At 52.0% G+C, this 70,625-nt stretch overlaps 1 protein-coding gene across 5 annotated transcripts; it reads right to left on the reverse strand.

The window, feature by feature from the left end:
- Nucleotides 1-5,912: 5,912 nt before the first annotated feature.
- On the reverse strand, nt 5,913-59,428 carry IGSF9B (immunoglobulin superfamily member 9B). Of its 5 annotated transcripts, XM_032426129.1 has the most exons (21): nt 59,091-59,428; nt 47,809-48,006; nt 45,917-46,063; nt 41,078-41,229; nt 40,688-40,805; nt 39,241-39,382; nt 38,776-38,921; nt 36,082-36,224; nt 35,624-35,764; nt 35,424-35,540; nt 34,993-35,143; nt 33,764-33,887; nt 31,228-31,403; nt 29,737-29,963; nt 28,616-28,700; nt 26,312-26,473; nt 25,893-25,938; nt 23,805-25,454; nt 23,031-23,120; nt 22,217-22,262; nt 15,944-16,019 (listed from the first exon to the last, which is right to left on the reverse strand). In XM_032426129.1, the coding sequence occupies exons 1-20, from the start codon at nt 59,152-59,154 to the stop codon at nt 22,217-22,219; spliced, it is 4,125 nt and encodes a 1,374-aa protein (XP_032282020.1). In that variant the 5' UTR covers nt 59,155-59,428; the 3' UTR covers nt 15,944-16,019. The 5 variants fall into 5 exon arrangements, with proteins under 5 accessions (XP_032282019.1, XP_032282018.1, XP_032282021.1 ...); XM_032426128.1 differs by lacking the exons at nt 22,217-22,262; nt 23,031-23,120 and adding an exon at nt 5,913-12,970 and having other exon boundaries at nt 15,898-16,019; nt 33,776-33,887; XM_032426127.1 differs by lacking the exons at nt 22,217-22,262; nt 23,031-23,120 and adding an exon at nt 5,913-12,970 and having other exon boundaries at nt 15,898-16,019.
- Between the last annotated feature and the right edge of the window lie 11,197 nt (nt 59,429-70,625).

The raw sequence follows: 70,625 nt of genomic DNA on the forward strand, positions 1-70,625 counted from the left end.
TAAAATTTTAGGGTTAATTAGAGAGACCTAAAGCCAGAGGTGAGATTAGAAGATATCAGAAAATACTTCTAGGTACAAATAAAATTAGAAAATAAACTTTTTTAGCAAATGTTTATTTATATCAAAATACAAAACATTTCTGAAGCAGAGTAATGTTACATGAGGAGCAATTAAATACTCAACTTCTTTTAATCAGTTTAACTTGCAACACTCCCAGGATACCTTCACTGGCTACACATCTTGTCGTTTGATGTGCCCTTTGTCCTCTTTTTCTTTGTTTGTGTATGTACGTGTTTGCTTGTTTTGATTTTTAACTCACTATATGAACATGCAGTGTTACTGGCGATGAGTTGGTTAGTATCCAGCAAGCCTGAAAGTCCCAGTGAGTGGAGCCTGGCATGGCAGCCTGAGGCAACACAGGCTGCAGATCCTCTCTAATTGAGTTTGGGGTGTCACTCGGTTTTTTAACTGGCAAGAGTCTAAGGCCAAAGGAGTCCTTGGTAGCCAGGGCAGGCATTATTGCTTAGGGCCACAGAGCAGGCGTGGCTTAGGGGTCATCTCAAGCCGGGTCTTCTTTGTGGTTTGGGAAGAAGGGGTAGGACAGCCAATCGGAGCCCACCTGGAGAGGTGGCAGCTAGAACAGGCCTGGGGCCCGGGAATGGAGGTCAAGGGACCCTGCAGGAGGAGCCCCCTTCCCTAAGAAAGCAAGCAAGAGCTGGAGAGAAGAAAGGTTCCTCCCAATCTTGGCAGTCTGTGATTTGGTGGTTGGAGATGCCTGCCTCTTAGATGGGCTCTTTATAGATGCTTAGCATTTGGAGATTTTGAGGGAAAAGCACCTGGTTAAGAGTATAGCTGTTTCCCTACACCTCCATTCCCTGACAGAGAGGAAAGGGAAGGACAGGAAATAGGGGAGAGGACACACTCCCCCTTTCATTACAACCAGCCCACTCCCAGACCCAACCTGGGTCTCCCTTCCAGACCCCCAGTTAGTGCATTCACTTTGGCATTGTGCACCTGTAAGCACACACACACACACACGTACACATGCACACACACACACATACACAAATGCCTGGTTTCCTTTCAAAGTCTACTCAGGAAGCAGAACGGTGTCCCATCTTCACCATCATCCTCTGCTCCAAGGGGTCCCCTTGGCCCACAGGTTCCCAAGACCCAGCCCCAGGCTTGGCACACACTGACATTCCCAGGCTTTTGAGAAGAGGGTGAGAGAGAGCAAGAAGCTCACCAGAGACAGGCTATACAGAGTGTAAGTATGTTCATATAAGGCTTTGGTACAGCACCGATTTAATGTTCTTATAGTTTGATTTCTAAATTGTCTCTTAGAAGAAAAAAAAAAAGCTTACTGAAAAAATAGTGTTTTTATTTACTTTTGAGTTACATACCTGAAGTTCAAAAAGTAAGCCTCTAGTTGCCATTCAAATCCACACTTAAAGGTGTTCTGTGTGCAGCTGTACAATTTGTTGGTGTGTCTTTAATAATTAACCAAAGTCAGCCAACCAATACCATGAAGTCAGCTGCCCATGATAACTGACTTTAACCAGTCCATACATGAAGAAAAGAGAGGGAGAGAACACAAAAGCCATCCCCATGTCTCCCACCCCCAACCCCTAGGGGGAAAAAAATCAAATAGAAGACAAAATACAGCAAGATTTAAGGAACCAGTGGGACGAAGGAGGTTCAGTCCAGCTGGCCTCTTCAAGAACAGCACCATAAAGCACCCTAGCGCAGTTATGTGGTAATACTTGACATTCAAGAATGGAAACGAGGTTTGAATGGTCTTCACGAGAAGGCCTGGCATGGGTGGAGAGCAGCTCCCAAAGAATGCTGAAGAAGGAAAAGAAAGAGGTTGAAATGAGAGCAAGAACTCCCATGACGAAACTGATCATCACATCCAGATTCATCAGAAAAGAATTCATAAAAGAGGCTACCAGGCATCTGGAGGTATGGAGTTTTTAAGAGGTCTTGGGGAGGGGGCATCAGGAGCCCCTCCCCACCTGCACTGCCTAGCCACCCCCACCCTCTGTGTGTCCACAGGCCACTGGGTGAATGGGGAAAAGAAATTTATACAAAATTGCCTCCAGGTGTGTGATGGAAGAAGTCTACTCAGGATGACAGAATCTGTCCTGGTAGAAGAGAAAAAGCTGAAGGTGAAGGGAACCGAGCATCCCTGGCATGAAGCAGGACGCAGTCCCTGCAAGTCAATGGCTGTGGAGAAGGAGCAACATGGAGAAACACATGTCATCCGTGCCCTCGCTCTCTGGCCCCACAGATGGTAGTGTGGAAATGAAATCTGAATGAGATGTCAAGATCTTTTGAGATTGATGTATACGACTTGGTAAATGGAGCTTTAAACTGCTATTCTTCCCTAAACCAACCATTCCATCTAAAGTTCCAGCAGTCGAGATCATTCCATAAAGCATTCCCTCCCAGTCCCTGGGCACACTGCACTGTGGCTTACTAAACAACAGAAGATAGCCCCATAGTCCAGTATTATGGCCAATCCCTATGGACAGGAAGAGTGCTGTGCAGATTCTCCTGTTCTCCCACCTCCCACTTCTTATACTGCCCAAAGTGGCGCAGCATGGACATCTACAGCAAAGAGGAGTGGAAGGGCTGAGCAAAAAGCCAAAGAGCAATAGACAAACCCCTCTTCCCCAAGCTCCTAGTTGATGATAAAGGGGGAAAGGATATGACCCACCCAGATCCTTGGGTGAGCAATTCCCAGTGACTCAGTCTACTCCAAACTCTGTTCCATCTAGCAGAGGTAGCAAAAGTAAAACAACTCCACACATCCTGCCACCAGCTACCAAAAGGGAAAAGCCAAAATTCAATATCCCTTCTACCACGTGGGGACCAAGGAGCATGGCACAAGCATATGGAACAACTCATGTTCCCAACAGGGGCTATGGGCCTCGTAGGCCTAATCGGAGCACCCATCCCACCAACCTGTCCTGTTAACTGAGAGGTTCAAAGACAGGGAATTTTGCTTACTCCATATATAATCAGATCTCAAACCATTTTGCTCCATTTGCCTTTGCAAAAGGATGGCTCTTCAGAGAAACTGGAGATCTACATTGGGCTATCTATCCTTCCCCCCTCTTCAATGTCTATCTTTTCACCATCTTTCTGAGGGCTTATGGCCAGGATTATGGAAAGGGTAGAAGTAAGCATTACATCCCTTCCACATTTGAAAATTTCAAGGTGGGGGCTACGTCCCTTGTCTTCACTTTTCCTTCCATAAATGAAGAGTCCAACTGGAGGTTAAAGAATGAAATGGGAATGTGGTCAACAACTTTTGACCTTGTATACTTTGATGCTGCTGAGGATTCTTAAGGATCAAGCCTTGAGTATAATGTGGGAAGAAGTAGAGTTTTAGAGCAACTGTAGATCTACTGAGGGTACTAACCCTCTGAGGGGCCTGGGATGCTAAAGTGATTTATTTTGCTGGTTGCATTGAGTACCAGAAATGGGACAGGGTCCATGGAGAGAGAAAGGATGACCACTTTAAGAGCAAAAAAAACCAACCAAACAAAAAACCAAAACAATACAAAAACCAATAATGGAAAGCCCTCTTGGTGTGGAGGCTTGAGTAGGTTGGAATGGGTTAGGATGCGAGCTGGGAAGGGACATAGAATGTGCTGCTTTGTCTCTTGCCCAACCTCCCTGAAAAATCTTACTAGGAAACATCTGGCTATATCCTCCTTTGGCCTCCTGGAAGACTGCAGAAAAAGTTAGTCAAGGATGGACACACGGCCAATTGGACTCATAATTAGAGCCCTTCTAGTACTGCATGGACAAAGCCCATTTTCCTTCAGTGTCCTTGGAAAATGAGAAGTGGTTTGAGCAAGTAATCCCAGGGCCTCTAGGACAGTGCCTGAGTGAATGCCAGAGCCCTATAAGGTCTACGTTGTGAGGGCAGTAGGGTCAGGAGTCAGATTCAAGCTCCACCCCAACCTACTCTTCCCATAAAACCCCCAAAATGTAAAGAGAGCCCTTTCAGTGGCTGGGGCATCTGAGTCCCTTTAATGATCAAACTCCCTAAGACAAAAGCTCTTGGATAACATGACACTTTGGTTGGAGAGGAGGGGTTAGTATTGCCTTTCGTAGTTGATGAGCAGGATGAGAGCAGACAGATTGCAGCCACAAGTCTCTCCTGGCTGCCTGTACCATCTGGCCCTTTACCAGCTTCAAATACATCATTCGGAGCTCTTGGCAAGTCAGAAGAAAAAGCTAGCACCCAAGAGACGACTGTTGAGGCTGCAAGGTGCACAGCCTTGCAGTATATGTGAGGTCTTGAATTCTCAAAGAGGTATTCTTCAGGCCACACAGAGTTTCCTGCTCTAATGCAAGTAAGCTCCCACTCTCTAGAATCTCCAGTCTGGGCCAAATTCTTTCAATATACTGTTGGGGTCTGTAGGTCCCAGGCCAGGTGCCAGGAGGTTCCACCCAGCCCCATCCTCCCCATCATGCCCAAAGTTCTTCTCTCATCCCTCATCTTCCACTCAGTGTCCCAGGACTGGACCATCCCATTTCCAACGACACTTTATTTTCCAATTAAAATAATAGCTGTAAAAAGCATATATGATATATTTATATTAGATATCACATTCACACTGGTTCCAAGAATCTGCAGCAAGAATGACCAGGGTATTCTGCATATCTGAGCCCATGCAGGCAGCCTGGCCAAGCTCTCTCAAGATGCACCCGTCTCACTGCCACACCCTCCAGGAGTGCTCGAGTCAAGATGCTACAACCAGGACAAGTACTGCTGTAAGCCCATAGGTAATCCTAACCTTCTCCTTTCTAATGCTGCTGAGCCAGATTCCTTCAGAGGAACTGGGTACCAACCCCCAGCAATAAGAGGATAGATTCACAGTCTTCAACTCTCCGTCCTCACTGTAGTAAGCACCTGTGCCAACGTGTTCAAGCCTCAGGGTCCTTACTAGTGACAAGAGATACTGGATCTGTGTTTCTTGTGGCTATCAAATCCAACAGCTTCCCACAACCTTCAGCTCACTTGTCCTTTCTGCAAGTGGATTATTGTTTTGCTATTTTTTAAATTTTCTTATACACACATTTCTATCAGAAAGACCCAAGCAACTCTGAACAGAGAGTGTCTCAGAGGAAGAAAGGCATGGAGGAAGGACGGGGGAAGTGGGGGCATCAAGGCATGAGCTAGTATTCCAGACCACCTGGGGAAGGCAGTCCTGCTCAAAACATCTCTAAGCACAGGTACAAAAATAAAGCAAACTATGACTTCATATAGATATATAGATATATAGATAAGCTAGCTAGATAGACTTTATATAGGTTTTCTGTATATTTATATATGTGCGCCAAGGGCGTGAGCCCCACTCCTCCTGCCCAGCTTGAGTCTCCTGTCCTCCCACTTCCCACTCCCCAGATGCCCCATTTGCCTGAAGCCTCCCACTCTTGACTATTGCATCTGATCCTTGCACCCACCCACCCCTTACATAAGTTCCCCTCTCTCCTTAAAATAGAACAAATTATATGTATTTATATAATTTTATATACAATCTCCATAAAAAATACACTAAAGATGGTGTACTAATTTCACCCTCCTACCTAAACAGAAGTTGCCTATCAAAGAGTCAACCAAAAAGAGGGTCGTCTAGGGCCTGATGCTACTCAGGCAAATTAGTGTGTCCTTATAAACCTCTACACACACACACACACACACACACACACACACACACCCCACACACATATACCCCAAACCACAAACACACCCCACACCAACACACGACACACATGACAGACACAAACACCCACATATCACAAACACACATACCACACACTCACATACACATACCATAAACACGCCAAACAAAAACACCATATCACACCACAACACACACCACACGCCCCCAAAACACCATATACACACCATACCCACTCATACCCACACGCCACACACTCTCACACCCCATATACTCACATACACAGACAAACCAGACACCCTCATACCCACACAGCATGCACACTCTCACTTCCTGAGCCCAGGAAAGGAACACAGACTAGACAGCTGGCTGGGGCTGGAGACCAGGGAGATGACCTGACAACTTCAGAGGGACATGTGAGACAGCCCCATTTCTCTGACCCAGCTAGGACACTGTCTACTCATGACAGACCTCTCATTGTTCGCATAGGCAATATAGATATTCATTGACAGAAATGATTGACAATTGCCTTCCAAGGATTGCAAGATGACCATGAGGAGGTTTATTCCCCTCCATCAGAAATGAGGCTTCATAGATGCCCTAAGCCAAAAGGAAGCAAAAAGCCTCTAAGTCCTCATCCCCCATGAGGGGGGTCAGCATTTGCCCCTTCCACCTACTATGTGAAAATCCCACACATCACCCAAAAGCATGCTCGCAGTATTTCTAAGGCTGAAAATGTAAATCCCCCCTCCCAGCCCAACCCATCTCCCCTCCCAGATTCCCTTCCCCACCCAACCATCTCCCCATCGTAAACCATGCACAAGTTCAAGATCCCTGGAGCCATAAAGAAGTAGGGTAAGGAAGGAAAGGCCTAACTGGTGTGTATATGGGGTGGAGGTGGAGAGCTTGCCCTAGTTCCTAAAATAAATCCAGGAAACCCAGTGCCAGGGAGAGGTGGGGATGGTGGAGCACATGTCTTTAAGACCAAAAAGAACAACAGGCCCAGACAGCCATTCACGTCCCCCTCTCATGAGATGGGAAAGGCAAACAGCCAAGGTACCCGCGACAGGAACTGAGAATCTGTACACTCTACCTCCCCAATCTAGCTCTCCCAGCCAGGGGTCCAGAGCTGGCAATTACTTCTTCAGCCCTCTTCAGAAACCCCAACTAATACTATAGACTATCACAGAAGAGAATACCTAAGTGATTTTAATTGCTGGTTGCTCTCCTACCAAAGTATTTATTAATCAAGATACTTCAACTCTTCCTTCTATAAGGTGTGGCGAGCCATTAATGATATTTGCACTAATGCTTAATTTTTCCTACCCAGAAATCTTTGGGGAAGGAGGGCCTTTGAATCAGACCCAATCTACTGGAAATTATTTGATCAGCTTAAAATGAGGTTATGAAAACACGTCTACCCTCTCAGCAACCCAAAACACAGAGCATGTGGTGAGGATATTATATTTGTTCACGAAAGACTTATTTGAAAGTATAGACGGGGGCCCAGAAATAAAGCACTGAACCAGTGTGGTTTCACAACCAGTTGGAAGGAGGGGTAGTAATGGATACCCCTCCTCAACCAAACATTAAGGTGCTAGGAGGGCTGAAGTCCCATCTGGGCTTGATTTTTATGGACTTCTTCTAAAGAAGAGATTTTTAATTCTACCTCTCAATCTGAAAGGAGGCAGGGTTGGAGACATCAAAGAGGACAGCGGAATGGCTGGTCTGACTTTAGAGTGAAACTCTTTTGTCCTTCTATGTCAATCAGACTGGTGGCCTTACCCCGTCAAAGGAGGAGAAAGTGAGACCCAAACCTCTAGGCATAAAGCCACTGTGTGGCTTCATGGTCTGAAGGCAGTCTCTGTGCCTCAAGAAGAAAAGGTGACAAATGTAAAAGCAAACCCCAGTCCTTCCTCTCCATCACCAGCAACAATGTCTTACGAGCAGTTTAAGATCATGGGAGAGAGGGAAAGGGCCATCTGCCACTTCTGCTTATGAAAACAAACACACAAAGCTCATGAGAATGAGTCTTCCTTCTCTACTGACACAGAGCTGGCAATACGATGGGGATCTCAAGACAAGCCTCCTAGCTTTGGGCCTGAGGAACCCCTGAAAACAACAGATGAAGCTGAAGGACATCACAGAGAATATGACCATGTTGGGTTTGGGCACTTCGTGTTGTAGGCTAATTCTAGAAGAAGCAAAGAAGTCCAGCTAAGAAGCAAAACCTCTTCCAAGATCCAGTCTGGGCCTATGTGCCAAGACCCCACCCCTCAGTCTTTTTTCAATGACTGTATCACCCTCCCACACCTGTCCCCCAAATGATCTTCACTGCCACTACTCCCCAGCCTGCCCCACCCCAGGCAACTGCTCCTCTTTCTTTTCTTGGGATGACCCCCCAACATATACACTGCACCCTTAGGGGTAATTAAGTTATCACATGCCCCAATGAGAAAGGTAAGGCTTGATGTCCCCTGGCTTTGGCCTTACTGTCATATCTCAGGATCCCCACCTTCTTTCTACTTCGTGATTGACCTAGCCCTCTATTCCCCTTCCAGCCTTACAGACACCAGGCAAAAGAAACTGACCTCCTTTCTGTGCTCCAACTTTCTAACTCCCTTTCCTGAAACACCCCATCCGATCAATTCCCTTATTCAGTTTAGATCTGGACCCTCTCCCCAAAACAACAAGCACAGCCTCATGGGGCTCCAAGCCTCCAGCCTGCCGGAGCCTGCCTCCTTTTATTTTGAAGAAGATACAAAGGCGGAGCTGGCCCAGAAGTGTTGGTGAAAATGTGCACTCTTCCCCAGGGGGAGCAATGGGGATGCACTCAGGGGAGCCGCCCCTTGCTCCCACCCATCTCTCCCCTTTGACTCCTTCCTACTGCTCCCCAGAAATCCCTGTGATGGCGCCCAAAGCTCCTTTACATGCAAGCAAAGCAAGCCCAAGATTTACCGTTAGCTTCTCTTTTCTTATGTTTCTACGTAGTAATAAAATGTACTTTATGTACAATTCTCCCCCCAGCCCACCCCAACCCCCTAGAAGGCTTTCCTAACAAAACTGGAAGAAACAGCTGCAGCCATGCGCACCTCAGCCCTGGGTTCTAATCCCGGGCTGTGGCAAAGTCGCCCTGACGCTTTGTGAAGTCTGTTTCTCCCTTGAAGCTACTGTTTTGTCAACTCAGCAAAAAACAAAAGAAGATAAAACAAAAACCAAACTAGTCAGGAAATTCCACATCTGAACCCTATCCAGCTTCCTCTGCATAAAAAAGACACAGGAAAACAACTGGAATCAGTACAACCCTAAATATTTTAGATCCCAAATCAAAACAAAGACAGAGAGCATTGAAAAATATTAATAATTACTCACCCCAATCCACCCCTGCTTGAGATGCCCCCAAGAGCATGATCATTGGACACAGGCTCTTCAAAGTGGGGCACAGACCCAGAGCATGATCATCGGACACAGGCTCTTCAAAGTGGGGCACAGACCCCACCAGCCCTGTGGGATGAAGCATCCTTCCTATATAGAAAGAAGAATCTCCAAAGGTCTCTCCTACTCCGCCCCCCATCTCGCAAGGAAAGAAGCTAGGGAGGCAGGCAGGGAGATACAGTGGTGGGGCTCACCAGCACGTGCTGAACTTGGCCACAAACAACAATCCACACACATGGCCCCATGCAAGCCATGAAACCCACTCGGTGTGGTCAGCCAGCAATCAAGAAACAGGATTCGCCTTCTCCTTATTGCTCATTTATTCCCCAAACAATTGCAGTCTCAGACCCTCCTACATACTTTCAGCTTCAGGCTCCTTCGAGAATCATGTTACCCTTGTCCCAGTCTGCAAATCGCCTAACCCTGAAACAGTCACAGTTTCTGGTCAGGGTGCAGAATGAAGGGGCAGGCAAAAGTCTGAGACACAGGAATAGGTTTTTATCTGAGCTGCTTCTACTGCAAAGGTACCAGACCATAAAAGAGGAAGTCTGGAAGACATTTGATCGCCCACAGAGTGGAGCGCAAAAGTCGTAGGAAGCTCAAGAGTGCACATTGCAATGTTCAAGGGCAGAGTACAAAGGACATTTGGTCCCTAGAAACGGCTACACCCCCATTACGCACATGTGCACAACCACACCCTCACACACGTGCACGCACCCAGCACGGAAGCGTGTTCCCACAACATCTTTACCCTCCATCGCATGGACAGAGGGGACTGTATTCTGCCAGTTTCCACCACAGCCCTTCAAGGAAGGACTGAAATAGCTGCCGGGGGTGCAGAAAGGCTGCCGGCCTTCAAGGACACTGTCGCAAGAAGGAGGCCATCTTGGGAGGAGAAGTGAGTGTGAGGCCGTTGAGAGATACTTCGGCTGTGTGTCCTTTCTCTAGCCTTGGGGACGCCCCAGCACAGCTGCCACTCAGTGGCCAGCAGAAAGCACAGCTCCCACCATTTGGTCTGATGTGCTGAGGTAAGGGGCACTGCCAGAGGAAGAGAAGACAGGAGTCAGCACCTTTGTTAGCCCTGGAGAGAGCTTGCTGGTGGGCCCCTCGGGAAAGCACAGCCATAGTCTGAGGCACCTCAGCCCAGAGGTTGGCTCTCGGCCTTGTAGGACGTCCTAAGGAGGCACAGCCTTCCACCTCATCTTCTCCTCTTCTTTGCTAAGCTCAGCATCTGGAACTCCCAGCACAGGGCTCAGAAAGATTGGCCCAATTCACCCTGAAGTCCTACAGCCCTGGCACCCCACATTCACATTTCAGCCAGGATCTGCCCTGCTCAGCAAACCACACACCCAGAGAGGCTGCAGACTGAGCCGGGGTGAGACCCCACACGCCCCAGGACAGGTACTCAGCGAGTCACTCGTCAGACATGGCGGCAGAGGTGGTGCTGCCTCGGAAACCGGATGGAGTCGCCCAACCTCTGCTTTTCCATTTCGCTGGAGCTGCCGCCTGGTGGTAAAGTGGGGGGTCTTGGATGCCCAGAGAAGGGCGTTAGCCCAAAGGTCCAGGCTCCACCCCAAGAGCGCAGGCCCAGCCCAGAAGAATGAAGCAGTCAGCAAGATGAGGGCCAGAAACTGCCCCTTCCCCCCTCGGTCACAATGACTCATCGCCCTCAGAAATGAACTCTGGTTGTGCGACATGTGGCAGAACCCCAACAGCAGAATCAGTCCCCCCTCGTTAGGTGAGAGAAAGGAAGCACCAGGGCTTGTGTGGCAGAGAAGAATCCACTCCCTAAGATGGAAGGTCCCAGCAAGAAGCAGCTCCCCAGCTCTCAGAGCCTCCCCCTGCTGAGGTCATCAGGGCTAAGCCACTAGCAACTGCAGTGAGACCAGCAGAAGCCTCTAGTGCTTTGACTTGGACAACTTCCAAGCATGCAACTGGGGGGAGGTAGATGTCCCCAAACCCGCCAAGACAACAGCACCGAGAAGGAAATACTTCAAGGAACCTGATAGCCACCTTTCTTCCCAGGCAGCCAGAGGGTAGGCTCCTGCAGAAGAAGAGGGGAAAGAGCAGGGGCACCCCCATCCGTCTTCAGGACCTTCTGCCCTGCTCTTGGGCAGCATCATTATCTCACCGGAAGAGAGAGATGCATCTTTAGTCACTTAAAGACAACCTCACAGAAGCTTCTGGGTGCTAAGAGTTCAAATTAGGACAAGATTTTGGCAGAAAAAGGATCAGAGCCCAGGCCCCCACCTACCACCCCTTCTATCTTCACCGCCCCCCTCACCTCAGCCAGTTTCACATAAGTAAAACTGGGGAGGACAGAGGGGATACAGAGTGCCCCCAGAGCCTGGAAACCGGGGGCACCCTCGCTTCCTCTGATCCCATCCTGTTAGAGCTTGGGTCCACGGGATGGAGGAGGGCCCAGGGCAAAGAAGAGTCTGCAGGCAACACGTGGAGAGATGGAAAGGAGCCAGCCGCAGGCGGGCTCCCCACAAGTGGCAATTAATCAATCTGGGGAATTAGCTCCCACAAAAGGAAAGGAGGAATCCAATCAGTGCCTTTGGAACAGTCCTCTGGAGGGTGCCGAGCCAGAGGCAGGATATAAATAGAGCCGCGGCAGCTTGGTGCTCAGCACAGATGGCTGCAGAACGGGAGGCCCTTTGGCCGCAGGGCTCCTGGCCCTGGCTGGACTAAGAGGGACTACTGACGGATGAGCTCGAGTTTGTGCATCAGGACCTGCCTCTTGGCCCCACTGCTAAGCAGCTTCGACTGCCGTAGCATGAGCCAAACTGTGGAAGAAAGAAAGATACCAGTCTGGCCCTTTGCTGGCCACCCTCTCTTCACCCAGGAACCAAGAAATAAAGGCTTGTGTTTAGTTCTGTGGTAACTCATTACTGAACCCCCCAAAGCAGGCAGCCGGCAATCATGGCAAGCCCCATTTCTGCTCTGGACGGGAGAGGGTAGAGAGACGAAGTGAGTTCAGCTGAGAAGGCATGAATCCTGTTTCAGGAGGAATAACACCCAGGACAGACATCAGGACGCCCAGCCGGCTCTCTGCCGGTCTTCCTTACAAACCCCTCAAGTCTGCTGCCCTCGTCCTCCTTCCTTCACTGACCACAAAAATAAACAGCACTTTGCTTCAATGTACATATATATATACATAGAGAAACCCACAAACTACATACATATGCATTTGTATCTATATCTATATATATGTAGATTTGGAAGATGGGATGGGCAGTCCAGCCCTCTTCCAGGACTTGAAAAACTGAAACAGAAGCAGAGAGCAGTAAAAGCCATTGCTTTCCCCTTCTTCACTTCCAAAGGTATTTGAAGAGGTCAGAAAAATCAAGCCAGTGAAGAGGGGAGAGGTGGGGAGGAGGCAGATCCCTGTCCCCAGTTCACTTCCTGATCTCTACCTACAGGTCTGCCCCTGACCCGCTGTCCCCAAAGCGAGACACGCTGGCCAGGATTCGGAGGGCTGCACTCTCGCTGGAGAGAGAATGAGCAGAACAAAGGTCGGAGCAGCCCCCAAAACTGCCCCTCTGCTGGCACACCCTCATCCTCCCTCCCCGCCCCTCAGCCCAGAGCTGCTGCTCTGGGACCACTTAGAGTTGCGCCGCGTCACAGCAAGGTGGCGTGGCCGGGGTCGTCGTGATCCACGCTGTTGAGAATCGCCGTCTGGTCTTCCGGAAGCTGGCGGTGGCACAGGTCTGAGAGGCGGGCAAAGGGGTCAGGCCGAGAATGTCTCTTCTTCTTTCGGAGGCAGACGGCTTCATCAGGCCACAGAACCTGGGAGTCTGGAAGCTGCTGAGCCTGGGAGGCAGAACCGTCTAGGGAGAAGGGAACAGGTGCACCAAACAAATGGGAAGAAAATAAAGTGGGTGAAAGCGAAGGTGGTAACCTCACACGCTCACCTTTTTCATCTGCTGAGACATATATCCTGGCTCTCTAGCATGAAAATGAGGCAACTGCAGCAGAGAACCCCCATCTTCACCACACCAGTGACCCATCAGTCCCTTTGGCCCAGCCGGGGCTGGGAGCCCTGTGGCCAAAGGGCCTCCCGTTCTGGAGGCAGCTGTGCTGAACACCAATGACCCGTGTCTGCTCCCCTGCTCGTACCGAGAGCCGAGAAAGCAGGATGGGTCTAGTCCATCGGCATTTCTTTTTTATCTTTTATTTAATATTAAATATTTTTATTTAAATCTGTTACCTAGTGTTTCTAGAATTTTAATTTTTATTAGAGCAATATCAGTATTTCTTTTTTAATGCCTCCCGGGCACCAAGCATCATTCTAGGTGTTGGGGATCAGGGCTTCTAAGAACGGGTTGGAACTCAGTACGTTTTCTTCACCCCCGTTCTCCCCCAGCAGTGACGGACTTTACCCAAGATTTCCATCCTTGCCATAGAGCCAGGCGTGGCCCTTCCTACACTGCCAGGGCCACTCCTCTGTCTCACGGCTCTTCGGCAGTAAAGTGCGGGGTTTCTAGAAACTATGCTTTAGTGTGGGGTGAGGAGGAAGAGACAAACATTAAGGACTTAAAAAATACAGAAATGAAATTTCCAGATACTGAAGGCCCTACAAAGAAAGATGAAAACAGGGCCATGTGAGAGCAAAGGACTAAAGCACAGTTCTATTTTCACGTGTGAGTCTTGAACGACAAAGAGACTTCTGAAGCTTTGGGGGAGAAGTGTTCCCAACAGAAGGAGGGGCAAAAATGAAACCCATGGCTTAAGAGCCAACGTAAAATGTTTCAGAGAAAGAAGGAAGGCTACCATAGCTGAAGCAGAGCAAGCAGAGGACAGCGAGGCAGGAAAGACGGAGAAGGGTATCATAAGGAGTTTGAAATCTGCTCTGGTTGCAGTGGGAAGCTTCCGGAAGGTTTTCATCAGATGTGTGTATGTGCGTGTGTGCACACATTGCCATGACTGAAAGACCATGCTGTTACATTTTATAAAGATCACTCGAGTTGCTGAGTGTAGAATATACTGTAGAAGGAGCAAGGATGGAGCAAGACAACCAGCTAGGAGGTGACTGCAATAATCAGGGTGGGAATCACAGTAACTCAGAATTTAGTTTTAGCATTTGAGGTGGGAAAGAGTGGTCAGATCTGGGGAGCCTGGGTGGCTCAGTCGTTAAGCATCTGCCTTCGGCTCAGGTCATGATCCCAGGGTCCTGGGATCGAGCCCCTCATCGGGCTCCCTGCTCGGCAGGAGGCCTGCTTCTCCCTCTCCCACTCCCCCTGCTTGTGTTCCCTCTCTCACTGTGTGTCTCTCTGTCAAATAAATAAATAAATAAAATCTTTTAAAAAAATAAAATTAAAAAAGAGTGGTCAGATTTAGGATCTGCTGTAAAAGTTGGGCCCAAAGACCTTACCAAATGGATTGGAAGGGACGTGTGAGAGCAAGAGAAGAAGCAAGGCTGAAGTAGCCCGAGCAGCGAGGTAGTTAGAAGTGCTATTTAAGAAGCTGGGGAGGAAGTGAGGAGACGCAGATTTGGAGAGGATAATCAATAACTCTATTTTGGATATTTCAAAGGCTTACAAAACATCTAAGTGCGTGTTCAGCAGGCAACTGGAAATATGAGACTCGAGCTCATGGAAGAGACCAGGGCTAAAAACAGACATTGGAGAGCCATCAACTATTACAAGGAACAGGATGGTGTGATAGAATAAGAGGGAGTACAGGCATCTGAGGTGGCTCTTTTTGTTAAAACAAAACAAAACATAGATATGTAGGTAGGTCGGTATATTGGTTCTTCAACTGCAATGGGCTTCAGTGGGTTGAACATTCCGCTTTAGGCTCCAATTTCTCAACCAAACCCTAAAAAAATCATCTTCCTCTTTTCTGCCTCAGTACTCCCATCTATAAACAAATAGGATAATAGCACCACCCAAAGGCTAAGTGAGAAACAGTGCTCACTGTCTTCTGAAGATTCCAGGGACCTCTGTAGAACACTTTTCCATAACCCAGTCTCTAAAGAAAGTTACTCTCCAGTGGTTATTAAAGATCTGCAAGGAAACTGTTCAGCTGTCTTTTTTTGATAGCCTGTGACAAGATTCCTAAAAACCATTGGTAAAAAAAAAAAAAAAAAAGAAAAGAGTACATGATAAATACTAAAGAATTTTCTAAGTGTGAAAAAGAGCTGAATCATTTTTGCACTATCTTAGCAGCTACTGATCACTGCTGGATATAAACATCAGATATATTTCAATAGAAACATCCTTTCTATGATAAGGAGATTTCATTCTATCTCACTGAGAAAAGTTTGGTCATCCTGCAGAGGCTAGGTCCATGCCATGATGTCCCCTAAGCACTGAGTAGGACCCCATAATTCCCACATCCAACTAGAAGGTCTGAAATAATAGAGAAGAAGTATATAAGGAAATAGGGATAGTTCCAAAAGGCATATGGCAGAATGGAAAAAAATAAGATACTACTTATGTTATTTAAAAATGCATTAAAACAATACAATGTATTTTCGAGAGGCGTATGCCCAGAAAGGCTCTGAAAGCATGCATACTACCAGAAGGATGGCTCCCAGGAGAGAGGAATCAATTGGGAGGACAATCAGAGATTTTATCTTTCTAATTTTTATATAAAAATTATATTTATGTATTACTTGGTAATTAATATTAAAAAGAGACAATAACATAAGCCAGTGGATTTAATTCTAGAGAAAACCCAAGGATGGGATCCTGAGCCAAACAATCCCATAATAACGGCGGAGAGAGGGGAAAAGAGAGGATCCGCCATTTACCGGATCGTTTCTTTGACTTCGAAGAGCCCTTGGATGACTTTTTGGGCTTCTTTATCCGTTGGTATTTCAGAGCCTCCAGCCTCTCAGGTACAGCAGCATTCTCGGGTGCAGGTGGATGTGTTCTGGAAGGGACAATTAGAGAGGCACAGGTCAGCTCCCAGAAGAGGGAGCTTCTGAAGAGGGGCTGGAAGAAAACCATACAGCCGACCCACAGGAGGACAGAGTCCCAGGTGTCCACAGTGGTTCCTTGACACCTGCCTCTTGATTGCTCCTGGAAAGGAGAAAGGCCGGTAGAAAGCTCCAGCAGTGGGAGGCCTGCCTCAGATGGAAACCAATCTGTAGAGCAACCAGAAGACCTAAGAAAGGGAGAGAGAGACTTTAATAGTGAGCCTCATCACATGCCACTCAAACCGGGAGGAGGAAGGTCAGAGAAGAAAAGAAGAAAGCAGCTTCACTGCCCAAAGTTGTTAGAAATCATCACGACCTTTAAGTGAAAAGTAAAAGGGTGGGTCAAAGCAGGAGGTGAGGAACCCCATCCCAGTGAACTGTCCTCCTCCAGAAAAGAGAAGGCCAGGGCCAAATGAGAAACCCAATATCCAGTGAGGGGGAGGGTACATAAAACCCAGCTTCACTGGGCTTCTTTCCCTCCGTCCACCAGAGTGAGGCAGAACCCCAGCAGCTAACAGCAACAAATACTTGTCATCTACCCACATTTCAGCAGGGGGGGTCTCCCTGGACCTCTGCAGACTAGGCTCAGATGTCATCAGTCATGCACGAGAATAAAAGAAGGTGGAATAGATTACGATGGTTAGTGTCCAAATCTGGCAGCCTTGCAAAGCCCTTGCCTTCGGTAGCAAGTGCCCAAGTGAATCTCTACATCTTGATATTCAGTAGAGAAACTGGGGTTGGGAGAGACGCCATGTATGTCGGTCTCTCCTTCTCCCCCAGCTTCGGGGCAGATGCTGTCATGTGCCTGATGGATCAACCATGAGGTTAGAACAGAGCCCACAATTCCCCTGGAGCCTGAGCAGCCCCTGTGACAAAGGGGACCAGAGGGAGCCGAGAGGATGAACTGGCTGTGACAACCGGTGCATGTTGGAGAGAATTTTTCAAGAGTCATAAAAGAAAATCTAGAAGACATGTTATCAATGTCATTTCTTCCCAAAGTAAGCCAAACTTGGAGCCCGAGGAATAAAGGCAGAGAGAGAGGAGTTGCTCTTTCCTTCCCACCAGGACTGGCATTCGCATACCATCAGGGGAGTAGGGACATTCTAGGGCCATAGTGCACTGAGGTGAATCACACTCTTCCTCAGTCCCCACATCTCCCTCTTCCAACTCCATCACACTGGTTTTGGGTAACTCCTGATTAAAAGGAGGACAGCCAACCCTGTGAGGGGAAAAGAAGTGCCCAGTAGTGAGCAAGCAATCTGAAGCAGCACAACAATGACAGAGGGATGGGGGTCTGCAGCCCCATCTCCCCAGTACTGGTCATACTTGTGGGGATGAAGGAAGAAAAAACTTACAGACTAATTGTTGATAAGCCTCTGGTCTCTGGGGTTTCCTGCATTAACTGGCAATGAAGCAACCTCCATCTTCTTTAATGAATGCCATCATTCCATAGCCTCTTAGTAAATAAAGTATCAAGAAGCTCCTCCAAAGTTCAGGTCAGAGACAGCTTCTAGATTTTCCATAACCCCCTGACAGCATGGAGCTCAAGGGCCCCACCTACACACACACACAGGCAACACATGGTCTCAGACAGAAGTCCAACGCACCGTGAGAAGTCAGGTCTTCCACCCCCAAAGATGCAACCTGCAAATTTCCCGTCCCCTCCTCCTTCAGACTCTACCCACAGAGATCCTACACAGCAGCGGCGGTGGCTGCAAAGGAATCTGGAAGGTGGGCAAAGGGTGGAGATGGCTAGGGTATGAGGGAGCATGACTCTGCCATGCTGACGGGATGTCCTCACCCCCTTCTCATCCTTGACTAGGGCTTCTTCAGCTACCTAAAAGGAAAATCAAAGGTATGAATCAACCGTTCAGTTTACCTGTCTCCTGGTCCTGGCCAGCCTCTTCAAAAAGACCACACAAGGTGAGCGACGCATGGTCCGAGGAGGCATATGACAAGCAAGTGGCCCCAGGGAGCAGTGTTTAAACCACAAAACCCAGGGTGATCCAGGAGGGCATGAGAGAAACTGGCTCAGGGCACCCCAAAACATTCCTAGGGTTTCTCGAAGCAAGGTGAAACTTCCAAGAATATTATTACTAAAATTAACATATCATTACCTTTATCATTTCTGTCACACAGCATTGATTTACCTACCACTTACCATGCCAAGCACTGGTCTATGGTCTCTACAATAGTTTGCGTTCATCCTTACAACAACCCTAAGAAGTAAATACTAGACTGATCTGTTTCTCAGAGGGAAAAACTGAATGCGTAGGGTTAAGCAGCTTGTCTACTAATCCAGTTATTATGTGATAGAGCCAAGACTCTCAACATTAGGCTAAACTGCTCTTCCAACTTCCTCCTAAAGGAAACAGGCCCAGAAGCTATCTAGAAGAAAACAGTGCTCCCACACTTCACCTGAGCGGTAGTCACTTCACCCTGCTGCGGTAGTCCCTGACATTCTCTGCTTCAGTGGCACGGCCAGGGTAAGACAGGCCACGGATGGGGAAAAGCTGGCTGAAGTTATATCTTCAGGCAAAAATTCCCAAACAGTAATGAGCCACTGAGGAGGATAAGCCAATTTTCCCTTGTGAAAGAGCCAAGCTCCAGCCCTTCCAGGCCACCTGCTGTCCACCTGTTTTCTCTTTGAGCTCAGTGCTCAAACACAGAAACATGACAGAAGGCTCCTGGGGGCACCAAGACACTCTACCGATGCAGGAGGGAAAAATAAAAGCAAGTGTCTGGGAGGATGGGGGGAAGGGGGGAAGAGGAGGCAAAAATGGATCTTTGTTTTTAACAAATTATACAGAAAAGACATATGTGAAATGTGGCCCAACAGACTTTACCTGTAGCATGTAAAGCCCTTTGGAATCAAATTGTCTCTCTTTTCTAGGACGCGTGACCATGTCCCCAGTCAATATCAAGCCCACAGGGGACCTATCACATAATGAAGCTTTTGGTGCTGCTCTCTGTCAGACAGTGGAAAGCTTGGGTTAAGCAACCTCATCCTATCCCTGGAATAAAGCTGGTAAGTGAATCTGAGGTTGACCAGTAGGTTACTCTGTTAGAACAGCATCCAACCCTGGGCTCTCTAAGAAATGGAGGTCACCGTTCTCTTCCCAATCCAATTCAATTCTTCTAAAACATACAGGAATCCAGCAAACTCTGGGGCTCTCCTCCTCACAGAAAGTAAGAGTATGAGGCCTAAAAGCCTAGAGGTTTTTCTGGATCTTCCATGTCATATGGAGTTCCCCCTAAACCCCAGTTCTCTGTCCCAGTGATGTTTCTCTGTGGTTTAGAACTACCAAAAACTGCCTGGAATTTACTCTCTCTCTCTCTGTTTTCATAAAATCCATACAAAACCCTAATCACAACCATTTAAGCCCGGGGCCTTGGCTGCTTAGCTCTGTGCTTTCCCAGAATAGTGGAGAAAAGACACAGACAAAAAGGTCTAAAAAGTCGGCAAACCACAGGTCAGAAAAGTCAGAATCCACTGGACAGTTCCTGCCCTTACTGCCCTAAGGGCTGACCACTCCAACAGTTGGCGGCTGCCCCTGTGATTTAAGGAGTGTCTTCCTCCTTTTCCTAACCGCCTGACAGTAGACTCTGCTCATCTGACCTTAGACCGTGGAAGGGGGACGAGGAAATCCACTTGTGTACAGGGCACGGCCGGGAAAAAGGTCCCCGCCCCACCGTTCTCCACTTATAAAACAGAAAGCCAGGATTGCGGAGGTCAGCTCCCACCCAGCTATAACGACAGATGACAACTTTCTCCAGTGGGGTCAGGGGACAAACCCAGTGTTTGGCCTCAGGGCTCGGGAGAGACTTGTTTCCAAATGGGAGCTCCTTCCTACGGTCCACCAGTAAAAGGGGGGGGGGCCATCCACCCTCCCAGACCCACCTGATCAGAGAGGCCAAAGTCGGCACTAACAGGAGGGGGGCTCGAGGGGGAGGTGAGAAGAGAGCTGTTAACTGGTATGAGACAGGAAGCCGAGAAAACCACCAGCCTCCCAGCCGGCCCCAGAAAGGGCAGGTCCACGAAATACAACTCCCCGCTCCGAGATGGGAGTTGGGAAGAGGAGAAAAAGGAGAGAGAGAAAGGAGGAGAGGGGGGGGAAGACCACTGCAGGTACAGGGGGGAGAAGGAACAGGAGAGAGACTGATGGAAACAGGAACAGAGCAAGAACGAACGTAGACAAGACGTGTCACATCTTCTCCAAGCAAGACCGAGTGGAGACACATGCAAAGGCGCAGCATGAAGACAGCGTCTGAAGAGGAGCCTGACGCCTCCCAATGGCCCCAGCAGCTACCGCGCCCGGGGGGAGGCTCTCAGCAAGCAGGAGTGAGCGGTGGCTCTTGCTGCCCAGCACCATCAAGATCTAACTCCGAGGCTGCGGGGAGCACGTTATTCTCCTAGGCTGGGGATGCTTGCCAGGCCCCCAAGGAACCAATTCGCCCTCAGCGCTGCCCTTGGTTTCTGGGTTTGCCACAGCAGGGACAGTATGACAGCTCAGCTCTCAGATCTGGCACAGTGGGGATGTTGTGGAGAGAGGGGTCAACAACTGGGTGAGGGAAGTGGCGGTAACAATGGGGAATGGGGTCCAGGCACTTTCCAGGAGTGCAGTGACAGCTGGTCCTGCAGCTATCACCTCTCTGGGGGTGACAGAGGGGTCATAACTGGGGTTCAGGGAAGGAGAGCAGGGAAGGTGGAGGATGGTCCGGTCATTGTCACTCTGGGGCATCCATCCAGCAGGCCACAGGAGGCCCCTCATGAAGGTAGGCTCATAACTCCTTCCTGACACCCTCCCTGCTCTCTCCAGTGTTAATGGCCACAGTGTGGCACCCAACCAGCCTCAGAGACAATCCCAGGGCCTCTTGACTGTTAACAAGTTTATAGCTGCAGATCATAAAGAAATGGCAAAGCAGTCCAGTACTCCTTATGGGAGGCCACTCTTCGGACTGAAGACTTAAAGTCCTGAGTTAGGATCATCAGCCCCCCTTGACATTTCTAGGTGGGCGAGGGATGCAGCTGTTTCTCACCTAGAGAAACCAGGAAGCTTTCCTGCTCCCACACTGCTTGTTCTCAGATGCGCAGGCAATAGGTCCATGGCAAAAAGAAGCATCTTAGTTGCCATGAGAGACAGTGAGTCTCAGGTGACCCTAAGCCTCTATAAGAGACTTGCTACCCCTCTGACATAGCCAAGTTCCCAAGACCTCTACCTGGAAGAATGCCAGAAGAGGACCAACCTCGGCGGAGAGCAGAGGAAGGAGACAGTGCTTCACCGCTCAACTTCCTCCCACCCGGGGGAAGTCTGTCCTCTCCCCCTGGGGAACCCCTCCCAAGACCCTAGAGCTGTGAACCAAGGAGATCAGGAATGGCTACTACAGGGATCTTGAAAGCAATTTGAACCTGAGGGTGAGGTCCACATCTCAGTCCTGTTACAACCAAGAACGGGCTACCGAAGGCAAGGGACATGGGAAGTGGGGACATTCCCCTGCCCTTGCCCTCACAGGACTACAGGTGACCTGGTCCCAGCTGGTGAGGGGAGGAACTGGGCCACACCCAACCCTGTGCTCCTTGAGAATATTAGAAAGATCCCAAGAAGACTGTGAGGGACCAGCAACCCCAGAGGAAGATCTGAGTCTCTGGGGGGCTAGGATGGAAGTGGAGGGGGCACTATGCCTGAGGCTGCTGGGAAAATACGGCAAAGGGCGGGGGGAGGGGGGATTCTGGATCTGAGTGTGGCCCTGATGTTTCCAGAGGTGCAGAGATGCAAAGCGGATCGTAGGCATTCTAGGCCCCTTGGGGTGCATGCAGGGTCCCAGGGGGCTTCTGTGGGAGGCCCTGGGTGTGTTGGCAGCAGGGGTCTGAGTGAGGAAAACTGCAGGGAGGCTCTGGGAGAGGCTTGGCATGTGGGGTGGGGGTCGGAAGCTTCAGCTAGGCAGTGCCCGAGCATGGCCTGGTGAGGCTGTTGGAGCAGCATGATGTGGGGAACCCAGAAGCCGTGGCATATGGAGCAGCGAAGGCTGCTGCCCACGGAGGGGGTGAGGGGACATGGTTTGGATTCCCCTGTAAAGGAAGCGATGGCCCTGCCGAAGCCCCGTCCGCCTGTCCACCCCCCGCCCCGCCCCGGCCGCGGAGCTCCCTTACCTATTGAGCTGAGGAGAGGCTTGTCTCGACAACACTGCCCAGATAGCTGAGATCAATCAGAAACAAAGCAGTTATCAACACGGGCCGTGGGCAAACCACCCACGCACACCCAGAGGGGAGGAGGGGAGGAGCACAGGGGCCAGAGAACCACAAGCGAGGCCAGAGAATGGGGTGAGGGGAAGGAGAGGAGAGAGACAGAGAACCAGACGGCACGATGGACGAGGCAGATGAGCGCTGCACAAAGCACAGACGACAGGGCTGCGGCGCACAGCATCTCCTGCGCAGACAGAGGCACGGGGTCCCGTGGGCACGCCACGCCCAGCGTCCTAGCTAGAGCTCTCCTCCACCTTCTCCGCCCGCCAGGACCAGGGGCCAGTGGGAGGAGAAGCTGTACTTCCAGGTACCAGAGAGGGTGGGAGTGCACGGGGCAGGGGAAGGGCGCTGGGCTCCCTCCTCTCCAACCACCTCCCATCCTGCCTACCACCGGGCCAGCCTCCTCTGGAACACTCTGCTCCCCTGCACAGGCGGCCACATCAAGAAGAGAGACCAAAGGACGGAACCAGAGAGAAAGAGAGAGAGGGAGGGAGGGCAGCAGGGACCGGGGGCGGGGAGGGGGGCACTCCAGAGACGTTGCAAGCCCTTCGGAGCAAGTCGGGCCAACCCAAAGAAGATGGAGAAGGAAGAAAGACAGACAGAAAGAAAGCCAGACTTGAGGAGGAAGGAAGGGAGAGGGGGAGGAGGAGGGAAGGGGGGGCAGGGGAAAAAAGACGAGAGAAAAAGAGGCACAGACGGGCGTCCAGGCCGACTCTGGTACCTGGAATACCAGCTGCTACAGTTTAGAGTGTGCTCTCTCAGGCAGGCTGACCGCAGGAGCTTGTCTGTCTGTCTGTCTGTCTGCAGCTTCCTGCGAGGCACACAGGTTGGGGTAGGGTATGTGGCTCCGGGCACACAGTTCACAGGCCTGAGATTTTGCTCCCAGCCTCCAGGATGTGCCCCCTGGAGAGCTTGTGGGAGGGGGCTCCTCCCCCCCCCCCCCCCCCGCTCACTAGGCTGCTAAGGGCAGGAGATTGGGAAGAGGAGCCCCAGGCCCGGTGGCCCAGGGAAATCAGGCTTCAGGGTCCTGCTTAGCAGGGAGGATGGGTCAGGGGAGGAAAGGAGGCTGGATACGAGGTCTCTGGGTAAACCCTGGAACCACCCCCAAAGCCAGGATCACAGGGATGTGGAGAGCTCTCCACTCTAAGAGTAACTGAGGTGACCACTCACTCGGACACACCACGTACCCGGCCCCCACCCCCGGCTTGCCCATGTGTGTCCACTCCCCATCACCCTGGGGTCTTCCTGAGAGCTCTGGGCTGGGTGGAGAGGCTCCCTCATGCTCTTGGCAGGGTACCTGGGCAGGTAAGCCCCACCCTCAACCCCATGACCACACCCTGCTGATGCCAAGACCAGAACTCTCCCGAAGGGATGCTGCAGCATGTCCAGACAAGCCCTGTCATTTGGGTTGATGGAAGGGGCGGAGGGTGGGTAAGGAATGGGGGGTGGAAGATGACCAGGTGGAGGTGGGCGGGAGAAACCAGCTCACACTCACCCTGAAGTAGGTAATGGCGGTGGGGGGGGCTCTGGTCTGAGCAGTTCCTCCCCCATCCTTCGAGGGGAAGGCGTCTGTCCAAACACATCCAGGTTGTCCGCAGGCCCTGCAGGGCCCGGCGGAGGGGAGGGGTAGCCTGTGGCCAGCGTGGTGAAGCCCATGGTGGGCCGGTAGCTGGGGCTCCCGCTGCGGCTGCTCTGGGAAGGGGAGCCCGTGGATGGCGTGGACTTGCGAGAGAAGCTGACAGCGGCCGGTGGCTGCAGGGTGATCTCCGACATCTCCGCCTGCTGCAGGAGGCCCGGGCGAGGCCGGGCCCGGGCGGCAAGCTCAGGGGAGCCGGTGCGGGAGCTGAGGGGGCTTTGGGTCAGAGGCGAGAGCCGGGAGGGCTGTAGCACCACTTGATGTAAACTGGGCTCGGCGCGCCTGGCCTGCCGGGGGCTGGGCCGGGGCCGGGGCTGGGGCTCATACCACCGGGTGTCCAGGCCAAATGTGCTGGGGCCACTGTGCCCCCCGGGCTCAGCCGGCTCGGGGTAAGGCAACACGGGTATGCCCATACCTTGGCTGGTATGTCTTAGCTGCCCTTGGCTCACCAGAGGTTGCATAGGTCTGTCCTGCCACTTAGCGGAGGTGGGCACTGGGACGGGGCCTCTGCCCGGCGACTTGCCTGCCCAACCCTTTGGCGCCTCCAGAGACAGGATGCCCGGGTAAGCCGCGGGCACCTGCAGGGAGGTGGGGGGCAGTCCTCGGGGGAGGCAGGCCTTGGGCTGCAGACTCTCGGCTACATCACAGGGGTGCAGCTGGTGGGGAAACATCATGGCCGGGGTTTCCAGTCCCCCAAAGGGGAATTCTGGCCGGCCCCAGGGCTCAGGGGAGCGCCCTCCTGTGGGTGTCTGAGTCAAGGGCAGCGTGCTGTTGGAAGCGTTCTCTCCGTTTTCCTCAGGAATGGTGGGGTGGCCGAAAGGCCCCTCAGTGTGCAGGGGTGGGGAGGACATGACCGAGCTCAAGGGGCTGCCCACTTCCGGCATGTAGAAGGGTGGCGGCTCCACTTCCCCAGGGCTGCTGCTGCTGAGGTACCCATAATACTGGCCATGGTGGAAGGGCCGGGGGGCGGGAGGTCTGGCCTGGCCTGTGGCCTGGAGCCGACCTTCCAGGCCGCCGGGGCCCTCCAGCCCGCGGGGCTGGAACCGAGGGCTATATGCTGGTGGTGGCAGGTAGGACTCCTGGCTAGATGACAGAGGGGTCAGCTGGGACTTCAGGGCAGCCACAGATGTGGGCACCAGCGGGTCCTCATTCTCCTCGTCCGACTGGCGGAACTCGGGGTACATGTCCGTCTCCTCGGCAAAGGGAAAGCCCTCGATGCGCCTGCTCTTCATCGAGGGCTCCATCTCAGAGGGATCCATCACGAAGCGGCCATCGGGGCCTCTGCTGATGAGCTCAATGGGCGTCGTGGCCTCGGCCTCGGCCTCGGCCTTGGCCACGCTGTACTTCTTGCTACTGATGGCCCTCTTGGTCTTCTTGTACAATGACAGCTCCTTCTCCCGGGTGGGACTCAGCATCCTCTTGGCCGCTGGCTGGCCTTGGTCATCGGAGGACTCCGAAGGGGCCCGGAGCGTGCGGATGCTCTCGGGGCTCACCTTGCCAGATGACAAGCTGTAGGGGTGAGTGAGGGAGCAGGAGTGTGAGGTGGGGGACATTTGCTCCTCCTCTTCTTTTTCTCCTCTTAACGAATAACCACAAACACCTAAGATAATACTCAAAAAAAGGGGTGCAGATGGGCTGTATATTTTGGCGTGAAATACTTTGGCCAACGCTCCACTGTCTAGATCTGTGCTGGCCGTTTTTTGAATGAACACCTACATTTCCACCTTTCATCCCGCCCTGCCCTTCCTGTCTGCCCTGCTCTGTCCAGCTATACCTCTAACTTCACTGTCTACAGTACTGCCCCCTCTGTGCAACTTAAAAATACCGTGCAGATCAGTGGACAGCCAACACTTTAGAGACACTGGTCTGGGGGCCGAGCGGGGCACACCACCTGCCTGTGTCCACCCTCCACCCTCTGTCCACAAGCACAACAGCGGAGGCACTTACGGAGACTCTAGGCTCTTTCTGCAGTGAGTGATGGAGAGTGGAGGATCTGGAAGGAAGAAGAAGGGGAGGAGAGCCTACTGAGGCCAGGGACACAAAACTCGTCTCGCGTGTCCACAGGGCCCGGAGCAAAGCCACAGAAGGGAGCAGCTCCTTCCAGGGTTAGGTATCTTTGGGCCCAGTCCCAAGTCCCGGGCCCACCACCACAGACCTGCCCTCTCTCACATTCTGGCCCCATCACACCCTCCCCAGCATCCTTCTTCCTTACTCCCTCTTCCAGACCAAGGCCCGCTGACAGTCCTACCCATAAGACCCCATTTCCCTATTTTCAAGGGGCCCGTGCTAAAAGTGGGCCATCTCTTCCAATGGGGAGCATTTGAAACTGGGCCAGGTAGAGCAGGGCGGTGGGGGCAGACACCCACCTTTTTTGCGCTTGAGCTTACGCTTGCGCTGCTTGTTGACAAAGCAGGCGGCCAGGGTGCTAAACAGGACGGCAGCTGCCAGGAAGCAGATGGTAGCTACGATTCCAGCCAACACAGGCCGAGCTAGCCCCTCATCAGTCAGGTCCGGCTGTGGGAAGATGTCTGCAGGGCGGTGCAAGGAGCATGCATGATTCCTCCCCTCGCTCCTGTAAAAGCCCCCACCTACTCTGACACCTAGCCCCCCAGCACTCTTCCCTACCTCTGCAGAACAGATAATGTTAAGGCTCAGGCTCCATGCTCAACTCTAGCACTTGAAGAGAGACTAGTTTACGGAAGTCAAGTGATCGCTACAGAGCTTAGAAAGAAGGAATCACGTCTATGTCTTACCCCATAGCGGTGATAATTTCGGTAATAATGTCTACCTGGCTAGTACTTTTTGCAAAGGGTTCTCATGCATACTACCACACACCCTCACATGAGGCCAACAGACCACATGCCATCGCTCTCATTCTCTAAGGTAAAGAAAGTGTCGCTGGCAGAGTTTGAGCGACTTGCTGACATAAATATTGCCTATCAGTGCCTGCACCACGACACCATACCTCTGGCCTCCTGTTAGGATTTGCTGCCTTCTGCCATGCCACCTCGACAAAATGAGAACTTACTGTGGAGGCACCTTGAGGGTAAAATACTACAGCAGGGAGAAGAGGTTGTGACTAAGAATTCAGATCCATCCATCTCTAAGTCATTACAGCACAGCTGAGCAATTTCTACAGGGAGGGTGAGCACGTCCTGGTCGTTTCGGGTTCAGAATGCTGGAGCCAGCAGGGACATTCAACGCAGGTCCAATTTCATTTTACAGGTAAAGAAGTGAGTTTCACTTTGTGCCCAAATCCATACTGCTTGTTAGTGACGGAGCCAGAACTAGGCCCCCATCTACTGTACCCCACTTCAAAGTCAGTTATAATAGAAAGTGCCACTCTTTAGATTCTGTGGATTCTGATATATTTGGCCAGAGCCCATCGTTCTGCTGAAAAGAACAATGGATGAAAATAACCCAAATCACGCTGATGAGTGGGCAAATGGAATGCTATAGCCTTTGGGAATGGGGGGCTCAGAGACAGGCGGCTGAGGGCGCTGTGCCTTCATTCACCCATGGGGAGTCTTCCCGGTATTTGGGCTTCCTTTCAGGTGCCAGACATAAAGCCACTGAACACAGAACAATTCACTGATGAAAACCCTCAAGTCTTCTATTCTGGCCTTGGCTTTAAGCTCTGTTCCCTGCTCCTCCTTCTCTCTGAGTCCCCTCCCTGGAAGGAAGCCAAGACAGGGTACTTTTGTAGTTAAAAAAAAAAAAAAAGAAAGGAAGAAAGAAAAGAAAGAAGGAAGGAAGAAAAGAAAAAAAGGTCCATGGTGCATCATGTCTAACATGAGGCAAAAGTCACCCCCCACGGCCCCCAGTGCTCTGGTGCCACTTGGGTCCTCCCCGTCCCTCCCCAAGTCTGCCTGCCCTGGTGCTTCTGTAGCTCTGTGAGTCCTGCTGCATGAGCTTCTTGGCCAAGCTCCTTGCCAACTGGTCCTGCAGGTCCTTGTGTGAGCAGTGCCCATGGAAATGGTGCCATTGCTTAATCACTAAGCAAAAGCCTCTTCCCATACCAAGGGAGCCACTTCACTGGGCAAGGGAGGGGCTCTGCTGTCTCAGGAACTGTAGCTAGAGAAAGATGTGTAGAAATGGGACCAGGGCCAAGAGAAAGAAAGATAAATGGGGAAAATGCTAGGGAGTTGGCTTTATTTAGCCTGAATAAAATCTAGGGAGATGAAGGAGTGGAGGAAACAACACCAAACAGCAATTTTCCAAATAAAACCACCATAATTATAAAGCAGTCTTATAATAGGCCTTCAACAAATATGTGCTGACCTGCTATCTCTCCAATTCACCGCCCCAGTCCATTACAGAGGACAGCACTGGAGGAAACAGGGACTTTATAGCAAAAGAACATAAACCAAGTTCTTTTTGACTACTATCATGAGAAGATGAGCTATGTTTCTCCCTGTGGCTATCTTATAGAAAGTGTCATAAATGCAGCTCTTTAGTTGGAGAAATCCTGTCCATCATGGAAGCAGAAGGATGGGTTGGAGAAATGCAGTGACCTTAAGAAATGTGGTGACTCAGTTTCCACCAGAGCTCTCGTTTCCATTTCATCCTCCCTCCCCATATTAGCTATCTTGCAAAGGACATCCACATGGCTCTTATATCCTACAGCTGTAACAGACCACCCACCCACCCACCCCCGCCCGGCCAAGTACCTGTGCTGGAGACGCCGGCGATGTTGCTGGGCTCGCTGATCAGATCCTGCATGACGGCCAGAACCCGGAATTCGTACCAGGTGTCCTACAGCCCCCAGGACAAGATCCTGTCAGCCTACGGACCTGAGACAGCCACTGACCCACTACTGACCCTCCCCCACCTGCCCTGCAATGATCTCTCATGGAACAGGGTACCCAAAGCAGTGGCATACTGGAAGTGATGAACAACCAGCCCTCAGTTTAAAAAAAAAAGTCCTGATTTGTAGCATTTGCCAATTTCCATGGTAAAAATACTCTCACCGTGTCAGATTTCAATCTACAAGTGTGAGGTCACTGAAAGCAGAGTTGGAAAGAGATGCACACAATATGGGCTCTCTCTTAGGAGCCCCCATGAGCCAGTTCTACCACTAAATGAGTGTCCAGGGAAGGAAGACAGAAAGATAGATGAGATTGTCTGTATCCATGAAATAAGCTGCTTCCTCTCTCCAGCTAGAGAGACATCAAAGTTTAAAGGGGGTCAGCTGGGGGCGCCTGGGTGGCTCAGTTGGTTAAGCAACTGCCTTCGGCTCAGGTCATGATCCTGGAGTCCCTGGATCGAGTCCCGCATCGGGCTCCCTGCTCGGCAGGGAGCCTGCTTCTCCCTCTGACCCTCCCCCCCCCTCATGTGCTCTCTCTCTCTCTCATTCTCTCTGTCTCAAATAAATAAATAAAATCTTTAAAAAAATAAAATAAAATAAAGGGGGTCAGCTGGGAAAAAAAAAATAATGTATCTTCCTCCAGGGAGTCTAAATTGTTAAAGCAGGGGTCCTTCCCTGGGCAAAGCTAGACTATCCTTCTGGGAAATCCTCTGCCCAGCCGAAGTTAGACTCCTAGCAGGGAGCTGAGGTCACTCTCTAGTTACACATTCGGGGCTCCTCACCTGCCCTCAGTTGCCATGACCTGAGGATCCCAGACTTTGGTAGCAGATCTGAGAAGAAAGGAATTGGTGTGGGGGGCGGGGGACAGTACATGGCTGGACCTTGTACACCTGGCTTGGGTCACTCAAAGCTTCCGGTGACTCCAGCGAGTCATGTCACTTTCAGAATTTGGGAACAGCAGCAGGGAAAAGCTGGGCACCTCACCTGTGACAGATCCTTGGCAAAGAACTCTCCATCAGTGCCTGGGATGGCACTATCTAAGATCTCCCAGTGTTCCCCGACACGGTATTCCATGATGTAGCGGTCAATGGGAAAGCTGTGATTGGCAGGGGGGAGCCAAGACAGGAGTACACCCTGCTGGGTCCGGTTGGCTATGAGGCACCTTGGTGGGGTAACCAGCACCAGGGGTTCTGGAGTTGTGATAGGGAATGCTGCAGCACAGAGGGAAGAGAGAGAGAAGGGGCATGGTGGTGCTGAGGTCACTGCTCCCTCACCTCCCTCCATGCTGTCTTCTGGCTCATCATGCGTCCCTCAGAATGTGTCACATTCCCTTGCATGAGTCATTTCAGGGACAAGACTGTCACATAAAAGAGCCCTCCTCACCCAAGGGAAGTGGCCCACATGATCCTACTTTCTGAGCACTTCTAAAAACATAGATGCGGGGCGCCTGGGTGGCTCAGTCGTTAAGCGTCTGCCTTCGGCTCAGGTCATGATCCCGGGGTCCTGGGATCGAGCCCCGCATCGGGCTCCCTGTTCCGCAGGAAGCCTGCTTCTCCCTCTCCCACTCCCCCTGCTTGTGTTCCCTCTCTTGCTGTCTCTCTCTCTCTGTCAAAAAATAAATAAAAAATCTTTAAAAAAAAAATAAAAAATAAAAACATAGATGAGAGAATGGAGTCCCTCAAAAGGAAAAGGAAAAAAAAAGACAAGCTAACAAAGGGGAACCAAGTGAGGAAGATGGAAGAATTGGATGTAATCTTTTAAATAAGATAGTATCTTTAAAAAGATATTACAAAACATATCTTATGTTCTCTTCTAAGGAAGTAGGAATGTCTTCCCATAGCTCACTTCTGCTCTCAATTGCCTTCTTGGCCCAGGTGGGAAAACAAGGACCAGGGAAGAAAGTTCTAGAGCAGGGGTGGGCATCCCATCACTGCTGCACCCCTTGGTGGCAGTAAAGGATCCAGGAACAGGCCGGAGGGGTGCCACTTGTTCACAGATGCTCTTGGGGTGGGATGGAGTGAGCCACTGGGTCCAGGAAGGAAGAGTTGGCATGACTAGAAGATTCGACAGGGAGCACTGGCCACACGCCCACCACCAAACGAGGCCATGGGCCAGAGGAAAGAATCGGTAAGAGCACAGGAGGCAGGATTCCCAGCCTGCCCTGTGAAGCCACAGGATGATGCAAACATGTGGCTTAGCAAGGAAGGATAAATGCTAAGCCTCTTCCTTAACAGGAATCTAGCCCAAAGTGCTCTGACGTGGGACAAGGCACTATGGTCCAGGCAAACCCCACAGAACAGTATGACAAGTCCTTCCTGTGAGAGCAAATGACATGATTACGTAAAGCACGTAGGAAGGTGCCTGGCACATAGTAAGCAGTGAAGTTAGTTGCAAGGACCATCACCACCACCATTATCGTCCTTACTCAGCTCCTCCAGGAAATATCCTCAAGACATCCCAGCCTGAGGCCCTCACCTAAAGTGTTCACAGTGACCACCTCACTGAAGGCGCTCGTTCCCAGCTTGTTCTGGGCCAGGACGCTGAACTGGTATGCTGTCTCAGGCTCCAGGGCGTCCACTAGCAACCAGCTGGGTCCCGGTGGCACTGGCAAAGACAGCCAGTCGTGGGGCCCAAACTGTGCCCGCTTCATCCTGGCCAAAAGAAAGAGAGAGGATCGGGGACAAGGGGGTGGGGTGGGTTACACTGGAGACAGGAGAGTGCATGCAAGGTCCTCAAGGAGGTGGCGGTGGGCAGACCTGGCCTTCCCAGGCTTTGGGACAGAAAGAGGTAATGACCAAAGGTGGGAAATACCCAACTTTGGCTGTACCAGGTCGCCGGCCACTGCCTTGTACCTCCTCTGCTAAGAGGAGCCCTTAAGTATAAGTGACACTCAAGATCCTGGTCAAACTACCAAGTGCATTTTGGGAGAATCTCACCCTGGTCACAATGCTGAGAGTGGCTCTGCCTTGAGAGAAGTCAGGACACGAGGAACAAGGCAGGTACCATCATGGGAAAGTGAGGATGAGCAGCTCAGCAATGGCAGACTAGGGAAAGAACCCAGGTGACCTCAGCTGCGCACCCTCCCAGGGACAGCCAAAAGTGGGACGTCAAGTAACCCAGAGGGCTCACTCAGTCCAACCAGCTTTGAGGCATCTGAGGAAGTCTAGGGTATATGACAAAAATAACCAGGGGTTTCCCCACAGTGAGGACCAGGATCCTTAAGGCCTTAACGGTTAGAACTCACCATCAAGGGGAAGGTCACGCTGTGCGTGGAGAACACTGGAACTAGGAGTGAAGGTTAGGCCTTGTTCTATACCGCCCACCTAACTCTCCACTGGCAATGAAGCCAGCTGTCTACAGGTGCAGTGCCCCGGCATCACCACGGGGAGGAGACATCATCCTATGGGATTGAGACCCTGGGCAGCTTTCTTCTTGCGGCTCCGAGCTACAACTTAGCGGACGCCCGCCCACCGGGTTCCCTCTATGTTTAAAGGCTCACTACCATGAATGCTTAGGAGTTTGAGCTGCGGCAGCAGAAAGCACAGCAAAAAAGAAGCTAGTGCCAAATGTCTGAGTCAGTACTGGGAGAGTCAGAGGCAATCAGAACGAGAGGAGGGAAGGAGAACTCCCCAAACTTTGCAACCACCCATACCCCCCATCCCGGCCCCGGGCACCAAAGCAAGTGAGCAAAGTGTAATAAAGCGGTGCAAATGAGCAGCAGCGTGGAGCAGGACTGCAAGCAGTGAGGGAAACCCCAATCTACGCCCAGACCTGCCACTTGGACGTCCCCAAACATGGCTTGGCCATGCCAAACGCCCTTCCCTGGACACACAGCCACCCGGCAGCACCATGATTCTTGCAGTGGCCACCTGACAGAGTTGTCAGGAGCAACCCCCTCCCACTTACTCCAGGCCCCCTCCCCAACCTCCGGAGGACCAGAGATAAGGATTAGAGGATGTTCTGGTTGCAACTCAGAGAGCTCCCCACGCTCACCATCTAGGTCCAGTGTGCCTATCCAGAACTCAAAACCCCTAGGATATTCAGGACATATCCACAAATCACCATGATGGGAAAGAGGGCAGCTTCCTCTCAACCTTCCTTGCTGTTGAGAAGTCTATCAAGGGCTCTCCCTGAATCTCCATGAGTTGTCCTCTGCAGGGATGTTTCCTCCTTCCCAGGCTCTGGCTGAGCCTGATCGGGAATACACTCAGACGAGGCAGGTCTGAAAAGGAGGAAGTGGGAGGACTCATCCTTCCTGCTCAAGGATGTCCCACGCTGCAGGTGGCCAGTTCCTGGCTCAGGATAGGAATGTGTGGGAAGAGAAATCTTTGGGGAATGGGAAGGAGGTCAGCTATGGCTCCTCTCTCCATCTTTTCTGTGCCTCCTGACCTCAGCCTGATTTGCGCATCTTTGAGATCCCTCACCTACCCCAAGGCTTAGGCAAAGATCTCAAATCACTACATCTGGCCAAATTAACAGCAGAGATATAAACACAATAGAGACACAGGGTCCTAGAGAAAATAGAGATGCTGAAGACAAGGCCAGAAGGCAAGCATCACTTCAAATCGGTTTCTGGAACCACTGGGGAAGTGATAGAATAGAAATTAGATTCTACACTTCCGGCTGGGCTGTTTCACAATGCCCTTGAAGATTAGGAGTCTCTTCCAGACTCCAGAGGACAGACCTAAAAGAAGCAGGAACCAAGGACACAAAAAGGGGTCATGAGTTAAGCTGGGGAAAGAGCAGCAGAGGGTGATGGTCACTTCAGGAAACAATCTAAACTGGCATCCCAAACCTTCCAGGCTGGGAATGCAGAATGCCCGGAATCCCTCAGACAGACACACCCCTCCCCCACAAGACCTAGTCACTGCGTCAACACACCTCACTGCCTAGAGGTCTAGCAGGCGAAGAACCATATCCTTCTCATAACGTCTACCCACCCCAGGGACTGACTGAAGTCGGGGGTTGGGGGAGGGAGAAGCAGAGAGCAAAGCATGCGGGGGTGACTCACAGAGGTCCGTACCAAACTGAGAATGTCTGCTCGAATCCTCCATCATAGCCTGGCTCCCAGGACACGTTGGCAGTTGTCATGGAGACCTGGACCCGGACACTGCCCGGGGCATGGGGGCTGGTGCCTGGAGACCAAGTGAAGTCCTCTCAGACTGAAATGAACTGGGTCCAGTGAGCTGGATACCCACAGGGGCACACTGCACAGTAGCAAAATGCAGTGCCCCAAGCACAGTGCTCAGGGGCCAGGGATGCTCTGAGGGGCGGACACCCTGAGCAGTAGGGCTGCAGAAGGAAACCCGTCCCCCTGTGCCATCCAGTCCTTCTAGCAAGACGTGGCATGAGCAACAGGAATATGGCCAAAGGGAAACCAGAACCTTCGTCACCCCAGGCTAAAGTCCTGTGCTCACCTGGCAAACAGAGACACTCTCCCTTAAGGTCACAGGCAAAGCCAAAAAGCCCCCATCCTGTCAAGTTCTCTGGCCTCATGAGACAGCCATATTCCACCCGAACATCAGAGTGAGAGGCAGCACAACACAACTGTTAAGAACTTCAACTTGGGTTCGGGTCCTGGACCCAGCACTCATTAGCGATGCGATGCTCGGTGAGGTGTGCGATCCATGCCAGCCTTGGATTCAAATGGATGTACACTGGGGACTTACCAGCTCTCGTCTCACAGGTTATAAATGATGGGGCACCACTTGGTACAGAGCCTAAAACTGGTGGTAAATGCTCAAAGTGTTGGCCACGTTACGACTGGCTGTCAGTCCCCAGAGGGGCAGGCTACAACGGTACAAGCTGAGGTCTTAGGGACACACACCTCAGGCAGAAGAAGGGAAACATAATGCCTGGCACCCCAGGAAATGGGAACGCCAGGAATCTCCATGCCAAGCCCAGCCTATGGAGCTCAGCGCACGGCTCCCCTCCCAGGTCCCCCTCATTCCGTTCTTCCAGCTCCCCTTCTAGGTCCTAGACACAGACCTCTGAGCAGTTGCCCCTGCCCACGCACCTGCCCCATTTCTATATGGCAGTGTTGCTGGGTACATTCTGCCAGAAAAAGATCTCCCCGGGACAGGCCCCGTGTCACCTTCCCTTACCCAGAGTCTATAGAGGGCTCAGGCTACACGCAGCAGGCTCCAGGATCAGGGGTGGGCTGATTCAGGAAAGACGCTCAGAAAGGGTGGACAGTGCCCAGCACCCAGACCACAGCCCTCCTGCCCACAGCCCCCGTACCGATGACGGTCAGGTGGGTACTGGCAGTGATGCTGGTGACCACGTTGGTGGCGATGCACTCCCACTCCCCGTGGTCCTCCTTACTCAGGGCTCGAAACTGGAGACTCCCGCTGGGCAGGGCATTGTGCTTGCTTCTGCTGGGCTTCCCTACCTTGGCCAAACAAGGGGGCAAAGAGGAAGGCAGGAGCGGGGTGGCAGGGGAGGAACCAGGTCGACAGGGAAGAAGAGAAGCCACCAACACGTCAGAAGTCCGAGAACAGGAAGAGAGCAGAACCCGCACACTCGGCCTGCACCCCCGCCGCCCCTCCTCCAGAGGACCCATCACTCTAGAAGTCAGCCCCGCTACTCAGCACCTGGCCCTGTTAGAACAGAGCCACTATAGGTCTTGCCCATCCGCCACACTTCCCAGGAGCTCCAGAACCCAGAGGTACCTTTTTCCACGTGATGACAGGGAAAGGGTCCCCTGCAGCAGCACAGGGAATGAGCAGCTCCCGGCCGGCCTCCTGCCTATATTCCCAGCCTGGTAGCACCGTAAAATACGGGGGGTCCTAGGGAGAGCACAGCAAGGCCATGACGTTGAGCGTTTCAGGTACCCACTCCCACGGGGGCCACTCTCAGCCCCAGGCCTCACCTTCAGGACAAGCCGTGCGGGAGCAGACTGGCCCATGGTCCCCAAGGTGTTGTAAGGCACACAGGTGTAAGTGCCAAGAGCCTCCTCTGTGGCCTCCTCAATCCGAATGGAGCCATCCTCCATCAAGGTCCAACCCAGGTTCTGCCAGAGCACAGAGAGCAGAGCAGGGAGCAATGGTCAGGGGGCAGAAGCTCGGTCCCGGCCCCCGCCAGGCCAGCCGTGAGCTGGCAGGCCCGGGCAGAGCCCCAGCTAGCCTGGGGCGGGGGCTGTCTAAGTGCCCTGGGAGAATGGCGCAAGCTCTACCAGATGGCAGACCCCCACAGGAAGCAGTTCTGTGTTCCTAGAGTTTTCTGGTGGGGAGTGGAGGAGTCCTGGCAGGGAACCAGACCCTCAGAGGCAGTACCTCAGCGGCAGGAGAGTGTGTCTCACTGTGACCCCCACATGCATCTCTCTAGCACCTTCTCGACCTGCAGGGGGCGGCCATCCTTGTTCCATTTGACCACGGTGGCCGGCGGCTCTGCATCCACAGGGCATCGGATATAGCCGTGAATTCCCACGGGCACGTAGATGACAGGGGGCATGTTGAGGACACGGGCTGGGTCTGCAGAGGGGTCGTGTGGGGTGAGAGAGAAGAAAGGCATGAGGGAAGTCAAGGAGTGAGAAATCTGGGCAGGGGGCCAAGACTCCTCACACACCCCCGGGGTCTCATACAGATACCCCATCTCCGAGGAACTGCCATTCACACCCACCCACCCATGTGTCCTCAGTGCTCACAACAGTGCCAGGTGCCGGGACCACCATGAGGAGCAAGACAGACAAAGCCCAGAGGCCACACCAGGCCACCCCAATGCAGTGCAGGCTGCAGGTGGCTTTTGCCTGTCCAGAACTAAGGCATGTTCTAGCCTGCTCCGACCCATAACACTCCTCAAATGCTTCCACGCATGGACTGAACTGCAGAACAAGGACTCTCGATGTGCATATCTCCAGCCCCTGGACTCCAAACTCAAAGTCAACGTTTGACCACACCCTCCACCAATTGCTCCTTATCCCAAATCTCTCTCGGACACCAAGCAGCTCTCGGTCCACATCCTAAGCCAGAAGAAGAACGTCAGTTCTATGCATAAGGTGTTCAGAGGCATGACCACCGGTGGTTCTTTTCTCTCCTCTCTATTGTGCTAGTTGACCAGGCCCCCTGAGCCTCAGTTTCCCCTCTGTGCAGTTGGAATGCAGAATGAACCCTGGCCACAGAACGGATGAAAGGTTCTCAGGAGAACACCAAGAGCGGCACATCCTGTGATGTGGGTGACTCATCAACTTTCGATTCCCCCAATTTCCCCTGAGGGCTACCAAGGAGAAAGATCCAGAACTTCCAGTGAGGCAGTGAGGATGAATGAGCTGGTATCTTTTAAGCATTTGGAGCTCTTCAGAGAACAGCATTACATAAATACCAGGCCGAGTTATATATTTAGACATAGCTTCCTACTTTTGTATGTAGAGGTTTTTTTTTTTCCTCCAAGATTTTCAAAGGGTTTATGAATGGGAAATACTCTGAACACTGCTTTTTAGCAGAAATAAAGATCCTTGTCTCACCCACCTGGAAATCTCACCCCCCGGATTCTCTTTGAAGGCAAGAAGGAGGTAAAAAAGGACAAGCGGGAGTGGGTGATGGCACTGGGGAGAGACGGGGAAACCACACACCCCTCTCGGCAGAAAAATGGCCCACGGCTTCATGGATGGGGGGCTTACTCCTGGTTAGATTCATCATCCTTCTGAAGACCGCCCCTGTTGGCTCTCTCCCTCTGCCACTGCCACCTTTTTGCCCAAGTGACCTAGCCAGACAAGATGCTACTCCAAGTGGACTTTTCCCTTCCCCAGGCCCCTTCACATCCAGCACAGGTTGGGGCACAAGCTAAGTCACGTGCAAATAGCTTCTTGGCTGGCTTTTTCCTACTGCAGGTCTGGGTGGGACAGGCCTGATGTCCTGGGTCACATCACATCGCTTTTCTTGGGCCTCAGAGCCCTTAAAAACTCGGGACTCCTAATGTAGCGTGCTGAAAGCCCTTTAAAGTTGATGACAGTGGAAATGGTGAAGTGTCGCCTTTGTCCCTGCTGGCAAAGTCACTGCATCGAGAAGAAAACGATGAGAATGAGGTTAGCAGCTGAGCAGGGCTCAAAGGTCCAGCCTGGCTCTGACACCCCGAGGCCCATTCAACAGGAGACAAGTGCAAACACCCAGCTCTGCAGAGTGGCTTCGGAGACCAGCCCCACCTCCCGGGGTCACCGACTGTTCTTCTGCTTGTTCTCAGAAGGCTCTCCCACACCAGCCCTCAAGTGATGGAGAGCCTGTCACCTACAGTAACAAGGCAGCACCTTTGTTGTCTGAGTGACAGGGCCATCCACAAATCAAAAGGAAGAAATTAATCCTCATTACTCATCCTTCTCTCTCTTTCTCACAATGATCAGCTTGCCAGGGGGTGGGAAAGCATTGACTATGCTGACGGATTCAAGATTAGCAAACTGAATTATTGTGCTTGCACAAAAGCCCTCGGCTGTTCTGCCATGAGGAGGAGCTCATCCATTTGGATCTCTGGCAGCCCGAGAGAAGAGCAAGGAGAAAGCCAGGAGGGAGCCAGGTGTTGGCAGAACTAGATCAAGTCACCCCAGAAGAGGGCTCTGTCCCCCTCACCCCACACAACCGTCCACAGTGGGGGAAGGCATAGAGCTGGCAGGAAATCTAACCCTGCATCAGTTCCACCTGCCTTCCCTCATATACCTGAGGGAGATAAAGCACCAGAGAGCATCTTGTTCATGGTCCAGAGAGAGGTGCTGGCCAGCATTCACTGCAAGGACAACTGCTCAGAAGGTCTGCCGATCCTTGAATCCAATCTAAGCTTGGCTGACGGAATGAATCAGCTAACACGTGGAGCGATGCTTGGCCCATAGGAGACGCCCAGCAAGTGCTAGCTTCACTTCGACTGACCAGTCCAGGTCTTGGCCTCCTGTTGGGCTGTCCCTGCTTCCTGTCATTCCTCTGCCCACATTCCCTCAAATGACCCTCGGTCTCTTGCTGTCCTCCAGCCTTCGGTCCGGCTAATGAGGCCTGCATCTTCTGGAACCCCCACCATGTGTGGCTCTCCCTCGCCCCTACTCACACTGCACAGTTAAGTACGCTGAGGCAGAGGGGGAGCGCCCCAGGCTGTTGCTCGGGACACAGGTGTACTTCCCCGCATCCTCAGGCTTCACCCGGAAGATGATCAGGGTCCCATCAATCAAGATCCGCACTCTCAACTTCAGGTCACTGCAAACACACAAGGAGACAAGGAAGGGTGGGGGTTGGCACGTAGGGAAGAGGGTCTTCCATGAGACAGCAGAGCAAGGCAGCAAGGAGTCCCCTCACCCTGCGAATGAGGCAAGGAGAGCCGGACTTCCTCACCTTCCTGGCCCCTCTCAAGGCTGCTCCGTGCAGACCCTGGCCTTGCACAGGGGACAGGCTAGACCACCCCTCTTGCAAGCTCCCAGAGGCCAAGGGCGGCCTGTGGCAGCCCCTGCTCAAAGCCTTGCCCCTGGGAGGCCTGGTGGCTGGAGACCCCCCTGAGAGGGCAGGACAGCATGCTCACTTCTGGAAGTAGACGTTCTCATCCTGCCAATACCAGGTGTAGGTGAGGTTGCCGGGATACGCCTCTGCCCGGCAGGTGAGCAGAGCATCCTGGGATATGTTGACAGTGATGTTCTCAGGAGGGGAAACTATGAAAGGAGGCCCTGGGGAAAGAGGAAATAAACATGACCTTACCTGGTGTGGGAGGGGAGAGCGACAGCTCGGGGGGCCTCCCAGGAAGGTCTGAGACACCTCGGGAAGGGGTGCCCAGAACTCTGGGAGGGAGCTGGGGGGCAGCACTGGCCCACGAGGGAGCAGCATACCCTGGGCACCTGTCACAGAGATGCTTCTAGCTGCTGCCAGTGCTCAGCTTCTTACTCTCTTTACAGGTCCCAGAGATGCAAAAGGTCCTGGGATGTGGCCACAGTGTGCCCCAGCCCCTGGAGCCCGCTGCAGACACCCTTCTTGGTGTATACCTGCACCCCACCTCCATGCACACATGGCCTCTATAAATCCTGGCTCCCCAAACCAGCCCTCTGACGCCCCCCCCCCACACACACCCCTTCCTGCCCATCCAAGCAGGGGGCATGCAGGAGGGACAAAGGCCACTCTCTTCAATCCAGAGCAAGGAATAATCTGGCCTCTGAAGGAGTTAAGGGGCTTGTGCTGCTTATCAGCCAGAGGTCCAGAGGGCAGATTGGGGGCGAGGAGGCAGGGGGCAAGTAGAGTCACCAGGGCATGAAATCCCTACCCTCCCTGGTGCTGGCTTTCCAGACAGCTCTCTGCTGAGAGGGCAGCTCTTCTCCAAGCTGCAGAGGGATCTCTGGCCCCCGCCGCCACTCAACACTCCAAGTCAGAAGGAGGCAGAAAGAACATGTGTCTCAGCAGCCCTGGCAGCCCAGACAGCCACCCCTAGCCCTCGCTGTTCCTCCGGTAGTGGGGGGCAGGCAAAGAATGTGGCTCGGCTCAGCACAAAGAGACCCCGCCACCCAGATGCTGCCCCCTCTGGAGCACTCTGGGGTCCCAGGCAGGGCGAACTGGCATTTCCCAGTGCTGACCAGGCAGACCCCAGCTCTGCCAAATGCCCTCAGTGTTGTTTAAACATCTGCGGTTTGGACTGAATTCCTGACGCCATCACTAATGGGGTGGGAACCTGAGAGAGGTCCCCTCCCCTGGGTTAGATGGAGGCATAGCAGGACACTATTTGGACAGAAAGAGAAACCCAAAACCCACTCAACATGGTGCCTCCCGCCATCCCACGTGATGGCCACAGCAGGCCACCATGGGAGCTCTGGCTGTGAGCTACACAATACTCGGGAGGAGCCCGACCCCACTCCTCATGGGCTGCCCATCTCTCCAGCCACCCCAGCTGTGCCAACTATGCCCTGGGCAAACCCCTCTGCAGCTCAGATGGGCTGGAAGTCCCTGCAAAAGGTCCAGGGCATGAAAAGGAGAGGAATTGCTCTTACCTTGGACAAGCAGGTGAGTGGTATGGACAGCCTCTCCCTGGATGCTGTATGCACGACAGGTGTAGGCGCCTCTGTCCTCCCTACTGACCGATGTCACCGTCAGGCTGCCATCACTCACCTGGGGCCAAGGAGAGACGGAGCTCAGCACCCACCAGGGGCCCCACCAACGCCACCCCCAGGCGGAGAGGGACTTGGGGCTCATGCACTAGGGGAATATGGAGCCAGGCACTTCATGTTTCATCTCCCTCCAACCAGACACCAGCCAGGCTGCGTGCTGAGCAGAGTGTTACCAGTCACATGAAGTGGGAGGCCGCCGAGGAGAGGGAGGAGGCAAAGGAAGGGGAGCAAGGAGGAAGAAGTGCAGCAGTTCCAATGGAGAATCACACTTACCTGGTATTTCCCACTAGCACCTAGGAGTGTCCCCTCCTTGAGCCAGGTGACAATGGGCTTGGGGTTCCCAAAAGCTGTGCAGGTCATGGTAACACTGCCACCCTCCTTGGCCTCGATGTACTGCGGGGGTGTTTCTGTAAAGGTGGGAGGAGCTGCAGAGAGACCCGGGGCGGGGGTGGGGGGGTTAGCCAGTCTGCTGCCCTGCATGCAGCACCCACCCGCGCCAGGCACCACGCCCACTGTGTTCATACATAACCCTCTGCGAGGTGCTCGGATAAACGAAGGAAGGGGCAGACAGGTAAAATCCTCTGCCCATGAGTCGTACAGGGGCAGGAGAGACCTGAAATTCAAAGTCAGTCTGGCTGGGTGCAAATTCTCAACTTCTCCCACCATACTCGGCTAATTCCCAATAAACAAACGTTTGCTGAGCATCTATAAGGAGGCCACTATGCTCAGCACTAAGGACAGAGCAATAAACAAGCAAGCTCTCTCACAGCATGCGCACACTTGCCCCCAGCTCCAGTCTGCTCTGTCATCCCCCAGTCTCTCACTCAGCCTCTCTGGGCTTTACCTAAATCTGGCCCCCTCCAGGATTGAGGTGAGGAGTAAGTGAGATAAAGTTTGTGAAAGGGATCTTGTAAGATAAATATGTGTGAAATGTTGGTTATTTTGCCATTACTCTTATCATAATCATCTCCCCAGAAACCTCTGAGGCATCCATGAGAAGCTCTGAGATGGGAATCACCTCTCCAGACAGCGCTGCCCTGAGAACCAGTCAGAATGCTTTGAGATTTGGTCCTGCCTGCCCCTCATTCTGCCAACCTCGTCTGCTACCACATACCCCCTTCACTGTACTCTAGCCACCCTGGCCGTCTTTGTCTTCCTCAAATGTGCCAAGAACGCCCAACCCCAGGGCCTTTGCATATGCTGTCTTCTCTGTACCCAGACCTCACTCCCTTGGTTCATGCAAACCTTTGCTAAAATGCCATCTCTGCCTTAAGTGGTCAACCCATCTAAGATAACACTTCCAGCATTCTCTAACCCCTTGGACCACTTTATTTTCTTTAAAGCAACAATCACTGACTCTCCCTGAGAAGAAAGGTCTTTTCTGCAAATCCCACTGCATGCCCAGCTTTTCGCACAGTTCCTGGCATGTAACAGAGCACACAACAAACATCTGTTGAATGGACAAACGCATTTAGTATACACACATACACACACCTACAGACCAACACAAATTCAAACACACAAAACTTCCTAGGAGCAAGATCATGACAAGACCACTTTCCTCAATCATTTCCAATGCCCTTAGCCCAGCGTGGGCACACAGGGGGCACTGGGAGGGTGAATACCAAGTGAATTAAGAAGCATACTTCATCACACACGAAATACACACAATGGACACCTTCAAGCATGTCAATCCTCATCCAACATCTAATGCAATAAAAGTGATGGCAAAAACCATCCCAAATCCTTATACAGGGATTCTGAAATCCCAACTTCTGAAATGGAATGTGTGTTCATCTCCAACAGAGCCCATCTTGCCAAACCTGCCCCTTGAAATGCAGCTAATACAGCCTCAGCCTCTATTACCTCTGGTGTCAAGCTTAAAAGAAAAGATAATAAATTAAATTACGTCCTGAAGTGACAAATTAATTACTAATTACATAATTACTTTATTATTTAGGTGCTAATCAGGAAAGTACTTTGAACAATCTCTAGTTTTCAGGAAAATAATGGTTTGCCTTTCGATTATTTACAGAATTAGGTGTTAGCTTGCCAGCTACATTTCCAGGCTTAATTCTTTTTTACAAGTGCCCTATAATTAATAGTGCAGGTTAGAAATAGGCTGGCCTCTCCTCCAAGTAATTCACTAACCTAAAGCAAGACTTGGCTTGGGCTTTTTGGGTCTTTTATATGTGATAAAGGAATAATTGTGTTTGTTTCCACCCAACTGGTCTCAGGAAAACACAGAAGGAGAATGAGACCATTTGTAATTCTAATTTTTCACTGGCCTTTCATTTTCCAAAGGTGAAATCTGTCAGAAAATGCCTGACACTAAACATTCTAGTTTGGAAGCAATGGAATGTTGGAACTCTCTCTAGACTCTTTCCTTCCATAATGGAAATATTTATGCTGGAAGGAACCTCAGAACTCGGGATGAAGGGAGGGGGGGAATAAAGGGAGAGAGCTCTCTCACCTTGAAAGGTGTCTGTTCTGTTCTCCCCATTTGGGAGGAAGGCTCCTTGGTAAGGGCAAAGTATTCTATGGTAAACTCTGGTTCTGAAGCCTGGGGCAGAGAGGGAAGCAATTCTTAGCTTTTCTTGCCCAACACCTCCCTATGAGCAACCTGCCCGCCCTCCCTGAACACACTGACTCTCCTTCCTCTAGGCTTCCAGGCATGCTGTTCCCTCTGCCTGCAATACCCTTCCGCACCTCCCACCCCTGCACCTGGCTAACTCCCTAGTCAGGTCTCTGCACAGGAGTCACTCCCTCAGAGAAGCTCTCCCTCCTTTGTTCTCCCAAAGCCCATACTGCAATTGTCCCTGGGCTTACTGCCTCTGGAAGTCTCCTTAAGAGCTAGGTCTGGGTTGGGTCCACTGCTATGTCCCCAGAGCCTGCCACAGAGAAAACATTCAAAATGTGTGTGTGTGTGTGTGTGTGTGTGTGTGTGTGTGTGTGTGACTTCCCTTTACTTACAAGATTTACAAGGAGCACTCCAGCCTGATCTCCAGGCCCAGGGTATACAGGTTACTCATGTAAATACTAAAAGCCAGGATTCAAGATGTGTTGTGAATTGACAAGGACTTTCAAACTACCACGGTCCTCTGCATCTTCCAGTCTGAGGACCTTCCTGTGTTACTGCCTCCCTCCCACTACACGCTCATCTGATTTCATCTTTCTTCTCTCTTGAGAAAGAGGATGGCCAGCAGCTGACCCACATGTAATTAACGTTCCAGACACTATGCAAGACGCTTTCTCACACAGCATTTCATCTGATCCTCACAATACCTCTGCAAACAGGCACTGGAAGTTGATGCTCAGAGACTTACCTGGGATCCTACAGCTATCGGATTCATGAAATGAATGCAGTGGGTTCGTGAAATAAACCAAACCTTCTCAGGTCTTGTCCCACACTCATTCCACTCTGAGCAATTAGGAATTCTCAAAGAATCAACTCCCACTCATGTGCACAGGGACGTAACAGAACACACAATTCTTAACTAAATTCTACTTTCCTGTCATGTGAGCGCCTACTGAGCACCCGATGTCTCAGGTAGCCAAATGGACACTGCCAGGATGACATGAAAGAAAAGGGGGTGGAGATTTCAGCCCGGCTTTGGAAGGGCAAAGGAGACACAGAAAGCAACATGGGGACTCTTGGCTCGGTGTTCAGTCAGTGAAGCTTTTAGCAGCTGATTTACCTTCCTAATTATGTTTTGCTTGGGCTAATATTAAGACGAGTTTTCGTTCTGGGCACACACAACAGCTGTCATCAAAAGGAGGTGACTCAAAAGCTTGCTGTGTGGTGGGGACAGCCCACCCAAGACTTAAAATAAGCCTCCAATCAGTCTCTTGGGGCTGACTGACAGGAGCCAACTGCAGTGAATGGGTTGCGCAGTGTGGACCAACACTGTTCTAGGACCACAATGGCTAAGAGATCAGTACCCTGGCTAAAATAGCCTGTTCTTTCAGGACCCTGGAGAGGTCTCAAGCCACAGAGCATGGCCTGACCCCAGTGGGAGGAATGACCCAACCCCACAAGGCATGGCAGACAGAGCCATCCTTCAGAGCAGATCAATACCATCAGAAGCTTCCAAGCCAGGAACATCAATTTCTCTCTCCCACCCACAGCATCTATAGTCACAGACATCAAAACCATAAGGACCCAAGCTGTGTGTGGCACATCCAAAGCATATATGCCACTTCTCCAGATTTTTCTCCACGGTTCCAGCTTCTCCTGGCTCCTCCAGAGTATCTCCTCCCAAGTAAGGACTCCCAGGGACACAAGAGAGACTCTCCATCTGCGGACACACAGAAGGCCCAGTGCCTGGTGTGGTCACAGCCTCAGACCCAGGCCCCCTGCCTACACCAGCACTGGGAACTGGGCCAGCTCACATGTGGCCTCTGCAAACACTTGAAAAGCATCAACACACAGCACAATTCACTTCATGAGAGCTATAAACACCTGACAGCCATTAAAATGGTTACTCTTCACAGGATTCTTACATTTCCTTGGACAGTAAACCCAGTACAAGCAGGGACCATGTCTGGACTTCGTCACCACGGTTTTCCTATCACCTGGTGCAGGCAAAGCACACAACAGACCCTCACTGCATGTCACTCAAATGAACATATTTAACAAGGAACCAAAATATTAACCTAAAAAGGAAAACTGTCACAGTGGGACTCCAGGAATCCCACTAGTGTAGGAAGGCATTTCCTGGGCTAGCAGGGTCTTCCCAAGGCTGAGAAATGGTGTCAGCAGTTACAAATTTGGCTTCCACAAAGCCTTAACCCTCTGGTTTCAAGAACCAGATTCCGACCACCCTCTAAGGAACTCTGATGCCAACAACCACAGCAAACCCCACCTCGTGCTGCTTCTCCCATGCACCTCCACTGACCCCAGAGGCTCCAGGGAGACAGCTGAGGGCGAGCAGGAGGTGGGAGCTGCTAACTCAATGGGGCCCAGCCCTGCTGACTCGTCCTTGCAGCAGAGATTTGGCGCAGGGATAGGGTACAGTCAGGAAAGAGGCTTCCCCTAAAGCAGGTCCTCAGAGTGTAGACTTCCAGGTCGCCCCCCACCCACCCATCCCCAGGAATGAGGCCCATACGCACCGTTGATGGTAAGATGGACCCAGCTGCCATTGTGAAAGGTGTCATACTGCTGGTCCAGCATGAGCACTTTGCACTCATACCAGCCCTGATCCTCAGAGCGAACCTGCTCCAGCCGCAGGGATGCTTTATCATGAAGACTTGCCCGGCCTGCAGGAAGAGAGTGGACAAAAGCCCAGGAGGCCATCAGGGCGAGGCTAGCAGCACAAGACCGCCAAAGGCAGAGGACCCATTGTAACATTCCGACCATTTCCCATGGCAGGGCCTCAAAATTACATTTGGCACCAACCCCAGGCAGCAGGTGGCAAAGGGAAAGGCACGCAGCCTGGCCACAGAGACATTCTCCCAGCCTCAGTTGGCCCCACCCAGCTGCAACTGTCATTCTGGGTTTGGCACTGGGAAGAGCTGCAGTCCCTCGGAATACTCCTGTCCTTTTGCAGGTCTCTTGGGAAAAAGGAAGGGCACGGGGGATGCAGAGTTGAATAAAGAGAGTGGGAGGAAGCAAGGGAGGGAAAAAGGTGCAAACAGAAGAAGGTGAGGTAGGGGACTCTAGGGCAGGCCCCTGAACCTCAGTTCAGGCTGAGTGACATCCCTCTCCCACCTGGGTCCCCACCCCCAGCACCTCTCTGCCTGGCTTCCCTATGGTAAAGCAGAGGGAGGGCACGCAGGGACCAGAGTGGTGGGGGACACCAGGGCCTGTAAGCCCAAGAATGAGGATAGGGCTGGCAAGCAGAGCGGAGGCCCCCCAGCTACCCCCCTTAACTCCATCCTCTTCCCCTTTAGGAGGCCATCTTTGTCTCACTCATGGAGATGAGAAGGTAAGAGATGCAGCAGGAGGCAAGCGGAATGGGAGTCCAGGATGAGGAGCAGCCCTCAGGGCCCACCCTTCCCTCACCCACCACCTCAGCCCACCGCTTCTCCAGTGTCTGTTTTCATCCTTGTCTCAACACTGACAATCTGCCTAAAAACCAGAATGTCAAAACCAACCACGGCCAAAAAGAGAGTGAGAGATAGGCCCAAGAGGGAGAGAGAGAGAAATGGAAGCTTTCTGGGAGAAACGCAATTCAGACCTCAGGAGTCAGAAGTAAAGATAAAAGCAAGGTCTGCCAGCTTCCTGTCTTCCTTTAAAACCCCAGCACACACATGCACTCGTGCACACACACACACTCACACTCCCGTTCACATATGCACGCTGATGCACGCCCCACACTCTCCTCCCTGGCCAGCTGGCAGGCAGGCATGGCAGTGACACACAGCGAGGCCCCTGCTGGCAGGAGCAACTGCAAAACAAGACACCCGGGGGCCCGGGGGAGGGAGGCCGGAGTGGCAGAGGAGGCAGAAAGCAGGTGCCCACCACCATGGCATGAACTAGCCCCAGACGTCTGCCTCCGCTCAGGGATGGGATGAGGCCCCAACTTCAGAGCCAGAGGGAGGGAGTGGGCCAAGGCAGACAGAGCCAGACTCCACAGCGGCCACCAGCACACGCCAGGCCAAGGGCAGCAGGGCTCTGACTCAGCTTCTTCCTGCACAGAGCTGCCCTCCAGTGCAGCCCTGCTGTCCTGCACAGTGGGCTCTCTAGGCTTCCTTGTCCTTACTCCTGCCTCTGCCCCTGCACATCCCCAGCTGTGCTGTGATGCTCTGTGTCGGCGCCACCTCGTCCCTCTCCTCCCCACCACTTAATTAAAACCTACCAAAGTCCAAAGGATGAGAGGAAAGAGGCAGAGACTATGGAGAACAGATAACAGACCAGTCAGAAAAAGATAAGCAGCAATAGACAGAAAGGCTGGAGGAACACTGACCATGACCACTGAGAGAGGAAAAGGCCAGCCATGCCAAAACCAGGAGAGGAAATGGCAGGGTGGGGTGGGGGGAGCCCCCTGCAGCCCAGACCTTACCTGCATACTCAGGGTCCACATGGGGTGGATAGTAGCCAAACTTGATGAAGATAGGGATGGGTACCCCAAACTTGAACCACTCCACGACATAGGGCGGGGGCTGTCCCGTCACCGGATGAATCACGTCGCATCGCAGGACCACAGCCTCACCGGCTCTTGCGGTCACAAACTCGGGCTCCTCTCTCAGGCCGTGGGCAGCTAGTGGGTCAGCAAAGTTGGGATGCACAAAGGGGGGTGACAAGGAGATCTTGCCCTTGCAGCCCAAGAGGCAGCCCCCTGCCCATCCGTGTCCAAGGACCTCCATCCCCCACCCCCCTCCCCAAGGCCAGCTGCCCACCCCAGCCCTCCTCCTGAAAAGCTCAGTCACTCCCCAGAGGGTCCCCAATGCACCCTGAACCCCCTTCTCCCCCTCCCTGTTCATACCTCCCACAGCCCTGGGGGTCCCAGGTATCCGTGAACCTGAGACGGGGAAGAAGCGGGGAAGAAGAGAGGGAAGCAGTTCTTTCCAGTCCTGCAAGCCAAACCTTCCCTCCCCAATCCAAAAAGCACAGCCATGATCATGTCCTCCCCCGCCGTACCCCCCCAAACAGTTACAAGGGGTCTGGCTACTGAGAAAGTAGAGGGGCCTCAGCCTCGCTGTGGAGACCTGCAGCCTGGGCTACAGGGGCCTGCTGTAGCTGAGAGTATAAATATGGAATCTCTTCCTGTGCAGGATGCTTCCCACCAGAGCCTGGTAGGAGCCGCAGAGACAGCCTCCTCCTACGCCCCACCCCCAGCTCAGCCTGATGTTCACAGCACAAAACAAGAGTACTCCATACAGGAGCAGGGGAATCCCTAACAAGCTGAGCAGAGGCTGCTCATGGCAACACTAGAGGGAAAACCCCACAGGCCTGACCGGCCTCTCCAGGCCCCTCCTCCCTTGCCCACTGCACCTGCTGCAGAGAGGGGAGCAGGAGGGGTCTCCAGCCCTCCAATTTCCAAGCCCCAGACATCACCATTAGGAAAGCAGGATGCTGGGGACAGAGTGGGACCCCTGGGACTGGGGAAATCACCCCAACTTTGGCAGATGATAAAACATACATCTGGATAGGGTGCACGCATCCTCTTGGCACTGGGAAGGCAAAGTGGAGAGAGACCCACCCCCACCCCCAAGCTGGAGGACACAGAGGACAGGTTAACTCAGGCACTGCTTCTCTCGCCTGGCAGCCTGCTCCCAAGCCCCTACAGGAGGCGTGCTGCCCCCACCTTCAGCCTGAAACTGCTCCCTCCCACACGACGACTCCGTGCCCACAAAGTCACCTTGTCCAGCTTGTTTCCCAGTGAAAGGGACAGCCTGGAGAAGCCTCTCCCTCCTGTCTTCCCTCACACTACCCAACACGACTCCGGACTAGACCACAGCTCGCCCCATCCAAACTCGCCTCCTTTCGCAGTCCCGGCTGGGCCCCTCCAGGCAGCACCAAGGACAGCAGCTGCTCTGTGAGAGGCACAAAGCCAAGAGCTGATGGGCCCTCCCACCACAGAAAGGATGCCCAGAAGAACGGCGTCCGTCTGTCCATCTGTCCCTCTGTACATCTGTCTGTCTGCCTATCTGTCATGGTACCTCTGCATCTGACTCTTACTGCATCTCTGACCCCTGTGTGCTCCTGCCTGTCTCCTCTCCTCTCGTCTCTGTCTTTCCTTCATGTCTCTGCATCTCTGGCTCCTTCTAGAGGTCTCTAGACTCTTATGTCGGTCTCTCTGACTCTTCCTCTGTCTCTCCGGCTCTGAAACAGAAGTCTCCCTCTCCTACTCCTTCTCCATGTCTCTCTGTGCCACTCTGTCTCTCTTCAAGTCTCTGTGTCTCTGTCTTTTCCTCTTTAGCTCCCACTCTCTGTGAATGCTTCTACTTGTCTGTCTTTCTCAGTTTCATGTCTCTATCAGTATGTATGTCTTTTTGTGTGTATTGGGGGAAATGTGTGGATTTCCTTTCGCCTATACACCGGGAAGAGGTTCTCCCTGCTTTTCTGTGTGGAGGGACCTCTGTGTGCTTACGTTTCTGTGTTTGCATCTCTCTCCATGTCTGCCTACACATTGTCTGTTCATCTGTCTCTCCTTCTCTCCCTCCCCATCCCCCTCTCCCTCTCCTCCCTAAGTTGCGGAAGGAGGAGGAGGCAAGCTCTTCTAGAAGCTGATTGGCTACTGGTGACATCACTGTTTTCTAGAGAAAGAGCTAAGATCACAGAGTATTTTTGGAGCAGAGCAGAGTGTTGCACTCACCTGCCTGAGGCCCCAGCAGGTTTCCCAATCCCCCCACCCCCAACCTTGCTTCAGGCTAGGTTTGAATTCCAACCCCTCAGGGAAAGCAAGGAGAGGGCTTAGCTGCAGCAGGCCCCTCCCCCACAACCCCAGGGGCACCTAGATAGGCAAAGAGCCTGCCTCTCAGCCTCCAGGCGCAAAGGCTGATCCTGGACCCAGAAGGAATGGGCAAACAGCGGGCACCAGGAGTGAGCAGGGGGAGCAACGTGTGTATGCATGTGAGAGTCTGTGTGCATGAGAGCAGCTCATGGCAAAAGGATGTATGAGTGTGTATGAGTGTATGTGCGTGTGTGCATATGTGTAGCTCTTAGCAGAAGGACATAGGTGTGTGTTCATGGGGGAATGTGTGTGTGCCTGTGTGAGTGTGTATATGTGTGTATGTGACTGTGTGCGTGTATATGTGAGTGTGCATTGCACAGACTTTCCGGGAGGTGAAAAGAGAAATACAGGAGCCTAGGGGAAGAGGAAGGAGTTATTCCAGGGCCTGGTTACCAGGTGTGGGGGACAGAGGCTGTCCACAGAAGGGGGCTCCTTCCCAGGGCTTTAGCCCTAAAGCCTAAGGCAAGAGGAAGAGGGTCTGAGGAAATGGCCAGCACTGCTGAGCAGGTGGTTGCCCACCTTTGGCAGTGAAGCTCGGCTCTGTAGCTCCCCGCCTACCAGGGTTGAGGGCTCTGGGGGGCAATGCCAGGGGGTGGGTTGGCTCTGAAATGGGTCCCAACAGTGCCCGCTGCTCAGGGCTGCCTCATTCTCACCGCATGGCAATGAGGCAGTCTCTTTCACACCTCCCCCGGCACTGGCGCTGGCTCCAGGTTCCCAGCCCCACCCCCTAGCCGGCCCCTGGGCTCAGGACTGAGCACGCAACCCAAGGCCAGCCCCCCCCCCCAGCCAGTTAGGCCCCACCCCTCCTCTCAGCGTAAGGACCCTTTCAACCAAGGACAAGCAGCGGGAGAGGGGACTCAGTGAGAGAAGCATCCCAAGGATTCTAAGCAAGGCAAAAAGAGATGGTGTTTCCCAAGAAGAAAGCAGAGGGGTGGGAGCCCCTGCCCCCGCCTCTGCACTCGATCCAACCCTCCTGGTTTTCTGAACCCCAAAATATTTTTTTAAGATTTTATTTATTTATTTGAGAGAGAGAGAAAGAGCAAGAGCGAGAGCACAAGCAAGAGGAGCAGCAGAGGGAGGGGGGAAGCAGGCTCCCCGCTGAGCAGAGAGCCCTCGATGATTGACCCCAGGACCCCAGGACCCCAGGACCCTGGGATCATGACCTGAGCCGAAGTCAGATGCTTAAGGGACTGAGCCACCCAGGCATCCCTGAACCCTAAAATATTTATCAGCTTCCTCAACTCAACACACACACACACACACACACACACACACACAGCACTCTCACTCGTCACCTATACGCACTTCTTCCTAAGCCTGATCCTTTCTGAGCCAAAGCATGCCTAATGAAACACTTTGCCCAGAAAAGCTCGAAGCAAGAAAGAAAAAGTAAACAAGCTGGCAGTAAAAAGGGAAGAGGGGCTTGATGGAGGAGAGAGAGATAAACTCTAACCCAAGAGGACACCAAACCCAAATCAGAGTGAAAGAAATTTAAGAAACCAGGAAGGAGAGAGAGGCAGGGACAGGCACAGTGCGCACCAGACACAGGCAGAGCCCAGTCCAGGGTAGGAGAGAGAACTCTGGGGCACAGGGGACACAGAGACACAGGCCTTCAAAGGACCCTAGAACCAGGAGGGGGACAGAATGGAAGCGATTCCTTCGGGGAGCGAGTGGGCTTCTCCCCAGCAGGGCTGACTGGGGCAACTGCCCACTGGTTCTGAAGGGAGCAAGAAGGAGGGAGGGAGAGTGAGGGAAAACAGGGCAGGGAGGGAGGGAAGGGAAGCACGGAGAGTGACCTGGGTGAGGAGGGGCTGCAAGAGGGGGTGACGCCCCCAGGCCCCTTCCCCACCAAACAAGCCTACAGCAGCCCCAAGAGATGAGGCTCCAACCTCAAAGGGGAAACTAGCATCTGCAGGGGTGAGGGCGGTAGGAGGCCTGAGGTGCCCTGGATTCCACATACCCGTTTTAGAGGAGGTAGGAAACAGCAGTCCCCTGAACAGAGTGAATCTGCATTTTGGGGCTCTGCCCAGCCCACTCTGGAGTTGTTTTATTGGGATAGGAAAGAGAAAGCAGGAGAGCAAAGAAGGACGGAGGACGAGGTAGCCCCTGCTGTCTGGCTGACCTTTTGGGAAGCCCACAGAGTACAAATCCCCTGCTCTCTATGCCAGGTGGTGCCCAGTGGGCAGCCAAGTCCAGACTGCCACTGGATCCCTTGTGGGCATAGAACCATGAGGAGCCAGGCCCTGGCACAAACCCTGTGCCCGACACTCACAGCCAGGGGCTCTTCCAGCAGGGCAGGGCTGGAGGAGGGAGGGTCCCTGAGAATGAGAGACACTCTAAATGCCTGAGAAGGTCTAAGAGCCAGAGCAGGGGGCACTTTGGCTGTCAGGCAACGTAACTTCCTCTGAGTACCTACCACATAGCAGGCTCTGGGCCGGGCGGGCATGTAACACAAATTTCCTGTAATGCTCACAGTGCCCACCTGACGGAAGTACTACCAGCTCATTTTCACAAATGAGCAAACTGGGAGGCGACCTGGCTCAGCAGTGACTCAGGGACAGGTGGGGCAGTCAGGCTCCAGCTGCCACATCTCGTCTTTGCCCACACTCACGGACAGCATCCTGCCGGACCACAGGCCCAGGCACGAAGGCCCCCACCGGCTCGGCACCCCAGACTCAGCACCCTGCCCTTTCCTCCCTGAGTCAGAGAGCAGTCCCTCCCCATTGCATGCTCTGCTCAGGCCTCCACAGAGAAGGAAGACACGGTGGGCCTGCAGCGGGATGCAGCTGGTGGTCTGTGACTGACTCTGGGTTCAGCATCACTCTGCAGCCTCTGGGTAGGTCTGGTAGTGGTTGTGGTAAGGAAAGACCACGGGGTGAGCACCAGCCTCCATCATTCATGAGTACAAGTCCTTACTGGAGCCTCCTGTTCTTGTTCTTCCTCCTCCTCCTCCTCCTTGTCCCCCGCCCCCTCCTCCTCTGGGCACCAGACTCCCAAACCACAGGCCTGTTGTCTAATAATACCAGCGACAGCCACCGCCACCTCCATCTGCTAGCCTAAAAATAATCCCTGCTGAGTCCAAAAAAGGCACAGCCCCCAATAGTCCCCCGATCACTCCTCCCCAACAAGCCAGGAGGCTCCAGGAGATTCCAGGAAGCCGGGGACTCGGGCTCCCAGGGAGCCTCCCACAGTGGTACACACCCAGAGGGATGGCCTGAGGAAGGCAGAGGACAGACTCCCTACTGCCCCGAGCAAAGAACACTCTACAAGTGTGAGATGGACACAGGACCAAAACATCTGGTCATGTTCTTGTTCTTTCCTGAAGGCAGGTGGGCTATCGGTCATCTGGCCATCATTCTGCCTTCAGCAAGGGCCCCCACACCCAGCCTAGGCAGGCTCACAGAAAAGTCCCCACCTTCCATGGTCTCCCCATCAGTGTCCTCACAGCCCTTCCGGCCCCCATCCCCCATCAAACCTCTCAGGGTGGGAAGTCAGAGGTCAGGTGAGCCCAGACAGGCCCTAGCCAGGAAAGCTTCCATCTTCCAAACAGCAAGGCACTGGGGGGGAGGGGCAGGAACTGCAGGCCTCCTTCCTCCTGTGGGTGCCTCTCCTTCCTAACCCTCTTGGCTGGGCTCCCCTCAGCGGCCCCCGAGGCAGCGATGCTATTAGCAACCTTAATTTGCTCTCAGCTAGATTGTATTTCCAAGAGCCTTTTCCCCACGAGCCACTGACAGGAAGCAGTCAGTAATTCAAGCTCCGCTCTGCTCCTTTAATGGCTCCTCAGCAGAAAGGCAAAGCCACACCCCACCCCCACAGCCCCACCACATGGTGGAGGCCTGCACCCTGCACCCTCACGCGTGGCCAAGTGCACGCGGGTCCTCCAGAGCCGGCAGGCAGGCAGGCCCAGCCAGGTGAGGGCACCGTGGGCTCTGCCTGCACCGGGCCACCCTCCTCTCCTCGGGTAAGACAAGATGAGGAAGTAGGAAATCGAAGCCCCATACTTACTCACAGTGAAGCACCAGCATTCCCTACTCTGAAGCCAGAAAATGAGGACAGTGGCTCACCTCGTATAATTTGTGAAGGCGAGCCTGGGTGCAAGCTATCTGCCACAGACCTTCTCGGTGGGTGACCGTGACCAGGAGGGAAGTGAGGGCACTGGGGATATGATGACAGGCTGAGGGGACTGTCCCGGTCCCCTCTCTTCTCAGAAGGACCGTTAGGCTGGCTGGCACCTCCCTCAAAGCTTTGGCTCACGTGGAATTGTTCTCCAAAACCCTTACGGAGGCCCTGTCTCTGCTCACCAGTCTCCTGCTTATTCACGCAAGAGAGAACAGAAAAGCAGGAAGATTCCTAAGAAAAATAGGTCAGCTGCCTTGGGCAGACCGAGCTGGCACCCGTGGGCAGTGCCCCTGAGGGGGCCAGGCTACCAGCTGCCTCTGCAGCTCCAGCTCCCTCTCCCATCTCCCCGGGACCCAGCCCCTTCTCTACTCTAGAGAGCACTGCGTTAACAGGAAACTGATAGCAGAGCCCACTGTAGCAAGACAGGCCCATTTTCTGTGTCCCCTGGAGCTCTGCCTGGCTTTGTCCCTTCCTCCATCTAGGCTTCCTCTCAGGGACCTCCGGCATCTTTCAATCCAGCCCTGGGGCTGAGCCTCCAACTTCGAAAACTTCTGGGCTTCCTAGACTCTGGTGCAGAGCAGGGGATGAGGAAAGTAAGGTATCTGCTTTTCGTCTCATTCCCCACGTCATGCCTGGAGCCTAACTGTCCCCCTGTCCTGCTGCATTCTATACACGTGCATGCAAACACACAAGTGCGCGAGCACACACATACGGGTATGTGCACACACATGCATGCACACACATATAAGCACAGGCGTGTATACACACAAACATGCACACCTCTACAGGGATGTGGCATACATCCGCAGACAGCTCACACCAATTACAGCTCTTTTCATAATTCAGAGCCACTCTTCACACAAGCTGCTTAACCCATCCTAGGCAGCAGACAGAAGAAAACTGCCCCCCTGAGACCCTGGGTCCCAGCCTGAGAAGGTCACAGGATGTGTCTGGGGAGGGAGGAGACTTTCAAGAGGAAGAGAAGTGCATTAAATCTCAGGCCTAGCCCCCTTTATCTCCCCACCCCCCCCCCCCCCCCCCCCCCCCCCCCCCCCCCGCCACCCACCCTCAGCACACAGGAAGGCTGGGAGAGAGAAGCAAGCAGCCAGCAGGCCTGAAAAAGACAGGGCCAGGGAAGAAGACAGAGCAGCAGGCCAGGCCACCCTGGCTGGGGTAGGCAGAGGGGAGAGAAAATGCAGGCATCAGGAGAGCTGTGCCAGGAGCCAGGAAAGAGGGAGGAGCAGAGAGATGCTGACTTTCAGTATCTCCCCAGCTGGGCAGCCTCCGCTCCTTGGGTAACCAGATCCTATCTTTCTGTCTCAGAGCCACAAACATGAAACCACCGGCTCTGGGACCTGCCTACTCCAAGTCTGGTGCATGTTGGGCCTCAAGCCAGGAGCTGAAAGCTGATTCTTCCCACTGCCCCTCTGTCATGCCCTTTCTGACACATCCTGTCCTCAGCTTCTCCTAGGATGCATGCTGCCAGACACACCCCTGCCTCTGGCGTGTGTGCTGGGGACACACACACACAGGCGCACACGCACACACATACCACTTGGCCTTTTGCTGAGCAGAGTCCTTCTTTGCTGATGGACTGCCCATGGGGTCTTGTTAGCAGCTTCCTGGTCTACACCTCCTCCCTCCCATCTTCATCGGCAAAGGGAAGAAAGGAGAGTCAAGGCCAGGCAGAGAGTAGAGGGCACTCTACCAGCAGGATCTGAGTCAAAACCCCTCTTGGTTTGGGGACACTGTAGTCAGGGCTAATCCAACCACAGAATCTGTGGTGGACAGGAGGAGGCAGCCTTGGGAATAAAGGCCTGGACTTCTCCTCTATGGCAGGTCCAGAGTCATCCAGGCATGGCCCGGGGTCCTCCCCCAAGCTTGCTCAGTCTGGGATGCTGAGTCTCCAATCACCATCTCCCAGACTCCAGATACCTATCTTCTCCGTACCTTCCCCAACCTCTCTGCTGACCTTAATCACCATCCAGACACACATGATCAGAGTCAAAAGGGGAGCCCATCCCTAACTCTGTCCCAACCCGACACTGCCTAAGGGGCCCATTCCCTTCTCCCCCTCTGCTACAGCAACCCCTGCTTCAGCCAAACCCAGTCCCTACCTCGCAGGCATCTCCCCAGAAGTCGCCTCTGCCAGTCAGAGAACAGCTGAGCTCTCACACAGAGCCAGCATTTGAACAGTGGCCTGTATTTCCCATGTGAGCAAAGACCTGCCACACAGGTCCCCTCACCCTCCCTCCAGAGGCTGTGATGCTATGACCTGCTTGCCTCCTGGGTTCCCTGCATCCTTCCCACAAGCCTCTGGCCACTGACAGAACTCCCAGTTCTGCAGATCTTTCCAAGCAGTCCTGAGGTCTGCACACCCTCTGCACACCTCCCTGGGATTCAGAGGAACAAGAGGTTCTCCCCAGACAAGGTCAGCCTATGAAAGGGTACTGGTTCCTGACAGAGGCAGCCTTCTGAGCTTCCCTCAAGACACTTCCAGCTCCCAATGCCCTGAACAGTCGAAGGTAAAGAAATTGAGAAGAGGCCTGGAACCCCAGAGATACTGAATATAATAATAATAATGTGAACATTTATTGAGCACTTACTATATATCAGGGAGTCATTTCTTTACAGCACTAAAGTTCACCAAAAAACCCTACAAGCTCATTCTGTTAGTCCTATGTTCCATTGAGGCAAGTGACATTTAAAAGGTTGAGCAACTTGTCCAAGGTCACAGCAAGTGGCAGGGCCAGGACTTGAAACCAGATCATGGGACTCTATACCTAGGTCCTTAACTAACATACAAATAGTCTTTTTAAGCTAAAAGGACCGCAAGACCAATAGGGGTGGCAGGCTCAAGTTGCATGTCAAGCCATCCCAGATAGAAGGACCTCTCCACCCCCAGAAAGAGGGTATAACCTTCATGCCCAACAACCTTCAATGTTGGGAAGTCCTTCCTTCTGTCTGACCATTCTGTGTGTTGCTGCAATATAAACCCATTTGCCTTTATTCTGTGTCTAAACTTGCACAAAGTCCATTTCCCTCACCCTGACTTCTCAGGGTGGAGGCTATTTCAGAGCCTCCTTTCAGTGTCTCTTTTTTATTCAAAGATCCCAGCAGCTCCTTTTGTGCTTTCAGCGACAGTCCCAGAGCAGGAACGTACCAAAAACTGGAGGGGAGGAGGACCAGGGCATTGGAAGACTACAAGAATATAGGGGAAAGGAAGAGGCTGAGGTTAAGGACAAATTCTCACACACAGCTCGACCCACCTCACACCCATCACCCAGAAGCTGAGAGCTTCTCAGTCTCCCCGGCCTCAGTTTTCCCACCTGACAAATGGATTTTTTAAACCACCCAAGTCAACATACCATTTAACAAAATCACCCTTCCTTCGCCCTCCTCTGGTTCCGTTTTCAGACTCACTCCCTTCCTCAAATAGCTTGGAAGACATTCCATTCTAGAAACTTTCTCAAATCACTCCCCTCTCCCCCTACACAGCCCCAGACAGTAGAGGACCCTGGCTGTAAAAGGCGCCTCCTGCGACCCCCTCTGCCCTAGCGCGGCTGGGAGCGGGTTCTCTTTTCGCCGGGTCCTCCCTGCTGACTTCCACCCACCGACCGGTTCTCTCCCTGCTCGCCTCTCCTCCCGGCTTTGTGAACTTGCCCGCAGCTGGGTCGTGTCTGCGTGCTGAAAACAGTGAGCTCAGAGTCCTAGCACCCTCCAGGCTCCGCTCCTACTTCCATACAAGGGCCGAGAGCCTGGGGTGCCACCCAGAGGCTTGTAGGTCGCTTTGCCCGTCTCCAAAGCAAAAGCGCGCGCGCTCACGCACGCATCACCCAACTCGCTGGCTTCCCCCTTGTCTTACCCCCAGCTCAGACAGGGAAAATCAGAAAAAGAAAAACCTCCCTCCGCGAAGAGATGCCGCAGAGGGGACCCCCACCCCGCCGCTCTCACCCCCAGCCAGTTCTGCCTCACAGCAGCGGAGGGCGGCGTGGGGTCGGCCAGGCTGCGGCCGGCTCCCAGGGAACTTTTGTCTGGTCGAGGCCCAGGTGCAGCTAAGACAGGCGCGGGCACCTGGCAGGGCTAGGCAAAAGCGGACACTCCTCAGAGGGGGCGGAGGGACTCAAGCGCTTAACCAGCTCTTCTCCTCTCTCCGGGCTCCGTGCGCCCCCTGCCCCGCGAGGGGGATCCGACCCCCAGCTGCCAGGATGTGTAATCAGAAGGGGTGTGAGCTGGAGCGGGGGACGCCCGCGGCGCTGAAAAACCTGTCCCTTTAGCGAGCCGTGGATGCCAAGAGTCCCAAGGCTCTGGGTCGCGCCTCCCTGCAAGGGCTCGTCTGCGGAGCGGTGGCGCTGCGCGGGGCTAGAGCGTGCTGCAGCCTGCCCAAAGACCCGCAAACTCCCCGGCAGCCAGAGTTAGGAAAGCCGCCGACTCCCCAACGCTAGAAGAGGCGGCTGCTCCGGCAAAGAGCACCTGTCTCCGCACGCTGGTATGAAGCCCCGGAGCCGAAGATGGGCGAAGTCGACCCGGAGCCCAAGATCTTTTCCCGAGTGCCCAGCAGCCCATGGACTCGGGCCCCTTCCCGCCCGGCCCCTCCGGCCCGCGGCCCCCAGCCCTTCCCGGCAGTGCCCCAGAGCACGCCTCGCTGGAACCCGAGCCTCGCCCGCGGAAAGGCGCAGCGCTCGGCCGGGCCGGGGAGCCCGAAGCGGAGAAGAAGGGGCTGAAAGCGCCAGGGAGGGCCAGAGGAGGGGCGCTGCACTTCAACTCACCTTGAGCCGCAAGACCTCGGGTGCTGATCACACTTGCTATCAAAGTGGCCACATACCAAATCATAGTACTACCGCGCGCCAGCCAAGAGCCTCATCCTATCGCAAAGTGCTCCTGCGCCCGAACACTTCTCGCGCCCGAGCGCCTGCTCACGCCCGCTCGCGCCCGCCTACGCCCCGCGCCGGTGCTCCTGCAGCCCTGGCGGCCCGCTCTCCATCCCTCCCCGGCTCCGCTCTGCTCGGCGCGCAGCCTCCCCGGCCCCCGGCGCAGCGGCACCTGCACTACTAGCCCAGGCAGAGCGCAGCCAGCTCCACGGTGAAGCCTAGCCGGGCCGGGCCTCCGGGACCGCCCCCGCAGCCCGCCCATTGGACACTGCTCGCAAACCTGGGGGCCGATTGGCTCGAATGTCTGTCCGTCGCGGTGCGAAGGAGGCGAGCCCATTTCAAGGTGCGTTGAAGTGTGGCGAGCACAGAGCCGCAGAATCATGCGCATTGCCAGGGAGAAGGCGTTGTAGCGTCTCTGCTCTGTTCTGTTCTCTGCTCACACTGCATGGCAAGTTTCTGGTGAAGGAAATGGTAGCTTCTCGGGCTTGCTAACGGGACCCCGGGAATCTCAATTACCCCAGACAGGTCCGAGGGGACGTCGCCCCCGCCCACCCAGGAAACCCAACATCCGGTTTTCAACCAGCAAAAAGCTGTTCCCTGGAGAACGATGCTGATTCAATGATGGGGAAACCCAGGAACGGGCAGCCTGGGAAAGCTAAGGAACGTCCTTCGCTGGAGATCTTTTCAAAGAGGTCACACGATACCCTCCCCCACTCCTTTCCACACACGGACATTCTTCCCTCTGCAGTGCACCCCCTTCCACCCAAACGTGATGTTGTTAAGTCAAACTCCATCCGGCCTGAAGGCAGGGGGATGACTAAAATGACCTCCAAAAGTCACTCCAATTTAGAATGAATCATTGGCTCAGCTGAGGGAGTGTCAGAGACCCCCCCCTCCTCTAGAACACACGTACACACATACATCCTGCCACCCCCAGTGCAGGTCATCGTTGCTCATCATTACTAAATCTCTACTTTGAGCAATAAAAGTTTTTTTTTTTTTCCTTCTCTTAAAAAAGGCTGCCTCTTCATGCACAAAATTCCTCCCCTTCCCACCTATCTGGGAACCTAGCCGCATCTCAGCATCAGAAAGCCAAGATGGATTTGTGGAACAGTTTAGGGGTTTGAGATGGAGGGACCCAGGGAAAAGGGCAGGTGGACTTATTCCTACAGAGGAAGATATATGAGGCAACTGGAAGGTCTCCATATTTCTCAGTCTCTCTACTCTAACCTCTCATCCCCTCCCCCAACACAGTTGTATCTGCAGAAGAAATAAACGAGTGTCATGGAAACATCTACTATAAACAATCACCTCACACCAGTATTCTGAGGCTGCAGTGAAGATGTTTGTTCTTTCAAGGAGTGAAAGCAATGTGAGAGTGGCACAGTTCCCTAGGATGGGCTATGAGCCAAGGAAGGAAGACATAGGGGCAGCAAAGGAGAGTTCAGGAATTTCACCTTCTCAAAGCACTCACTGGCCACAAAGCACTGGCTCTAGGACATGAAGCTCCTAAAAGAACAAGAAGGAGACTTGCTTCTGGGAAAACACATCCACACACAACATGCATCAAAACTGGCCTTGATTGCTGGAGGAACACCCTTCCCTGAAACCTGAGTCTTTTCAGCTCACAGCCAGCCAGGAGATGGAAAATTGGGACCCCCAGCAGAGTAGCAGACCCACTGGTAAAGTTTTAGCACCTGCATATAACCTGGGGAACCAGAACATCCTACCCACCCACCCCCTCCAGTCATGCAAGCACACTCAAGAGCATAACACTGAGGACATCTCTCCATGAGCCTTTGCTTTGGCTCTCTTTGTCTGCTTCAATGCCTTTCTTGGGAATATGAAGTGGATTAGAAGCTTTGAGCCCCCATTGATGGGCTAATTTCCAGCTAGCATGCCCAAGAATGACAACTTCACCCCAACATATACATAAACAGACATACACATACTTTCCCAGGGATTCAGGGCTGTAAAGCCTTATGGGGATCCATTTGCAAAAGTAGTGATAACAGAATTCTTTCCCTTCCAAAACCTCTAAGCAACTAACTGGAGTAGAGAGAAATGCTGGATTCCCAAGGGCTGGTCGCAGTTCCATAAAGAAGGCAGAGGAGTAGGAAGGTGTCTGTGTTCAGGGAAACATTCTTCCAATGACCTGCAGAGTTAAGGAAAAAGATGGAGCCACTCTCTACATCCATCTTGATTGTATCTGCTTGGTCATCTACTTTGTCCTACTCAGTGTGGTGGTTTCTGCCAGGGAATTAAAACTGTCAGGTTGGCAGCAGGAAAAAAAAACACACATAAAGAGCTTAAAAGCATGAGCTGGGTTGGGAAGGCGTACAAAGGAACTATCTAAAAAATAGACGACATTTCTTCTTTTTTTATTTTTTAAAGATTTTATTTATTCATTTGAGAGAGAGAGAGAGAGAGAATACAAACAGGGAGGGGCAGAGGAGAGGGAGAAAGAATCTGAAGCAGACTCCACACTGAGCGCAGAGGTGCATGTGGGACTCCCTCCCACAACTGCGGTATCATGACCTGAGCTGAAACCAGGAGTCAGATGCTCAACCAACTGAGCCACCCAGACAGCCCAAGACTAAATTTCTTTTCAATAAGACTATTGGAGATGAAGTGGAACAAGAAAGTGAAGGCAGAAAGAAAAGGGAAGAAAATTGAGATACAAAAGGGAAAAGTTAGCATCCTCATCATCATCATCATCAGACATGTCTCGGTTTGGTTTCACATGAACTCAAAAGAGCTATACTGTTTCAGGTCACAGTGAAGAATAGGTCCGATTAAACCTTCCCCTCATGGCATATGGCTAATTTCTGTATCCAGGAAGGATAGAAGACCCTCCCTGGCATGGACACATCCAGTGGAATATTCAAGATGAGCATGGACCCCAGCTGTCCAAGAGGGACATTAGGGAAGAATAGGAGCTTCTCATGGGAGTGTACCTGATTAATCATCAATGACGCTAATAAACGCAGTGTATGTATATCAGGTATGGGAGTAGATGGCATCCCTTCTTCTTTTTGGAAATACAAAATGCTAGTCTTATCAGTTACTCCATGAAAAACCACATCTGGCCACCTACCTGCACATCTCCATAGGCCCTTGGAGCTGACAGAAGCTTCAAACCTAGGAGAAGAGGACATCCTTACTCCCTCCTCATATCCACTGAGCAAGTAGGACTCAAAAACAGTAGTCCATTCATCTGTCACCACTTAGCTTCTTCAGCAGTTCTAGACATCTCTGTAGAATCTAGGTTAGAACAGTTGTTGGGACAGCTGCTTGTGAGGAAGAGAGGCAGCTCTAAGTCAAAATAATTTACCCAAAATAAGCACCAGAAACCATGTTTAGTGTTTATATAATTAAGGAACTGTATCAGTTATCTTGCCATATAAAAAATCATACCAAAATGTAGAGACTTAAAACAACAAGAGTCATTTATTTGCTAAAAATCTGCAATTTGGACAGAGCTTGGTGGGGGCATCTCTTGTTTACTTCATATGGTATCTGACCAACTAGGAGATGGAGATTATATTTCAAGATGGCTCACTCACATGGCTAGCAAGCTGATGCTCGTTGTTAGCCAAAGCTGTAGGCAAAGCTGTAGTTCTTTTCCATACAGGCTTCTCCACAGGCTGCTTGGGCTTCCTCACAGCATGGAGGCCGGGTTCCAAGAGCTGGCATCCCAATAGAACCAAGCAGAAGATGTATTACCCTTATGTCCTAGCTTTAGAAGATGCATAGCATCACTTCTGCAAAAGTCAAGACTCTGCCCCAATTTCAAGGCAGAGAATGTAGGTCCCTACAGCAACAGTGTCCACGTCCCATTGTAAGGAGAGCTCATGGGATGGGAGGTAATATTGCAGCCAGTTGGGGATGATACACTCTACCATAAAAACAATCTCCAAAATTAAGACAAAAATGAACTTTAGAGAAAATCCCTAAAAAGAAAGGGTTTGCAAACATTATCTAGATCTTAGAATTTTTTCACTTCAATTCAAGCTGCTGCCACCAGTCCCAGGCACAAAGGGATATAAGCTTGACCCTTATAAAATTCTAGCCCATGTGTGAAGCAAATTCTCTCACCTCGTTTTCTGTTAATACTCCAAGGACCAGTCAGCATGTTTTAAAAGAACTTGGAAGGAGAGAAGAAAATAAACAAAGGAAATTGGATTTCCAAAATATAAATATCTAATCTTAAGATCTGAAACAGGAAAAGTGGAGAAAAGATTTACAGGATTCTCAAACCTTCTTATCATAAGAATTTTCCATCTAGGCTCAAAATGCTCACAGAATTTTACAGGCACCTTGCTTGGCTTACTTCTCTCCCAGACCCCTGCTTGTCTCTTGGGCAGGTGACCTCTGGTCATAAATTGTTTTTCCGGACACAAGTAGCTATTCTAACAATCTACTTTGCCCTCTCCAAAAATAAATTCCTGAAGACTTTATCTTAATAAAATTCAAACTGAATTGTGATTCAAAATTTTCAGAGGATCCAGACTTTCCCTATTCTGTTCCAATTTCCCCTAAGGGCCATATCTTGGTTAGGGGGCGGTGACCGGCCCATAGACACATCTAGTCCTTTCTGGCTTAACACACTTGTTCTGATCACCATAGGATTACCTTATGATATTTCATCCAGATGAATCCCCAAGCACAGGGAAGAGAGGCTATCAGAACCCCACCCATTACAGAGGTGCAGTATGACATTCCTTAACTGTGCCCTGGCCATCATGTGCATATGGAAGATACAACACACCAGTGAGGGTAGGAGATGACACTCTCCCATGACCGTGTCATATATGTGTGCACAGTTACCAGTTCCTGGAATTTTAGCCACACTATATTCATTTCTTATCTGGCTGACAAGGGAACAAGTTCTTGCCCAAGGAAGAAAGTAGGTCCACAATTTAAGATAAGTTTATCTGAAAACCAGATAGATAGCCCCCTTAGCCATACCAACTCCTTTCCTCTTTCTTCTTGACTTTCCAGAACAGCTCTGAACAATCTCAAATAAGGCATGTTTTATGATTCTGTGCCTTAATTTAAGAATGAAGAAAGGAGGCTCTCTGTTTTGCATCAAATTTGTTCACAGAACTCAGTACCTTAATGATAGCCCTCCTTATGAAGTGCCCCACAAGAATATGCTACCATTAATCTTCACCAACCCCCCACCTTGTCAAGGTCTGCATCATAGAAAATGTGATTTGTAGGACTCCTAGGCAACTCTGGCCCGCCTGAGTATGCTTTTGCCTACACAAAGCCAAAGGCCCAGCAGTGAGGTGCTAGAGCAGATAGGCAGCAGTGGTCCCCACTTACACACTCTGGCATTCAGGAGTCTAAAAGACAGCTAGGAATCAGGACTCTGATGAACCATCCCAGCTCTGGCTCTAGCAAGTTGGGGGGGTCTGGGTCATTCTTTCGTCTGGGTTATAGTTTCTCCATCTACAGAAAGGACAGTAGATCAGAAATAGGAATGAAGTTCTGCAGAAGAGGGATCTAAAGGCTCTTACGTGTTGTTGCTCTGTCTTGGTCTCCAATAGTCTCAAGCCATAGCCCAATTCCATGACTCTGTTATATTATATAGGAGGAAAATTAGACCTGACTTTACCCCCAAGACTCTTGAATGGTCAGGGATTCTAGTACAGTATAGGAGCTTCCACAGAGGTACAGGGAATCATGGATTAGAGCAGCTGGTATCATTGAAATTGGCAAAAGATTGATGTGAGCAGACGATCAGGAAGATATGGGAAATCAGCCAAGAAATGAATGGAGAGATCAAGGGCCTAGGCTCAAGAAACACTAGAAGAAGGAATTCTCCAATTAACAAGTAGCCACTGAACACCAATTCACTGTCAGCACTGTGCTAGGTATTGAGGAGGATGCAACGGTGACAGACCAGGATCCCTATCACTCAGGACCTTAGTATCTGGTTAGAAAGATAAAGATGACCACCTGAACAACACTTAATAAACTCTGTCAACATGGAACCTGGAGAGAGAAGGTGGCCCAGGCTGGAATTGCCGTAGAACCTCAAGAAGGTGGAGACAGTAGAAATAAGTAAGAGCTGAGTGGAGGAAGTGAGATGTGAGCCAAATCTCAGATGAAGGAGAACGAGAGACAGAATGGATGAAACAAGGCCCTGCAGTCAAGGGAAACTGCTGGTCTATAACCCCCCTGAGAGGAAAGAGCTGGTCTATCTAGTTTACTGCTGTCTAGTATCCCTAGCATCTGCCACGTAGTGGGAGTTCAACAGAGATTTGTGGGAAATGAACGTAGAGAAATGGTAATAAAGTGACATGGCTGGCATGTCCCCTCCTCCAAAAAAAAGCTTCCATGTTTAGAGCAGAGACTGTTTTAGGGGAAATGAGGAAATAGGTCAGCTAAGAAAGGTGAGAGGAGGAGTAGGCAAATAGGAGTAACACAAGTGAGTGTGGGGTTAATTAGAGAGGTAAGGAGGGAGGAAGTGAGAAACAAGTCTGGGCCCAAGAAAAAGCTGAGGAGAAAGCATCTCTCTTCGCTTAAATAAAACCAAGGGGCAAAGAGGTGGGGGATGGGGAGTGACAAGGATCCCAGGCAATGGTGTGGGAAGGCCTGTGCTTCTGCTTTGGACCCACAGATGGATGGACTGGGGATGGGGGAGGAGAACAGGCTCTGGAGCCACAGCTGGAGGGCTTTAGGGGGTCTATTTCTGGCACACATTCGACCCCCAGACCTCTCATTCTTGGACCCCTCCACACTTAGTTCTCAACCCCCACACAAAAGGGCCTTGTGTAGGAGTGCTAAGAGATGCCAAATGCATCTTTATTCCCTTGCCTCCCCCTCCACCCCTTTCCCAGAGCCTTGGCTCAAGCATTGCTCTGCCAGGTGCAGGAAACAGGAAGAGAGGGGCTGGGGACCAGACGTGAGCCAGAGGTCAGATGGAAATGTCAGCCCTGACCTCCCTGTCTCCAATCCCCTTTACTCTCTGCTGGCTCCTCTCTGACTCCCCATCAGCTGCACCCCCATCTCACCCCCTCCCTTTGTCCCTATCCCCATCCTTCTTTCACTGCCCCCTTTATCACAAGACCTCACTTTTCAACCCTCTCTCCTCTTTCTCTCTGTTCCTCCCCTTGTTGGGCTTCAGAGTGGTGTGGAGAGCCTAGAGACAGAACTGGATTTATTCTTGGAAAAAACATCCATGGCAGAGGGTACCACAGCAACAAGTTTCCATGGTGCTTGGACACAAGGTAAATATGCTATAAAGGAGCAATTACTGGACTCAGAGTCAGAATACCGGAGTTCCATGCCTGCCTTACCTCACCAACAGTGTATCCTTAAGCAACTTGTGTAACTTCCCTAAGCCTCATTGGGAATTCCACAAATGTCCAACCATTTAAGCAGCAGCTGTCATTCACAAGTAGGTATTGAGTACCTATTGTGAGCCAAGCACTGTACTAGGTGCAGGATGAGCAATGCAGACATGGTTCTTCCCTTCACAGAACTTGCAGTTAATAGCCAAGAGGGTTGTTCAGAAGAATAGAATGAGCTAAAGGGTTAACACGGTGGCCAGCCCACAGTAGGTGTTGAAGAGGCACTGTACACAGGAGGTGTTTCAGAAGCCCAGTGAGGAGGGTGGTCTGGCCCCATAACCCCCTTGTTATGAGCTGCTATATACATGTAGCAGCTGCTACAACACTTATTTAAAATTACAAGATGGTGCTGAACCTCTAACCTTGTTTGCAGCCCAGTGTCTGTTTCTAGGTAGTTGGAAACTAGGGAACAACATGAGATAGTGAAGATTTATCTACACGGGAGACAGGATTTTCCAACCTGGGAAGGCCCAGATATGTGGGAGATTCTGGTGGATATGCTTGAGAAGCGTGTATTCCTGGGTGTAGGATGGGAGAAATAAATAAATAGTGATGTATTTATGCAAATATAAATAGATATTTGGGAAAGGAGAAGAATTCATCCAGAACCCTGACTTCTGAGGGTTTAGAAGCTAAGCTCCCTCCCCACTCCCTTTCTAGGAAACTAGCTTGGAAAAGCTCATGGACTTGGGGGTAGTCACAGCTGCCAGGGAAGCCCAGGGCAGGAGGGTTTTGTGGGAGGAGGCCAGTTGAGGCACTGAAAAGAAAGTCTCATAGGGAATCCCGGACAATGAGCTGATAGAAGGAGGAATGTGGAGAGAAGGGGGATGAAGGGGCAGGCTGCCATGAAGGCTGCTCTCCTGGCAACTACCCAAGGTTAATGGAGGGGCACCAAGAAGCCTCTGCGACATTCCAACAAGAGGGAGGCTGGTCTGAAAAGAGCATTTGCTGTGGGGAGAAGGGGCCTTTCTCTGCCCTAGGCTGCTGTTCCTTTGTGGAGGTTCTTTGAGGCATGAGCCCTGCAAAAACACATGGGGTGGGGGCAGAGTGGGTGCTTTACCATTCATCATCCAGGCAAATGGTGTACTCCTGGCAGACAAGAAGGGGTCAGAGACTAGTTCAGCTGCCTTTGGACCCTGGGATGATGGTAGCTGAGAAATTTCTATGCATGGAATTCCAGAATCTAACTGTGCCTCATGAACTATAGGTATTTAGAGAAGGGCAGAAAGAGAGAAAGGGAGAAAACTGAGTGTTAACTGAAAACTAAGCAGTACCTTTAGAGGGAAGGGGGATCAGAAGTTCACAGAGTAGGAGATGTTGACACTTCCCAAGCTCAGGGCCCTGTGTCCAGATTGAAAGATTTGGCATAAAATGCCAAGGCTTTTGCCATATGGTAGGTTAGTACAACTAAAATCCATGTCTACACACACACACACATGCGCAACACATTGCACTCACACCTGCTGTCAGGACTCACACACACATATGCAAAATCACACACATAAATGCAGGATGCTCTTGTGCATACATTCCAGGCAGAATCTCTTCATATAACCACATATATGTCATATCTACATCTGTACATATTTTCAAAGTCCACATCCTCTTAAGCTGCTCATATGAGCAAGTGGATGCCATGCCATATCCTCATGCATCACAAGACACACACTGATCCATAGTTTATATGTATATAGATCTCCTGCCTTCCCATACCAGAACTCCCAGCATGGATGTCCCTAGAACATTCTTCTCTTCCTTCTGGCCAAACCAGGTCCCAAGGAGACTTGTCCACATGAAATCCACCTTCCTCAAACTCATTGTGAGCCCAGTGTCCAGGTTGCCCTAGGCTTCAGTCTAATTTTTGTCTCCAGGGTACCCAGCTCCCACCCCCAACCTGTTACAGACACTGGGTAGCAGCTACCAGCAGGTGGCACCAGCAGGAACCTCATGTAACCAAGATTTACATTAATGAGAACAAATCCAAATTTCTGGGAGAAAAAAGTGGTCATGCCAGTGTGTAACCTTCCTTACTACATCCAGGACTGAGTCCAGTAAATGGATCTACTAAAAGCACCAGGCCAAGGAAAGCCGCTCCCAAGGAAGGGGAGGAAGAAGACAAAGGATGCAGAGTTACAGGGAGGATGGGAAATTGAAGATCAGGGCTTAGTAAGGAGGAAGGGGGAAGCAGAGAGCATTTCTGTGCTCTGTCAGAGGTTTGGACATGTGTTCTCCTGTTTGTGTGCACATGTGTTAGTGTTTTCATGCACATTTGAGTGCGGTATTATAACGCTGATGGGTTACTTGTGTGTCAGTGAATATGGAAGAAGTAGGTATGAATAGGCTTGAGCGTGCAGGTGTGTGTGTGTGCATCTGTGGGTGCTGCTGTGTGTGGTGTGGCTCAGGGAGGGATAAAGATGAAGCTGAGCAGACTAGACTCCTCACAACTACAGTACCACCAGCACCACACACACCACAGTTGTTAGCCCCCTCCCACACACTTTCCACACACACACACTCCAGGGACACACACACACACTCACACCACCCACACAGACAGGTGCTATGCCGCCACGTACAGACCTGCCCACCCACACACTTTCACACATATATACAGGCCCTGTGCAGAACCACAGGGATACATATAGATGCAGCCAACACGCACAGAGACACCCAGGCACACATTGGCTCTGCATGCACATGCACATGTATGCCGCTTGCACGTTCTGTGCTGTACCTCCAAATTCTCAGTGCTCCACCCCACTCACAGGAAAAGGAGAGAGAGGTTAAGGATAACTCTCTGAGCCTGTACAGCATCCTAATTTCTGAGCCTCTAGGAATTAAAGAGAGATGGGTGAAATCTGAGAACTCCCTTGTCTGAGGATTGTGGGAACACACGGAACAACCACTCTACACACCCTCTGCTGGAGTCATGAGCAGCAGCGGTAACTCCCTGGCCCACGGGTCCTGCTGAGATCCCTCAGCACTGTGGACAGCGCCTCAGCGAGCAGGGTCCTGCATCCCTGGAACCTGGAACTCCCTTATCTGCATCCAGAAGGGCAAGTGAAGTCAGATACATTGAAGTCCCAACTCTTTTGACTTTGAAATCTTATAATCAGGGGATAAAATCCATGCTTCTCCAGGCTTTTGTGAGGATCAAATGACTTGAAGACCATTACACTCCCAGAACTGTGCCTGGTATGCACCAGAGGAAACTTTAGAAATCACACCTGTTCTGGGTTCCATCCCTCAGGAACTTCCAGCCCAGAAGGTGAACAGTCTGTGCAGAGAATATTGATTGGCTTGGTAATACGGCATTGCTATGTTGTGGGACAATGAGGCGACTGATCTGGGTTCAAACCCAACCTTGCCAAATTTTAGCTCTAAAACTTAGGCAGATCACTTACCCTATCTAAATCATAGTTTCTTCTTTTGTTAACCCGGAATAATAACAATAATGATAGTAACACTAATTGTGCTTCACACTCTAGTCCCTGTTATAAATACCTTACAAAGATTAAATCATTGAATTCTAATGACATTAAAAATTGGTTATTATCCTCATTTTATAGAAGAAGAAATGAAAGTGCTTGCCTAACATCACACCAATAGTAGGAGCAGAGACAGGATTGGAACGCAGATAGCCTGCCTCCAGAATCCGTGTTCCTAACCATGACACTGCACTGCCTCCTTCCCAGTGAGTTGTGTGCATCAAATGACATCATGGGTATAAAAGTAGTTTGAAGATGGCAAAGCATTATACAAAAGTAAAGGTATATTGTTATGCATCTCAGCCCAGCTCAGGCTATGAGTAATTGCACAAGGAGTGAGAAGCAAGATGAATACAGGAAACAGGATGGGGATAGGTGCCATCTGGGACTGGCACATCACACCAAGAAGAGAGAAACGGGTAGAGGATAGGCCAAAAGTGACAAGCAGCCATGAGCATCCTTGCATGGCTTTTCACTCTTAACCGATTACTAGCTTGGAGGTGAAATTACTTTGTAGAACATTAAGATCATTTTCAAGTCACCCTGAAATGTTCCTCTTAATTCTAACCATGGTTTCACCA

Source organism: Phoca vitulina, unplaced genomic scaffold (assembly GCF_004348235.1).
Source record: "Phoca vitulina isolate PV1807 unplaced genomic scaffold, GSC_HSeal_1.0 scaffold34, whole genome shotgun sequence".
Taxonomy (NCBI): Eukaryota; Metazoa; Chordata; class Mammalia; order Carnivora; family Phocidae; genus Phoca; species Phoca vitulina.

Excerpts from the sequence above, each read along its gene's own strand:
- IGSF9B (XM_032426127.1), bottom strand. The coding sequence starts at position 59,154 with ATGATTTGGTATGTGGCCACTTTGATAGCAAGTGTGATCAGCACCCGA. Across the intron at positions 28,701-29,736 it reads TTGCCAAGGATCTGTCACAG|GACACCTGGTACGAATTCCG; the intron begins GTGAGGTGCCCA and ends TGGGGGCTGTAG. Across the intron at positions 25,455-25,892 it reads AGAAAGAGCCTAGAGTCTCC|CTTGTCATCTGGCAAGGTGA; the intron begins GTAAGTGCCTCC and ends TCACCCCTACAG.